General features: G+C 36.5%; 8 protein-coding genes across 8 annotated transcripts in view; 4 read left to right on the top strand and 4 right to left on the bottom strand.

Annotated features, from left to right (window-relative positions):
* LOC107102958 (krev interaction trapped protein 1-like) overlaps positions 1-1,607 on the bottom strand; it is a 1,821-nt gene extending 214 nt beyond the window's left edge. The window contains exons 1-7 of the mRNA XM_015402436.1: positions 1,475-1,607; positions 1,173-1,324; positions 901-1,067; positions 708-795; positions 410-616; positions 210-326; positions 1-58 (exon numbers count right to left, since the gene is read on the bottom strand). The exon at positions 1-58 is cut by the window's left edge and continues 214 nt beyond it. Of these exons, the coding sequence (XP_015257922.1) occupies positions 1-58; positions 210-326; positions 410-616; positions 708-795; positions 901-1,067; positions 1,173-1,324; positions 1,475-1,607 (922 nt within the window). The remainder of the gene's footprint in view (positions 59-209; positions 327-409; positions 617-707; positions 796-900; positions 1,068-1,172; positions 1,325-1,474) is intronic.
* A 2,649-nt stretch (positions 1,608-4,256) lies between these two features.
* krit1 (KRIT1, ankyrin repeat containing) lies at positions 4,257-14,606 on the bottom strand. The gene is made up of 17 exons (XM_015402430.1): positions 14,406-14,606; positions 11,360-11,530; positions 11,047-11,200; positions 10,876-10,968; positions 8,521-8,650; positions 8,187-8,430; positions 7,992-8,107; positions 7,731-7,874; positions 7,490-7,646; positions 7,278-7,385; positions 5,941-6,097; positions 5,639-5,790; positions 5,367-5,533; positions 5,174-5,261; positions 4,876-5,082; positions 4,676-4,792; positions 4,257-4,524 (listed from the first exon to the last, which is right to left on the bottom strand). Exons 2-17 carry the CDS (start codon positions 11,459-11,461, stop codon positions 4,435-4,437), a joined length of 2,226 nt encoding a protein of 741 aa, XP_015257916.1. The 5' UTR covers positions 11,462-11,530; positions 14,406-14,606; the 3' UTR covers positions 4,257-4,434.
* Positions 14,607-18,161: 3,555 nt separating this feature from the next.
* LOC107102952 lies at positions 18,162-20,263 on the bottom strand. The gene is made up of 2 exons (XM_015402429.1): positions 20,139-20,263; positions 18,162-18,956 (listed from the first exon to the last, which is right to left on the bottom strand). The coding sequence occupies exon 2, from the start codon at positions 18,934-18,936 to the stop codon at positions 18,259-18,261; it is 678 nt and encodes a 225-aa protein (XP_015257915.1). The 5' UTR covers positions 18,937-18,956; positions 20,139-20,263; the 3' UTR covers positions 18,162-18,258.
* An 8,230-nt stretch (positions 20,264-28,493) lies between these two features.
* Positions 28,494-31,619, top strand: LOC107102950 (1-phosphatidylinositol phosphodiesterase-like). Its single transcript, XM_015402428.1, has 4 exons — positions 28,494-28,631; positions 28,973-29,038; positions 30,204-30,774; positions 31,019-31,619. Exons 2-4 carry the CDS (start codon positions 28,986-28,988, stop codon positions 31,373-31,375), a joined length of 981 nt encoding a protein of 326 aa, XP_015257914.1. The 5' UTR covers positions 28,494-28,631; positions 28,973-28,985; the 3' UTR covers positions 31,376-31,619.
* Positions 31,620-36,839: 5,220 nt separating this feature from the next.
* On the top strand, positions 36,840-40,883 carry mrpl9 (mitochondrial ribosomal protein L9). The gene is made up of 7 exons (XM_015402434.1): positions 36,840-37,092; positions 38,452-38,611; positions 39,266-39,390; positions 39,474-39,527; positions 39,673-39,774; positions 40,134-40,217; positions 40,439-40,883. Exons 1-7 carry the CDS (start codon positions 37,012-37,014, stop codon positions 40,694-40,696), a joined length of 864 nt encoding a protein of 287 aa, XP_015257920.1. The 5' UTR covers positions 36,840-37,011; the 3' UTR covers positions 40,697-40,883.
* Positions 40,884-42,653: 1,770 nt separating this feature from the next.
* prcc (papillary renal cell carcinoma (translocation-associated)) lies at positions 42,654-46,933 on the bottom strand. The gene is made up of 7 exons (XM_015402440.1): positions 46,222-46,933; positions 46,090-46,137; positions 45,081-45,569; positions 44,902-44,994; positions 44,611-44,757; positions 44,378-44,443; positions 42,654-43,950 (listed from the first exon to the last, which is right to left on the bottom strand). Exons 1-7 carry the CDS (start codon positions 46,489-46,491, stop codon positions 43,864-43,866), a joined length of 1,200 nt encoding a protein of 399 aa, XP_015257926.1. The 5' UTR covers positions 46,492-46,933; the 3' UTR covers positions 42,654-43,863.
* A 1,643-nt stretch (positions 46,934-48,576) lies between these two features.
* On the top strand, positions 48,577-54,728 carry hdgf (hepatoma-derived growth factor). Its single transcript, XM_015402438.1, has 6 exons — positions 48,577-49,023; positions 50,856-50,932; positions 51,084-51,222; positions 51,828-51,986; positions 52,070-52,240; positions 53,257-54,728. The coding sequence occupies exons 1-6, from the start codon at positions 48,937-48,939 to the stop codon at positions 53,275-53,277; spliced, it is 654 nt and encodes a 217-aa protein (XP_015257924.1). The 5' UTR covers positions 48,577-48,936; the 3' UTR covers positions 53,278-54,728.
* Positions 54,729-57,838: 3,110 nt separating this feature from the next.
* Positions 57,839-63,019, top strand: mrpl24 (mitochondrial ribosomal protein L24). The gene is made up of 6 exons (XM_015402432.1): positions 57,839-57,891; positions 58,108-58,294; positions 59,168-59,263; positions 59,724-59,827; positions 61,911-62,041; positions 62,560-63,019. The coding sequence occupies exons 2-6, from the start codon at positions 58,112-58,114 to the stop codon at positions 62,694-62,696; spliced, it is 651 nt and encodes a 216-aa protein (XP_015257918.1). The 5' UTR covers positions 57,839-57,891; positions 58,108-58,111; the 3' UTR covers positions 62,697-63,019.
* The last annotated feature ends 6,108 nt before the right edge of the window (positions 63,020-69,127 follow it).

Here is a 69,127-nt window from a genome sequence, read left to right as displayed (position 1 = left end):
TTTCAGTTGGAGTCATGTGTCCACTTAGTTTCATTAAAAGCTTCACAATAAGGCCAGCCTGGAAGCAAAATAAGAAACAACGAAGAATCACTGTAAAGGTAAGTTTTTCAACTTTGAAGATAATATTTCAGTTTAAAAAACAACAACAACAAACATCTGAAATTTGACTGGCATTTTTATTGAATGTAGTGATTCCCAGGAGTAGTTACCTGTTTTGTGTGCACAATGAAGTTCATCTTGTTGTCCCCACTGTGGATCTGGAAGTACTGGTCAGCATGCCCGAGCTGCCACATGAACGTGCCATACTCTAAACTGATGAGAAGGACCTGCAGCAGGGAACAAAGAATCAGAAACACAGTTCTGTGTAGCAGAGCAAGCAAACTGCAAAATCTGAAGGTGGCGACGACACCTTGGTCTCCATGTTCATCAGGTGGAGTCCCTTTGTGTTGACCCCGACATACACTCTGATGACTTTGTGGTTGCTGGCGCTGGCCTTGGTGTAGACCTGGCCAGTGAAGAAGGCGGCGCCGTAGGTTGGGATGTCCCAACAGTTTTGTAAAAAGAGTCTCTGCAGGTGGTGCATTTCTTTGCTCACTCCCTCACTGGTGCTCAGAGCCTAATTGAGATTATTGGGTTATAAATCAGATGCATCAAGGAAGGATGTCAGTTAAGTCTGACATGAAAGAAAAAAAAAAAAGCAAATATACTTTGTATTCATGAAGAATCCTGTTGGTCCAGTGGTATGCCTTGCTTTTCACCTTTGAGATTGGCACTATTGATTTCAGGTTTTCCTCACTGTTGGAGGTAAAACAATCTAATTAATCTCAGTTTTAACATTTTTTTCTGTAAATGTTGGAGGAACAGCATGTCATATTTAAGAAGATCTGAAAACTGTCTTACTTGAGGAAGCCTTGTTTATGCTTCTTGCTCTCATAGTTTCCATAGATGATCTGCAGGAGGAGGCTGGCCAAAGTTATCAGTTTACTGTCCGGAGCAGGAAAGTAGCCTTTCAGCAGGCAATGACGAGCCTCATCAAACAGGATGAGGATGGCAAGTGGATCTTCCACCTTATTTAAAAGAAAAAAAAAGTGGGATTCACCTTTTATGTCTCTCCACTTTTCTAACAAAGCAAAGGCTGCAAACAAAAGATTCCCTCAAACTTCTGCTGGTACCTTCTTCTCTATTTCAAGAGGCAGACGAACGTCCCTGCGAAGAAAGAGTTGAGGAGTCTCCCTTTGAGGATCTAACACCGTTAAGTCTGTCACAATCTCCGTCCAAATACGGAGATGCTGCAGAGGCTTGTGGTATGGCTTCAGCTGCAGGTCTGACAAACAAAACACACAAATCTTTCTGTTATCTGTTCATAAAAATACCTATGGATAAAAGCATTAGGTTACTTTTTTTAAGCAGGTTATCAAAGAGGGAAAAAAAAATTTTTTTTCTGAACTGAGCTATCACAAATGACACGACTTACGGAGGTTCTCTGAACAAATCCAAATGGTGAAGTACTGCTGGGTCTCCTGGGAGAGCCGCATGCCCTCCATTATCTGCTGCACAGTGGTGTTGTTGCCGTGCTTCAGCTCCACAGAGCGATAGGAGCCATCCATGCGGTAAATACGCACCTTCTCATACTGGGGGAGCACAAAAACAAAGCAGAACTTGACTTCTAGAACTGTGCTCAAAGACACAGCACCATCTAGTGGCAAATAACGTTACCTTTCCATTAGAAACAGGTTTCTAACAATAGAAACCCTGTAAATGTCTTCACAATTTATGACCCTACAAGCATATAATCATCATATTTTTGATGGCAGACAAAACAAAGTGCCTGAAAACTGAATTTTAAAGGAAAATTATGATTTAAGTTTTTATCCAGCTGTTCTGTGAAGTACTTAAGAGGTTTCCTAGTTAATAACATTCAAAACAAGAAGGTTTCAACCACAACACCACAGGGAAAAGAACAGAACTAAAAGGTCAGGGCTAATGTTATAAACAAGTTAAAGCAGAGTTGGCAAGTAGGCTCTAAAAATCTTACGCAGAGCTTTAGCCTGGCTAGCCAGACTGAACCAGGCACTGCGAATTAGTCTGATACACCTCGATTTTAAAAGGTAGGACTAACAGGGTCAGGTTAGGATCAATCGGGTCAGTTCGGATAGGATGTGCTCTGTTTTTGTAATTTTTTAATCCGTGAAACATGTCAGGCGGTCGAATAAACTCTCCAGTGAAAGATTTCTGACGGTTTTTCCTAAAAGAATCTGACGACATAAGGTGTGCTCTCTACAATGTTTTTAATTTTCATTGCAANAACATCTGTAAACAAAGGTATACAACTGTACTATACTATACAACTCTACTTATTTCCTTTGTTAGGACGAAAGAGTTTATAGTATCATACCTCTTCTACCTGATTTAGCAGTTGACATTGAGCTGTTACCATTGCTTTATCACTGTGCAAAATACAGAAGTAGCTGTCTTTGAGTGCAATATTTGGTAGGGTGTAATATGTGATGTGAAAAAGAAAAAAAATGAGTGAAAATAGTACAAGGTGGAAGACTGATAGAAAACGGCATGCTTTCCTAATAACGGGTAGCCCCGGTCTTCTGGTTAAAGTGAGAACAGTGTAGAAAAAGCAGTGGGTTTTTACCATATCAACATTCCAACCCAAGTCAATGTTTCTTCATTCAAAATTTCTAGCAACTGTTATTTCTTAGCATACACATTTACCATCAAAAACATCACATTTATTCTTAGGATTGTGTTTTAAAAAAACGTGTACACCAAGATTATGCTGTTGGAATTATAAATGACACATTTATTTTTTCCCAGTGTTCTATTGTCATTACACTGTCACAAGTACAGAGCAAGGAAATTTACTCTGTGTATTTAACCCATCCCCTTGGGGAGCAGTGTAGGGTTAAGGGTCTTTTGCTCAGGGAACCAGAGTGGCAGTTTGTGGAAGTGGGTTTCAAACCTGCAACCTTTGGATTCCAAGCCCTGTGCCCAAACCACTAGACCACCGCTCCCTGTTAACAGGTGGATCTGATAAGTGATAATGAAAACTGGGCGGAGCTAAGCGGGAGGATGAAATAAACCAATAATCCAGTCATCAGATCAGCCAAGATCATGACCAAACCTTCACTTTGAGAATCTGTTACAAAGATATTTTGCAAAAACTGCTTTAAGAAGAAAACTAAACACAAGATATTAGAAGTTTATACAGTTAAGCTGCTGAAGTAATGTTTCAGTAACAACGTTCTTATATAGAAGGCTGTCTATTCCTCAGAGTTTTCCTTCCGGTTCTTTTCCTGGAAGCAATCTATTTAGTTTAACTATGTTTCACCTAAGGATTGGTAAATCTATAAAAAGGTCAAAACAGAGAAATTGTAGCGAGGTCATCTCCTGCCTATATGTCATGAGTCTTTGTGTTGCATTAGGTGGATGCTTAGACACATCATCAAAACCCTGATGTTGTTCCCTTCTGCATCTATGCCTCAGACCCGGGGAACCTTGCAGAATAGAATCGTTAAGTCTTAATATAAAAAGTAAGACAAATAAAAAAATAAATAAAACATGAGTTGTATTGGGCTATATGCCTAACTCTATTTCCTGGACTTCAGCCAGCTCAATTTTTTCCCTTTCTTTCATTACTGAGCAGACTGATTAATCCAGGTGTGGCTGAACTCAGTAACCATGGCGACATTAGCCAGACACACCTGTATTAATCAATCTGTCCAGTAATAAAAGACAGGAAACAAAGGAGCTGGGTGAAGTACAGGTACTAGTGTAGTAGGGCATATAGCCCATGGTTTGTTTTAACAAGATAATGATCCAAAGCATAATGACCAAATTATTTTAGAAATTGTTCACAATGCCTTAAATGAAATCTTCTCACATCCGATACTAAAGTGGTACAAAATAGGAATAACATAGCTGCCAGTAATCTTCTTTAAAACAAAATGTATATATATCTATATATATAGATATATATATATATATATCTATATATATATATAGATTTATATATAGATTTTGGTCAGTAAAACTGATTCATAGAAATGTTCTATAGTCAGAGAAAACCTATTATGCAGACTAGTCGATCACTAATTCATGTGTCTTTCATGCATGTGTTTGTTAAAAGCTACAACTTTCAAAGTAATCAGATAGTCTACTCTTAAAACAAAACGTTAAAAACTGTATAGTTCAAGTGAGTACTCACAGACAAATCTATATATACTTGTTTATTAAAACAAACATTAAATAATAAAACTATTTACATAGATTCAAAATGCTGGACTCGTAACACACCAAGATAGGTTAGATTGCTGTCCATAAAAAAGGCCACTCTGGCGAGTCGAACTCTCCATCCAGGTGAGGATGGTCAGTGTAAGGGATGTGTTTGCAGGTTTTTGGCAGATTCAGTTTCTTGAAATGTCCTCAGCCGTAGGCATATTTATCCGTAGGACCTTTTTCAGTTGGAGTCATGTGTCCACTTAGTTTCATTAAAAGCTTCACAATAAGGCCAGCCTGGAAGCAAAATAAGAAACAACGAAGAATCACTGTAAAGGTAAGTTTTTCAACTTTGAAGATAATATTTCAGTTTAAAAAACAACAACAACAAACATCTGAAATTTGACTGGCATTTTTATTGAATGTAGTGATTCCCAGGAGTAGTTACCTGTTTTGTGTGCACAATGAAGTTCATCTTGTTGTCCCCACTGTGGATCTGGAAGTACTGGTCAGCATGCCCGAGCTGCCACATGAACGTGCCATACTCTAAACTGATGAGAAGGACCTGCAGCAGGGAACAAAGAATCAGAAACACAGTTCTGTGTAGCAGAGCAAGCAAACTGCAAAATCTGAAGGTGGCGACGACACCTTGGTCTCCATGTTCATCAGGTGGAGTCCCTTTGTGTTGACCCCGACATACACTCTGATGACTTTGTGGTTGCTGGCGCTGGCCTTGGTGTAGACCTGGCCAGTGAAGAAGGCGGCGCCGTAGGTTGGGATGTCCCAACAGTTTTGTAAAAAGAGTCTCTGCAGGTGGTGCATTTCTTTGCTCACTCCCTCACTGGTGCTCAGAGCCTAATTGAGATTATTGGGTTATAAATCAGATGCATAAAGGAGGGATGACAGTTAAGTCTGACATGAAAGAAAAAAAAAAAAGCAAATATACTTTGTATTCATGAAGAATCCTGTTGGTCCAGTGGTATGCCTTGCTTTTCACCTTTGAGATTGGCACTATTGATTTCAGGTTTTCCTCACTGTTGGAGGTAAAACAATCTAATTAATCTCAGTTTTAACATTTTTTTCTGTAAATGTTGGAGGAACAGCATGTCATATTTAAGAAGATCTGAAAACTGTCTTACTTGAGGAAGCCTTGTTTATGCTTCTTGCTCTCATAGTTTCCATAGATGATCTGCAGGAGGAGGCTGGCCAAAGTTATCAGTTTACTGTCCGGAGCAGGAAAGTAGCCTTTCAGCAGGCAATGACGAGCCTCATCAAACAGGATGAGGATGGCAAGTGGATCTTCCACCTTATTTAAAAGAAAAAAAAAGTGGGATTCACCTTTTATGTCTCTCCACTTTTCTAACAAAGCAAAGGCTGCAAACAAAAGATTCCCTCAAACTTCTGCTGGTACCTTCTTCTCTATTTCAAGAGGCAGACGAACGTCCCTGCGAAGAAAGAGTTGAGGAGTCTCCCTTTGAGGATCTAACACCGTTAAGTCTGTCACAATCTCCGTCCAAATACGGAGATGCTGCAGAGGCTTGTGGTATGGCTTCAGCTGCAGGTCTGACAAACAAAACACACAAATCTTTCTGTTATCTGTTCATAAAAATACCTATGGATAAAAGCATTAGGTTACTTTTTTTAAGCAGGTTATCAAAGAGGGAAAAAAAAATTTTTTTTCTGAACTGAGCTATCACAAATGACACGACTTACGGAGGTTCTCTGAACAAATCCAAATGGTGAAGTACTGCTGGGTCTCCTGGGAGAGCCGCATGCCCTCCATTATCTGCTGCACAGTGGTGTTGTTGCCGTGCTTCAGCTCCACAGAGCGATAGGAGCCATCCATGCGGTATATACGCACCTTCTCATACTGGGGGAGCACAAAAACAAAGCAGAACTTGACTTCTAGAACTGTGCTCAAAGACACAGCACCATCTAGTGGCAAATAACGTTACCTTTCCATTAGAAACAGGTTTCTAACAATAGAAACCCTGTAAATGTCTTCACAATTTATGACCCTACAAGCATATAATCATCATATTTTTGATGGCAGACAAAACAAAGTGCCTGAAAACTGAATTTTAAAGGAAAATTATGATTTAAGTTTTTATCCAGCTGTTCTGTGAAGTACTTAAGAGGTTTCCTAGTTAATAACATTCAAAACAAGAAGGTTTCAACCACAACACCACAGGGAAAAGAACAGAACTAAAAGGTCAGGGCTAATGTTATAAACAAGTTAAAGCAGAGTTGGCAAGTAGGCTCTAAAAATCTTACGCAGAGCTTTTGCCTGGCTAGCCAGACTGAACCAGGCACTGCGAATTAGTCCAATACACCTCGATTTTAAAAGGTAGGACTAACAGGGTCAGGTTAGGACCAATCGGGTCAGTTCGGATATGATGTGCTCTGTTTTTGTAATTTTGTAATCCGTGAAACATGTCAGGCGGTCGAATAAACTCTCCAGTGAAAGATTTCTGACGGTTTTTCCTAAAAGAATCTGACGACATAAGGTGTGCTCTCTACAATGTTTTTAATTTTCATTGCAATAATGTATGTGTTGCAATCAGCGAAGCTATTCTTATGTTACCATGTCAGTTATGACGAGGCTACGTTCAGCATTGTTTACGCAAATAATTTGACTATGTGGAAAGATGACAGCAGAAACAGCTGATCCATTGTGAGGAAAAGCTTGCTACATCAGAGCTGATCCGGAAAAAATAATGTTTTCTTCTCTTGGTTTGCGCATCAACCTTTTAAATGGAAAAGCCAAGAACCACCTTAAGCGAGGGTGCATTTTTTTTTAATGGAAAAAATTTTTACGAGTTCGTTCGAATTTTTTTGTTTCCATCAATCTTTTCTGATGCGATAATTCAAGATACATATAGGAAAGAGCCGATGGAAACGCAGCTTACAATCGACTACTTTGTATGAAAGTTAATCAAATGACATTACATGTTGGGGCAAAAGAGGAAGACGTTTAACAGACTGTTGGTTTAAAACTTATACATTCTTCATAAAAAATCTAAAACAGAAAAGCAGAGAGTGTGACTCACTGGTTTGCTGTTAGCTTGCTGCAGAAGTTTCATGGTCTCCTCCCATTCATTCTGTTTGTTTTCCTCACACACCTGCAGGGGGGATCTCTTCTGCTGGTCCTCTATGTGCTGAAGTCAGAAAAAAAAATCAGCATGAGAATGAATTTAGTTTATGACTTTGGTCAACAAAAAGAAGAAGAAACCGAAGTCAAATCCATAGCTGTGTTTTATACCCGATCGATCTCAGGGTGCTGCAGTAGGAGCTTCACTATCTCAGCATGGCCTCCTCTGGCTGCAAAGTGAAGAGGGGAGCTGAGCTGGCCATTCAGCAGGTTTGGATTACAGTTGCCTTTCTCCAGCAATATTTTTGTTGCTTCCACTTTGCCATGCCTAAAATAAATCAAATACATGTAAAATGTAAGCATGATTCACCTTAAAACACAACAAAGCTAGACGCTGGAAAACCTGACCTACCAGCAGGCGTAATGTATGGGAGACCAGTGATCACTGTCCAGCTGCTTGACGGAGAAACCGCTGTCCAGTAGCTTAGAAAGCAAGTCTGTGTCTCCCTCACAGGCGCTTCGGTGGAGAGGAAAGTCGTCCACCCACTGGTGCTCTCTGGACAAGGATAAATATGAAAAGAGCAGGTGAAACATAGGGAGGACAACTATTCAGCTTTGCTTTGGAAAGATAAATTTGATGGTGAATGTTGTAATGTAACAACTAAACCCTCACTTGTCTTCTGCTGCACAGTTTGGGCCATGCTGCCATTTATCCCTCTTAGGGATTTGGATCTTGGAATAGTCTGGTGCTCCAAGACCAAAGTAAGGGTTAATAATAACTTTATCGACCTAGAAGAAGACAGGAATTGTTTATATGTACATACATATTTAAATCACTGACAGACTGTGGTTTAAAGAGATCTCTAACCCGGTTAGTGTACTGAAGATCTGAGCCAAACAGAGGATTCAGGATGCACATTTCCGCCTTCTCCAGGGACATCATCTTACTCTTGATCTCCAGAGCGGTGTACCCCATGTGTAGACCCTCGTCACTCAGCTTACCCTCGCTGCTGTAAGCGGGGTTGTTCACATTGGTCTTGACTCGCTCAACAGGAGCTGGCCTGAACAGGGCGGGGATGGCGTGAGGGACTGTGTGCTGCTCTGCTAACCATCTGTGGAGGTAAGGAAGGAAAGGCTCTAGACAGCTTTGCCCAGAAATACATCCCAGCTTAAAAATGTAGATGACACAGTGGTATCCTCACTTATCTAAAGCCAGGAGCATCTTGGAAGTGATGGAGCAGAAGTGAGGACTGGTTTCACTGCAGACACGCATGATGTCCTGGAAACAGTAAAAGCTGGGGCTCCCGGAGTTGTGGGTGGATTTGCTGTTATCTGTGCAGATAGACTGATTAGCAGAACAGCAACTAATACAGCATCATCCAGAGGTAATAACGACAGATCTATCTTATATCTGACCAAACCGGAAATCTTTGAATTTCATGAAAATGCTATAGGTGATTAGAACATTTGAATAAAACAACATAAATCTGCATGGTGATGGATGTACCATGTTGAGGTGATGCTTTTCTTTGGTTACACCAGTAGGCTGGTTGGAACTGAGGACGGTTAGAGCTAAAAATAAAATCTTTTAGAAGCTACAAGCCTATTGATGCATCAAGAGCTACAAAGGAATGGTTTTAAGATCTTAAGAATCTGATCAAATCCAATCAGGAAATATATAAATTCACTCTGTGCAGAAGTGGCTCTCTAGATGAGGAAATCTGGTAGGAAAATAACCCAAAGTAGCTGTAACTAATGTGAGATCGCCTCTCAATTAATCCAGGATACTTGTCAGCAACTGACCAATCATCCTTAACTGAAAAGCCTCTAACCTGCAGGAGCAGCAGCTTCTCTCTGTACAATAACATTGGATTTTATATCATGAATTGCATTCAAATGATACCTAATAAATGACTAAATATTGTCAGTGGGAAAAACACAGTGCAGACATGCATTACCCAACGCTTCTTAATAAAAAAATAAAAAAGTGATAGTGCACTTGCCTTCTAATTTAAGTCTGTTTTAGTTGACATGACTGAGAATTTAAATCGACAAAAACAACATGGTCTGTGTGACAATATCTTATTTAAATGTATTAAAATTAAGCAGTTTACAGTATTTTTACTGTGTTCTATTTACATTGACATAAAGTGTTGTTACAACTAATTGTGGATCCTTTTAAATAGATGCATTTAAATATACATTTGAATATCTCACTATGTTTTTATTTTCTGATTGCCTCTGCACAGCACATGCACAAGCCCAAATTCACCCCTCAAATTCATTGGGAGGATTAGGGCTGCTTCTATAAAGACCCTGAATTCTATTAGGCTACTTCAAATTTAACGAGACAAGACAACTTTTCCTGGTTTTCTTTTACTCCAAGGTCAATATTTTCCCTGGAAAAGGTGGAAGTGGCTTGCAATTTGTTTGCTGCTCCACGGATGAGAAACTTCAGCCTTTATCACCCTAGTTTTGATTCATAATCTCTAAAACGTTAATAAGGTAGCGTTACTTGTTTTAGTCAGTGGGAGGAGCTAATAGGGATCCTAGAAATATTTCAGACCAAGGGGATGGGTCAAAATGCAGAGGTGAATTTCTCCAGTGTGAGATTAATAAAGTTCAACTGATTAATAAAGGCTAGAGTTTTTTTACACATTTTGTGGTTAACATATTGCAACACAGTTTTTTCCACACTTTCCAATGAAAATAAATTGAACTTAAGAGTTATAACAATAATCAACATCAGTAATTAACAGAAACTGTCAGTGTTTATATGACGGTGACAAACAAATCATTGTTTTTATGTCATAATTACATATTTTACTAGGTTTAGCTTGGGAAAATATTGCTTTGCCATATTAATCATGATGCATGTGGTAATATGAAATATGTATTTTGCTTAATTTTAATTTAATTTAATTTAATACTTGTTTGTTGCTTAGTTTTAACTTAATTTAACTACATACTTTTTTGCCCTGTAAGCTGCTGGTAACCTTAATTTCCGGAGGGAGTCTTCCCAAGGGATCAACAAAGTACTGTCTAAGTCTAATAAACTTTATTAAAGGTAATGTGCTGCCTTTAATAAAAACGCTTTATGGATTTTCACCTCGTAAAATAACTATATTCACTCACCCATTTTTGCAACTGCAAAGGGCCTCAGGAAGAGCTTCTACATTCAAAGGACTCCGCTGTCTTTGGAAATGCTTTGGGTATAATGATTTGTTCCCTGCCCCTTGAAATAGCTTTACTGTCTTAATGTAGAAATCAATCTAGCCTGCAGTCCTTGCTTTAAGGTGTAATGATCAAGCAAAATGCTTCCAAAAACACTGTGCTTCACTATGTCACCTGTAAAACTATCCTGTATCTGTCAGAGCTTTGTTCATTCTTGCTCGCCTTTTCCGTGTAAGCAGAGCAAACTTACAGATAGCTTTTCAATTGCAATTAAAAGGTTGAGCTACACTAAAAGGTTGTGCTGGGCTTTTACACTCTGGATGATTACACAGAACATTGGGGATGTAACTAAGACAGCAAAGGAAAAAACATTTCAAGCTCACCTCTAACACTGACTGGCACCACAAAAAGAGAGGCTTCTTTCCCTTCATTGTCAGCTTCAAGACTAAATTTCTTCATATGCACCACACGCTTTCCTGCAAAGCAAAACACAACTGAGGTGATCTTGGGTTGCATCAGACCATGTGTTTGGTGCAAACCTGTCTGAATCTCACCTATGAAGCTTTGGTTATTACAAATTGGTTTTATGGTTTCATCAACATAATCCAATATGGATTTAGATTTGTCTCCTGGCTTAATCTTTGTCACCAGAAGGACTTTCTTTCGCTTCTTCTCCTTCCCCTCCAAAGGCACTTCTTTCAACAGGATCTTCACAGGAGCCAAAAAAATAAAAAATAACAATTAAAAATTTTGCACTTAATAAGGCTGCTCTCATTAAACAAACCCTACAGATATGTAATTATCTGTCAAGCAGCATCTAATTTATCTTTTAATAAAAGAACAGTATTGCTCAAGTTCTCTGCATACCTCATAAGCTTTAGCCCTGTACTCCTTAGAAGTCAGGCTGACTTGATTCTTTGGGCGAATGACGGCAACATACACTTCTTCAGAGCCGTCGTCGTTGCCCATTGTGCCCCTTTTTCTCTTAGGCGCAGGTTAACGTCCAACATGGAGGCCAAATACTGTGGAGAGGCATGTCTGAAAGAAGAGAAAGCATCAAAACTGTGCAGGGATCTTATTTAGGACAGGAAATGTTCCTTTATGCAAATTCCATACACAAAATTGGAAGTACCAATTACTATATTTCCCACTTTTTGTCAACTAATGATGTTGTGACAATATTTACATGACAGATGTAGACATTCTTACCACAAGTAGATGCTGAAATTACCCTATATACATTTATATCAAGTAATAAACATATTTGATCGTAACTCTGACCAAAATATGGTTTCTATGTTCTTAAGAATTATTTTTGAACGAATGCAAATACCCCAATGAATATTTGGTTTACTGAAAGACTATATTTTTCTATTACATTTCATAACATTTCCACTTTTCTTATTATCTGAATGCAAGATTTGCCAACAGTTACTTTTATTTGTTGTATTTTTTATTTTTTTTTGTGCTCTTGTTTTTAACATCACATGGAAGAAAAAAATCTTTATCAGGTTAAAATAGAGAAAAATATTCGCTTTTTTTTAAAGCAGGTTTACCTATACTAAATTGACTAGTACAGAATTTTAACATGTGGGTAAATAACATGAGGCTCTAACAGTTAATATGACTCTTATTTGCACTCAGAAACAACAATATTATTCCTAAAGTTTGTATGAAAGTTAAAAAAAAATGGTTTAGACTCCTGCCATCTTAGTTGCTGCTCTTTGATGCAATTTCCCAGCAATGAGTTTTAAAGGGGTTGCTTCTTTTACATGATTTACTACATGATTATTGCTGACACAGTCAATATGACGTTAATATAATTTTTTTTATTTTATAGCTATTTTCTGACATGTGAAGATCAACACAGGTTTGCTTTGCTTGATTCACATTGTTTCTTGTCTTCTCCATATAATAAAAGTAAGGCTGAAACAAGGAATCGGATTAATCATGATTAATCGATTATTGAAATAACCGTCACCTAATTTAGTAATCAATTGATTAATCGTGAACTGGAGAATAGAGACTCCAGAGCAACCCAATTAGAGCAGTAACTATACCAAAATGTTAATTTAAGATGATAAAACCTTTTTTTCTGGCAATATGTTCTATCCAGAACACTTCAAATGGAAAGGTTTTAGTTTAATTTTGTTAAAAAAAACTTCAAGTAATCTTTTGCTATCCAATTATTAATCGATTAATCAAGTAAATAATCAACAGATTAATCGATTTGCAAAATAGTAGTTAGTTGCAGCCCTAAATAATACTATAAATAAAGAAATAAATAAAGTGCCTATGTGTTGTGTCATGTCATTGGGATTGAATCCTAGTCAGGGTTCTCTATAAGTGGTTCAGCTTTTTCCAAAATTATGAATGGTTGGATTATTTATATTACTGGTATGTCAGGGTGTTTACATGAATATTTGTTTGTCCTTCGTGTCTCTGTATTGCCCTGTTAAGGACCAGTTATTTCCCATTGCATGCTTAGCCCTTTATACAATAAAACAGCTGGTTAAATAAAGTGCAACCAGCCTTTTAATCAATGGCGTAACGACTCAACAATAGGCCTGTAAGCAACATTATCTGGGTGGGCCCCATAGGAAGTACAACACCCCTTTGCTTTTTCTTTTCTGGAATCCGCTTATGTACCTCTTTTTGGTATCCATCGTCGCTAACACGTTGTACGTAACGGTTATGATTTTAATCTACGCTCTGGATTACCCATAATTCCAAGTCCTATTGTAAAAAATGAAATACTCAAATACATCCTTCTTTTAAGATCTTTATTGCAGTTTAAAACATATGATATGAGTGTATTTTTTTTACTAACCGTCTAATGAATTATACACAGTTATGAACATATAAATTAAAAGTACCACTGTCTGCTTTGCTATTGGTGTTGTGTTTAAACGGCTCACCATCATGTTGAAATCTGCCATGTGTTGCTGTATAAATAAGGTCTGGTCAGTCAAACTAGTATCAGGTGGGTTTAACATGAATTTTTCGCACCATTGCATCTGTAAAGAGATGTCCTAGTCCACAATTTTGTAGGGGCCCAACCAGGTGTCAGTAATGGGGCCCCTAAGCAACTGCAGTCTCTGCCTTTCGATAGTTACGCCATTGCTTTTAATGCAGCATTACTTGCTCTGTCACATCAAAACTGAAACCAGATATGTTGAAGTATATATATATATATATATATATATATATATATGTGTGTGTGTGTGTGTTTGAAAATTGTAAAGGTTTATTAAATAGACATATAAATTTGGTTCCAAAATTAATAAAGAGGAACTTTTCTCTTTGATGAACTTTCAGGAAATCATAAGAACCATTATATATGAGGGGACCTTGCAAGAAGTTTTGCAGTTTTTTTTTTCTTCTTGATAAATAAACATGTAAGAACGAAACGGCTTGAGCTATGACCTCACAATTTTACTTTAAAATAGATTCAAAGTAAATTCATGAATAAGATGGGGTTAAATGTAGTAAACAAGACATTGATGAGGTTTTTAGCCTCAATTTAAATTTGGTCTTGTTGATAATTGACTTAAATCTACCTCTTGCATATCTTAAACCCATTTTCCCTGTATACTTTTCAGGCTTTAAATATTTAATGATGCATTAACACGCAGGAGACAGCAAAATAAGAAACCACATCACCAACTGCTATGAAACGACTTGAGTTCAAAGGAAGGTCACGCCCCGGAAACCAGACTGTTAACTTTAAACACTTCTTTTTACATAAAAGGTTCAATACCTGTATTTTATTCGTGAACATATACTGCACTCCCAGATGCAAAGTGTTTATATATATATATATATATTATCATAAGCCCATGAGCTTTTCTTTAGGCAGGAGCGGTACCCTCTTCTTCCCCGGTTTTCCGCTCTATAATCAGCTGAAACTTACCGAATCCACCGAGGCTGCTCCCAAAACGGATTCCGCTTCCCTTCTTAGCTCTCCGGCGCCTTTTAAATGTTTTGGCAACGGGTCAAGGGCCAGGAAGCTGCTCCTGGTTACCAACCGGAGAAAGAGGAGTTTTTGGGGAGCTTCAAGCAGTGGTAGGCCTATTTTAGTCAGGGCAGGGTTGCAGACACAAACAGAGGAATCACGTTACGTTTCATTGAGGAGGCGTAACAGTTGCTCAATGGGTACCTCTGGTGGTGAGGTGGAGACGGTGCAACAGAATGAGCCACAAATGGCCTTTATTAATTTATTTTTTTTTATTTTGTACCTCAAAACTATGGAAACACGAAATATTAATAATTACATAATTAAAAAACAAAACTATGAAATTATGCTTTAATTAATAACGAGCACGTATATAATATGGCCATGAAATGGTAAAATAATGCACCTTTAAGAGCTCTCGAACATCACGAAAAAACGATGCTCTGTCTGGTCATTCAACGCCTCTTACTATATTCGACGGCGTTCAATGTCCTGAGAAAACGTAGTTATTTTCGGTACTTTGTGACATTTAATGCGCTGTCTAAAGCGCGGTTTTCTAAAATTAAGCAGGGCCCTGCCCACATTTTTCTAATCCATTGAATTTGAACTCCAGGCACCGTATCAGAAAGGTAGAAATGCAGGCCTCACTAATTCATAACAGATCAAATTGCTGAGAAGAGATCTGATGTGGGATTTTATATATTCTCCACCCCCCACTGTTGGCGTTTGCTTCTGTGTGCATTATAATTTATTTAAAGTCAAAATTAGAAAAAAAACAAAAAAAAAAAAACACATGACGTGAAACAGGTGAAACCGATATGTAGTCAGAGTCGTATCTGCAATACTTTATTCCTCCACCAGATGGCACTTTCAAATTTATTTATTTATATATAAGTATTTTTTTTATATATATATACAAAAATACTATACTTTAAAAATGCTCAGTCTTTTATTTTAAAAGTATATTTATTGAAAGTAATCATAATGAAATATTTAGAAGCATGAAATTTGCCTTTTCTAACTGGAGTCTTGAAATGCAGTCTTGTCCTAGTAAAGAGTATTTCTTATGCAATGATTTGAATGATTTTCCTTACTGGAAATATTTTCAAGTAAGTAAATGTATTTTGCATGCAACGGAAAAAGTCATGGAGCACTGATTTGGTTAGCTATTTAGCGATGTACAGTACTAAAATGGGAAGAAACAGGCATATATTTCTCTATGCTTCATACTGCTGGAGAAAACTGTTCACTGCAGTGAAAAGTGAAGAGCAACTGCTGCTGTCATTCAAAAGAAAAGAATAAAAGAAACGATGTACTGGATGAATCTCAAGATAAGCCTTGAGAAAATTAACTAAAACAGTATCAAGAGCCTATATGTGTTCATCACATGGGATCATTGCTGCACACAGTCCAATTTAGGACAATTGTTTACAGAAAAATGTGTGATTCAGATGTTCGTGTGTTTAAATTGAATTCCAACGTAATAAGAAAGGCTTTAAATTTCCTTTTGATTTTAAAAACATAAAGAGTGTTCCCACTTAAAAATAGTGTGCACACACTTACAGAAACTTACAAAATAAACTGGTTTACTTCCTGTTTTTTTGTGCCTGCTGTTTACCCTAAACGTTTGATGGTTGTCTAGTAACTGTGCAAACCTAGCTATTTTTTGCTTGTGTCTGTGGTCTTGTTTTTAACCTACAATGTGGCGGGAGTATTTTGTAAAATATCTTACATGCGGGGACTTACATGTACATACAGGGACATTCAACTGGTCCCCATATGGTAAAGTTCTGTTCTTTGAGTTGGGGTTAGGTTTAGGACTAAGGTGTGAATTTAGTTTAGGTTAGGTATATGCTGGTAATGTTAACAGGTATATGTTGGTAATGCTAACAGATGTTAGGTACATGTTGGATTAGGGTAAGGGTCTGGGTTAGGCCATATACCGTAATATGAATGCAAATCACTGAAATGTCCCCATATGTCATGAAAACAAAGCTGTAAATGTGCGTGTTGGGGGCGGGGGGGGTATGACCTGCCCCCAGGGCCATAAATCAGTAACTTCCACATGCACATATTAAATTAAACTCCAATAGTATGTATGAAAGCTTTTCAGTAGTGTATATGGAAGCTTTTTAGTAGTATGTATGGAAGGTAAAGCTTTTCACCAGTTTATATGAACAGTTCTCACTACTCTGGATGAGAGCTTTTGATTGGTTATATAAGATCTAAGATATACATTTTTTCACTAGTTTATGGGAGAGCTTTTCACTAGTGTTTATGCACGTTTTTCAGTATATTATACGGAAGAGTTGAATTTAATATGTGTATATGGAAGTTAATTCTGATTTATGTCCCTGGGGGCACCTCGCAGTGGGGTAGCTCCTGAGGTGTTAAAAAAAATTTAAAGAATGAAATTAATCCTAAGTAGAGAATTATGGCAACTACGGTATCTTATTTTTCTTATTTTCTTTATCTGCCATGATTTTTGTACAGAACATTTGCTATGTTAAGGGCACTTGGTGAACATTAAAGTTTATTTTAGCTAAGTTTTTCTTGCTGGAAAGGGATCATTTTCAACAGTAACTACTCATGGAAGCCAGAAAGATTCATAAATAAAAATACGAAATAACATTTTAATAAATAAAAGCACATAATATGATTATGAAATGGTAAAATAAGGGTATATTATCAAGAAATGCTGTCTACTTTTATTCAATAAGTACTTATATTTTATAATTATTGACCATGTTTATCATAATTTAGGCAACTTAGTGCTGAACGGTTGCCTGTGCAGATGGTCTAGCTATATGGTCAACTAATACCAGCTTATTACACTCTCAATGTTAGTCTATGCATAGTAGAAAGGCAAGCATTTGGAGACACTAATCAATAAATATTAAACATCTAAATTAATAAATGTTGTATTTTTAGTTTTAAAAGATTATTCTTATTCATCATATTATTATATGTCCAGGAACACTGTGAAAGCTTGTTTTTATTCTATATGGGATTGTCCTACAGGTCCAGCTTATTTCAACATCTTAAAACCTCACATACCTAAGAACAGTTTAGATGTCAGCTATGACGTACACACCCACATAAAAAGATTAACTCTTAAAAAAGAAGTTGGACCTTACATTAACTCATGACAGTATCCTTGTATTGCTGCATTCTTCTAGCCTACCATCACATGTTCAACAGCAACAAAAAATATCGAGAGCATGAGTCATGTTTTGGTTCCTCCCGTATTCTGAAACCAGTTTTTATTTAGCTATATTCAATAGATGGATTAGGAGTCACTCCTCAGGAAAAGTTGTTTTTATACAACATATGGACCAATGCCTTTAAGTTGTATCAGCTCTTTGTTAAAAAAAGGAAGAGTGGTTTTAGGGTGTGCATTCTGCAGATCCTTTTTGGATTAAGTTTTTCAGATACCTTCTACACACTAACGGCTATTTTCAGTCTCCTGTGTGTGATGTACAAATGTTATGGTGGGAAAAAAGTTGAAAATACAGAACCACTCATATCGTACCTTATTCATTAAATCAGACAGAATTTATAAAACTTCAGCATTTATTGAAACGTGACACAACAGCATACAGTTATATTGGTTGTTTACATGATAAAAATGCAGTCAATACCCTAACTACACATGTGTACACATCTAATATGGCTTTGGTTTTTATATTTATGAGTATAGATTTTTTTTTTTTAATATTACATGATTTATATTTTTTCCCACTGAGATTACAGACTCCCCTCTTTGACCCCAAAAACATCCTTTCTATCTTAAGAGTTTGTTAGAGATGACTTATTTTTTACACCGACTGAGGACATCCTCCATCTTCTCCTGGATTTCTTGCACCCTCACGGTCCACTTGTCACGCACTTCGTCTTCATCATCCTCAGTAACAGCATAGTAGCCCATCAGCGAGATGAGGCCAATGTGGAAGAGGTGTGCGATATGAGAGCAGCAGCGCTCCATGATCTGATGGTCTCCTTCACAGCTGTCCAAGTACACATCCAGCAGAGGTCTTCCAAACAATGTTTTTGTCCCCAACACACCGCGGTAGAACACATCTAGACTCATATCTGACTTGTCCCTCTCATAAATCTTTTCAAAGTCCTCCATGTACTTCTGACTGTTGTCCGGATCTTTCTTCACTCGTGCCACCATTTCGTTGAAGGCCTCGTACTGGTGCTTGATGTAGTTCTCGTACTTGCCATAGGTTTCGTTCACCTCATCAGTGCGGATCTTCTTGAGACATTGCTTGTTCTTCTCGGAGATGGTCTCTAGTTGGGCGTGGATTTCTTTGAAATCCTTGTCCAGGGCATGGCTCTCCTCTTTCATCAGGCCCTTTCTGGCCACACCAACCAGAGAGGAGACGACTCCAAACATGGGGTCGATGGAGGAAGCAAAGGAGGACACCTTCTCCACACAGCACAGCACTTTGACTGTGGTTTTCTTGATTTGTTCAGCACTGGCCATAACTGCAAGGCTGATTTACTCTGGAAGGGGTATAAATTGAAGGAAAAAAATTAATAAATTATACAATGTTTTACCAAATCAATAAGTAAATTCTCAGTGCTGCATGTCATTTGAGGTCTCTTTTACTGTTTTCTGAAAACTGAGACAATTTCTTAAGGATTATGGAAACAAAATAATATGCAATATGGGAATTTTAAACGCAAACCAACTTCCCCATTAGGAGTTCAGAGATTTTTCTAATAGTCCATTCTTCCTATATACATTTTAATACTTCCAAATAAGAAGTATAGAATTTGCTTTTATAATTTCATGCCAGTATGAAACAATAAAAGCTGTTTTCCACTTCTAGTTTCTCAAAATCCCCAAAAAATATTATGACATCCATTAAGTCATTGGAAACGTTTTCATATCCATTTAATATTTTGTATTAATTATCTTTATTATGAAAAACAACCTTTTCTCTTCAAGACAGAATATTATCCGTCAATGCTTTATTAATTTAATATTCTACAGTAGTAAACATTTACTTTTTGATAGTGTTATTTATATTTACATAATTTTTACCTGCGTAAGCAGCAGAATATTTGTCAAATATGTTTTTTTTTAAGAAATTAGAGATACATTATCCTAAAATTTAAGCTATACAAAAATGTAATCACTTGCTTCATTTGCCCCTTAGTTGCTTTTTAAGGTCAAAACAATTTAACTAACTTAATTTTGGAAACATACCTGCTAATACCTTACCAGGCATCCCTATAAATAGTAGTCTTTTTTTTTTTTTTTAAAGCAATCTAATAATCTTTTTATACCGATGAAATAGTAAGCAGTCTGGAAGAACTACTTGAGTTGCATTGGATGTCATAGCTGAGACATTAATCACCCCTCTCAGTGTAGTTCTGCTGGAAAAACTCAGTAACAACAGTAGGTCTGTCTTCATCTCTAGTACTACAAGAAAAACAAGAAAAGTGCGAGCAGGTTATGACCTTCTTCGAAACATCTCCAAACAGCCTCAGGTAGCCGTTGTAATGTAAACCTCTGGATGCGTTTGTTCTCCAGCTCTCATTTCCTGATCTCCAGCTGCTTAATATGACCAACGCCTCGTGCCGCTATCAGCCCCCTGTCGGCTTTAGCTCCAGCACAAAGGTCCTAAAACCCTTCAGAGTAGAGATAATAAACCACAAAGGCCCGTCATGTTTACTTACCAGAGATAAAATTGTTTGTATCCCGCCCGTCTACAGTGGCCTTCTGACGATCTTTTCCACCATTTTTTAACACCAGTTAGCTAAGGCCCGCCCATCGTAACCAAATTAGGATGTAGAAACCAGGAAGTGAGCAGGGGCTTCTCTGTGCTGATTGGATAAGGAGAGAGCCTGGTGCTGATTGGATAAGGAGACTTCCTGCGTAGGAATCTTTGGAACTAATTCAGTTTATCTCATCCTTTTTTTGTAAATTGAAAATAAAGAATATCAATGACAATGTCAAACAATACGTCAATAATGAACATTACAAGAAAAGAATAAGATCACAACTCCTATTAACTGCAATAGAAATGTAAGGTTAGAACAAGGAATGAAAAAAAAACAACAACTAATAATTAAATTATCAAGAAAAGGGAACTAACTGAAATTCTTCCATTAAATCAGACAATTTAATTAATATAAGGATCTGCATCTTTTTCAGACATCGGTAAAGTTCGTTTTTGAGAGCAGATAATGAGAGATTAGAATAGATTAGATTAGATTAGATGCAAATTTATTGTCATTACACAGGTACAGGTACGAGGCAACAAAATGCAGTTTAGGTCTAACCAGAAGTGCAATAGCAGCAGGATAAATAATGGTTCTATAAGTACAGGACATGGGTTTCTACTGAATAAGTTTAGAGGTGAATATCATTATAAACAGAATCTTACTAATAGATGAATATGATATATAGATAACTAGTGTTATGAACTAAATTTACAGCTGGATAATTACCAAATATAATATATAGGTGGATATTACTATAAAAAGGGTTTTTACAGTTATGTACAATAGCATATATACAGATGGGTTTTACTATTAAATGAATAAATAAAGTTTGGACAGAAACTATCTAAATTAAAGAGCAGTGGAAGGTAATTGCATATTACAATTAAAGTACGCTATTGCAAATGTAAATGTAAACAATGAGAGGGAGCATTTTGCATAACGACATTTATGGATATAATATTTGGCTATAATCATCAAAGCATTAACTAAGAATTCCAGATTTTTTTCATTGATATATAAACCAAACTAAATTATTTGTAAGGAATTAAAGTCCACATTTATAGATCTAGAAGATAAAAAGATTTGAAGTTGATCCCATGGGATTCTTACTTCTTTACATTCATAAAACAAATGATTAGTAGTTTCCAATTGAGTTGTACAGAAACCACAATTACCAACATTGAATTTAAATCTCTCTCTTAAGTACCCATTTGAAGGATGTTTGTCATTTATTATTTTAAATTGTAATTCTTTATATTTAGGAGGAATTGGGAATTTCAAATAATTTGTCCTAATTTTGGTTATCATAGATTTCTTAAAATGTTGTAAGAGAAGTGTACGTTTTGTTCAACCAGGGTACATATTATGTATAGAATATTGATTTAAGAACCTATTAGTGCATTTATTGTCTCTAATGTCTGAATGCTCAATTTGAAGCTTATGGAGTCTTGGAATAGAGAAATGAGATATACTGTTTTTAACTAACTTAAGAAGAACATTAGGTATACTACGTAAAACTTTATTGTAACTTGTTAATGAACAATCAGTTCCATGAACCCTGTTAAAATCCTCCAAACTTAAAATATCACCATTTCCATCCATTAACTGAGAAATTGACCAGCTTTGTTTATTCCACCAATGCTTTATAAATATAGATCTTCTACCACATAGAATGGCTCTGTTGTTCCACAGTGGGACATTATGAGGGCTGAAGCTGTGCTTGAAAATTAACTTCCACTGTAACAAAACCTGTTGATGGAAATGTGAGAGTTGTAGGGGGAGTTTAGATAATATGAAATCACATTTTAGAAGCAACTCAATACCACCCACACTTTGAAACACAAACAACGGTATAATAAACCAAATGAGATCACCAAGACTGAAGCCATCTTATTTTTAAAGTACCATTCATAATTTAAAAATCAATTGCTTTAATGCCACCTTCTTCGTAATTGTTTAGCAAATCACTTTTTCTAATGTAATGGTGTTTGTTTTTCCAGATAAAATAAAAATTTATTCTGTTAATCTGTTTTATGAGATTTGGAGGGACGGCTAAGGAATAAGCAGGAAACGTCAACCTGGATAAGGATTCAGTTTTTGTTAATAATGTTCTGCCAAACAACATCAGGTCTCTCTGAAGCCAATTATTCAAGGTTTTGCCACATTTATCAATGTTTTCTTTTAAACTTTTCTTACGCTGGTAGCTTTACATTTAGTAATCCACATTACTAAGTACTTAATTTCAGTTTTAACTGGAATATTGGAAATTGAAGAATCACAATAATTACTAATACTCATAACTTCACATTTATTTATATTAAGCTGCAGCCCTGAGGCTTGCAAAAACAACTCTATTTCCTTTAGCTAGAGGAATTTGTTCTTTATTTTTTAAGAAGAGTGTTGTATCATCTGCAAATCGAATAATTAGTATTTATTGGTTATTTATTTTCAGACATTTAATATTAGAGTTTTTGATTACTATGGCAAGTAATTCTGTAACTATAATAAATAAGAGTGGTGAGATACTACAACCTTGTCTGATTCCTCTTTCTACATTGAATCTGGGACATGTGCCCTGTGCCAAAGACACACAGCTGTTAATATTGGTGTTTAACATAGTAATCATATTAAGAAAAATATTACCAAATCAAAAGTGTCTCAGCGTTTTAAAAATAAAATTATGTTCCACCGAATCAAATGCTTTTTAGAAATCTAAAAAGTTTATCTCATACTCATACATAATCCTGATCACCATATTCTAAGGAAATTGTAGGTAGGAGAAATGAAACCACAGCCAGAAACCTACCTGGTAACCTTTTAACAACAACCCCTCCTAAAATTCTTCTCATATTTAAGTCTCCATACTTTCATTTTATTTCCAATCGGAAAACCAAGGCGATGCTATTTTTAAAAATGAGATTAATCAGAATCAGAATCTGAGCATTATAATAAGACTTTATAATAAGACATTATAAGACTGTTTATCAAAAGTTAAAGGTATCCTTATTTTATCAAGTTGCTGTCAACAGTCCAATGGATGGATCATTTATACTTCCATTGGCTATAACAAGCATGGACAGTCAATTATATTTATTAAGTGGGCCTTATTAGATTAAATTCAAAACAATACAACATTACATCCAAAATATAATAATAAAAACAAAAAACAAATAAATACCATTATTATATGTTGTGAAATACGGTTAGTAACTGTGAAAATACACAGAACAAAAACAAATGTTTGTATTTTTTCCCCCCAGCTTTTATTGTCATTTCGCTGTCACAAGTACAGAGCAACGAAATGAACTCTCTGCATTTAAACCATCCCCTTGGGGAGCAGAGGGCTGCCATTGTGCGGAGCCTGGGGAGCAGTGTGGGGTAAAGGGTCCTGCTCAGGGACCCAAAGTGTCATTCTGTGGGAGTGGGGCTCGACATTAGAACCTCAGAATTCCAAGCTCTATGCCCTAACCGCTACGCCACCACTCCCCTGTAAATGTGACTAAAACAGGCAAATATATCAGTTTCTTAAAATAAGAGGGTTTTTTTCTTAGTTTGTATGAAATTATAGCATATTAAAAACAAATAAATAAAATGATTTTCACACAAAGGTTTTGGATCACTGCATTGACAGTGTTCTAAAAAGATGTGTAGGCTCCCTAGACTGAGAGCTCTTTTAAAAATGCTGGAAACATACCTTTAAGGACTTTTATTGCATAGACTCTTCTTACTGACATGAAAAAAAAAATCTTAGTTGTTAAACTATACATGGTTTGTAAATCATAATATCTTTGTCTTTTTTAATATTTTCCTCATTCGTATAATCACCACATGCTTGTAAAAGCTGTAAATGTTCTTGGTAAGGTAAAACTCCTGCTAGTCCAACTTTGAAAACTTTGTGCCTGACAGAAAATATATTAAAACCGATCATTATTCAACTTACATATTTTTTTTTTTTACAAGAATTTTAGAAGATTTGTTTGTTTTAATTTTGTTTTTCTAAAAGACCACCAACACTATTATGTCTTTCCCTATGATTTGTGATGGAGATTCCCTTAAATGGAAGAAAAATGAGATAAACTGCTATACTAACTGAATTGTTTAACTGCCTATTTGACATATTTTCTGTCACCTGATGGAAATCAAACTTGTTTTTTTTTTCATAATGGCTAATGTTTTATGTGGAGAGAAAAAATAGATACTTGAAAACCAGACTAAATCACTTAACGGTATTGCAAGGTTTGCAATATGAGCAGGGAATGGTGCAACTAGAAAGACAAGGTGACATTTTGAGGAAAAGCATTGAAACCATATTAATGATAAACACCCCTTTATGCCATCAAATTAACTATTAAGTGGCTAAATGATAAGAACAGCCACGTTTTGGGAAGTTGTTTCAAAGCTCCAATCTTAATCCCAAAGAATATTTCTGGATAGAGCTGAAAAAGTGAATGTGTGTAACCAGGACTAAATACGTGACTCATGTACATTAGCTTTGTACAGAAGATAGACTTGCTAAATGTCTTTTTTTATTAAGTATTGAGAAATACATAAAAAAAATAGGATTTTTCCATTTTTTGTGAGGAATTTTCCTCAATTAAAGACAAAAATCTACTTTTTTTTTTTTCTTGCAAAGTCTTGAGAACTGGAATGTGCTTTTAGTTTCATAAAAGCAAAAACACTCACGCTTAATTAAGCTTGATGAATACATGTTTCTATAATAGATTGCATTACATTGAAACTGTTCTTAATCTGATTTGTATCTAATATTTTTGAACTCTGTACTTTGATATCAGGTTGTGCTGCCCTGATGTTGTTTTTATTAACTATATAATGTTGTAGAAACCAGGAAGTGAATCTTTGCTGTCCTGTGCTGATTGAATGAGGAAGACTTCAGTCATATGTGTCACAGGAGCTCCAAAGAAATTCATTAGTCCCTCTTCAATGACTCATGTTAGTTGTAGTTTTACTCATTCACATACATAAAATAGGTGAGCAGATACTAAAGAAATGTTTGGTTCAAGAGCTTATTAAGATTCCTTTCATACTTAAGTCTGCATACCATCGTTTTAGTTTCTATGAAAGCAACACTGTTCCATCATGCTAAATGTTCGATTCAAAGGAATTTATTTAAGAGAATAAGGATCACAATCGGTTTACCAAATTCACCAATGTCCCTGTAAATTCATCCTTTGCCATTATCACCTTCTCTCTGCATGCACATTTTAATCTCATTAACACTGATGGCATGTAATAGGATTTGTATTTAATTTTTTTAATGTTCTCCTTTAAATTAAAGGGCATACCTAGCAATACAAAATATAATTTGTTTGAAATTATACAGTTGCGTTTTTATCCTGTTTTTGAAATCCTTCAACATATTAATAGCAAATACACAGAAAACATAATCTCAAAATAGCGGTCTTGGAATTATTATCATGAAAAATAATTTATCTTAATCTGATATTTCCAAAAGAAAACATTTTCAGGACTTCTCCTAGCCTAAATTTCACTTGTTGGCCTAAAAAAGCTTTGTTTTAAATGTTGAACTAAACTTGAAATGACCATTTGTTCAACAAAATAAGTCCCAAAGGCTCTCTGGACAACCAAGGCCCTGCTTTGGATTTTCTGTTGCAAAGCCAGGATCTATATCCTAAAGAGAAGAGCTACAAAAGTATTTTTAGTAAATGCATGACTGAGGTACTCCCGTTATGTCAGAAGATTTAGCTGAAACTTACTGTACAGCAAAGTTTAAAAGACAGTTCTATCAAATATCAAGGATATTATTCTGATGTTTACCAATTATATCATTTTGGTAATCTTAACAGACCTAAAATGACAAAAAATAGTCAGATTTAAAGTCATACAATGTGAGAAAAAGGAATATACATGGAAGGAAAACGTACACTACATGCGTTAATTCATAGTTTTGATGCCTTCACTGTGAATCTACAATGTTCATAGTCGTGAAAATAAAGAAAACTCTTTGAATGAGAAGGTGTGTCCAAACTTTTGGTCTGTACCCTATATATGTATATATATGTAGATATAGATATATATAGATAAATATTTACAGGGGTAGAGGTTTTACAGAATTGTAAAGGCAAACAAAGATTAGAGTTTCATTTGACACATGAATTGGGCAACAAAGAAAGAAAACCTGCCTTTTTTATAAGTGTGGCTTAGTTTGTATGTACTTGGTATCTATACCTTCCTGAAATAAGTTGCAACTTTTTTTTTTAAGATTTTGAATAAGATATTTATTATCAACTGTCCAAAAGCTCATATTACTGCCATCTGTGCTACATATGGTTATGTCTCTGAAGGGTCTATTTATTTTATCCACCCTCTTAGCAGATTTATTAATCCTTGTTATAACAAGGTTAGACCAAACATTTTTTTTTTATTCTTTAAATTCATAACACCTGTAACATTTTAGGTTGTGCTCTTAAGAGCCTTTACCTGTTACTTGTTTTGCAGAGCTCCTTTTTCTTTCTGTTTCCATTGAGCTTTTGCTAAGTGTTTGGTTCCTCCCCTTATTTGCTTATTCAAATGTAGAAACTTTAGACTTTGTGGGAATGATGGTGTTTCTGAATGTGCGACATGGAACAGCAAAACAGGAGTACTACCGGTACTCCCATACCCGTTGATTCATTTATGTTTATTTTACTGACTCTGTCCAGTCCCTCTTCTCCCCTCTTAATTAAAGGTTATTTTCTGATGCTATTGGTTAATCTGACTCTGCATCCTTTCTGAGAACAATTATACAGTCAAATTATTTATTTTACAAAATATTAATTTCCATGTAAAATGAAAAGAATAATTTCATTTATATTTGGCCATCTGCTTGAATGTTTTATTCTAAATAAGAGAGGCTTAAAGTTTTGTAAACTGAATTTAACAGAATTGCAGAGTTATTAACGAATGGCTTTTAAATGTATGCATTAAGGAAGGGTTAGGAAGAAAGCTGTGAAGAGGTTCAAATGTTTAGGTATCAAAAACAATGTTGCATGCTTTAAACAAACCTCAGGGCTCTCTCAGTCCATGGTCTAATTATACAAAAAGTGTGTCACAACTAGACCTATTCTGCTCACCTAAATCAAACTCAGTATAGGTGGGTAATAATTTTAAAAAAGCAATATTTGGCAGAGAATCTTCAAACAGGACAAATATTAGTATGCACTCCAACAATCTCAATGTTAGGGAACAGTAGCAAAAAGAAACTCATTAAAAGTATGCTTTGTAGTAGCAATCAGCTGCCACGGTGCAAAGATATGAAAAACATGAGACCTTTGTGGGCTCACAAGCATATGAAAAATATGAGACTTTTGCGGGCTGGCAAGCAAAACCAGTACTGCATATCAACCTGAATGCAACATTTCCACTATGAACCTGATGGTGACAATATTATGCTGCAGGGATGCCATTCTTCATTTAAAAGAGACTAATTGGACAGGCTTGGTGTTAAATCTTATAGAGTTAAATACCATTCATAACACACATAATAGAAAACAGGTTAAAGAATCTAACATACCCAACAGTAACATATAGCCTTAATATTAAAGTTCATGGGAGCTCTTTATCTGTTTCCTTACTTATGCAAAGGAGAAAGAGGAAAAAAAGTGAAAAGCTACAATAAATCAACCCCACAAACACTCTCAACTAAGGAAAATTGTTTTACAAAAGGTTGGTTCTAGGTGGCTGAATAAGTAGTACTCAATATAGTGGAAAAAAATAAGTGAAAACCATGCATAAGTTGTCTTACACTTCAGAGCAATGAAGTCCCCCAAATGATCAGAAATGTGTTTGAAAGGTTCAACAAAAAATTTTAAAAAAGAAAAGTTCCGCAGGCAAGATTACTTTTGCAAAACATTGTAATTAATAATTTTTTTATAAAACTGTCCCCATTTTTTTTTTATCAAGATTTTTTTTTCAAAATGTGAGAAACCGTTCAGCCGCAGTAGGCATGTGTAAACAGTCTGTTGTGTTTTGAGCAAATATCTGAAGCTATTTCTGTACTTGTTTAATCATGTTCTTAGCAGTCCAGGTGCTGGAACCAGTCACTGCAGCCCACAGGTAAGAGGCATGCTACACTCCGGACAGGTTGGGTAAACATGACTTACAGTAATCAGATAACGCTCTGATTCTACTTGATGCACTTGTTCTAAAAACGAAAATCTTTTTAAAAAATATATCAATACTATCGAAAATATATATTCAAGATTTTAGTCGAATATTTAATCCCCCCCTCTCATTTTCCTTTCTATGCTCCCACCCATTGCTCAGCAGGGTTCAGCTCAGCTGCTCTTCTGTTGTTTTTCAGGCTATAAAACCCCAGGCTGACCCTCTGGCTGTCTTTTTTGTCCACCCTTCTCTCTGTACTGCTGTTTTCCTGCACTATCCGCTGCGACCTGGGTCCAACTGGCCGAACTGACCATATAGTTTCAGGTATGCCCTTTAATGAACTGTGCAGCATGTTTGACTCAGCAGCGCTCCATGGAGTGGTCCTGCTTTTTGGGATTAGAAGGGTTTTAGTCCGCCATTGAAGTGGTCAACGTTGGAGAGCAGAGGCTGACCTCTTTTTGAAACAAAATCAATTCATTTCCAACTGTTTGCTTGGTTTTTACAATGTATTTTACAGGGAATCTTTCTATAATGTTATATCATGCATTTTATAGTATGTTTCCCTCAGTCTGGTCGAACATTTATGTGATTTGTTTCATTTATTTCATAAAAAAAAAATACTTTATCAGACTTTTTTCCCTGTATCTTTGGTCAATTGGTTTTAGGACCAGGAAAGAGATGACATCAATGAAAATGGACAAGCTGTTATTAGAGCTGTTGGTCCTGCTGGGGTGAGGAAATTCAAAACATGTATCACACTGACATACAGTGAACACAGTTAAACCACACAATTGTATAGTGCAAACTGTATATGGTACATAGACATAATTATTGTTATCATGAAGTACATTTCTATAATGAAAAATACAGTGAAAGCAAATATTTACTAAATTAATGTTTTTTCTCATTATCAGATATTCTGTCATACTGCATGGGACTGAGATCAGGCCTCTGTAACATCCAATCCAAAAACATTGCTTTGTTCTCCTTGGACCATTTTTTGAATGATTTAGCTGTATGATTTCTCTGTTTGCTCTCTACTTTATTGCGCATTTGGATGAGCTGAACTCTTGATATGTTGCTACTTTTATGGAGTTTGTTGTGAACACTTAAATTTTTCTTCTACCCATCCATCTGTCCGTTTGTCTAACTGAACTACTGCTGGTGTTCCCAAATGTGAGAACAGGCTCCAATCAGAGAAAAAAGTTTTTTTGTCTGTTTGTGTTGGATTTTTTTTTTCCTGTCGGCGTCTCCCAACTCTCCTGTTTACAGGCCAGTTTCTATATTTTTTTTTTTACTTCTGACATATTTAACTACCTTACCACTATGATGAGTAAGTATATTAAATGTCCAAGATGCTCAGAAGAAGTTCCAACCTGGTTTTTCATCAACAGCTAGACAGTATGTCCACTTGAGGTCAAAAGTATCCTTCCTCAAGCAATGTTGGTTTATCCAACTTTGGTCCTTTCTGGCACACTGGTTTGACCCCATTTACAATAAATCTACCAAATATAAATAAGAAGAATACATCTCACCCATACAGTACCTAGTCTTTGTCTCACCATACAATCCAGTTATTTTGTACTTTGGACAGAGTTCAAGATTTTTGAAGACTATGAAACAAGTCACCTGAAGGTGGTTGAGGGATCTGATGTGGATCTTTTCTGAGGAAATGTATCTAGTAATATCCTAACAGAGTTAGACATCTCTTTAACTGTGAATATATCGGGATTAAATTTATAGATGGATGCACTAACATGTTCAAAACGTTATCATGTTCATAGAAAAAGAGCAAGTAAAGATTTGCTTAATTTTCTGAGTCTTATTACGCTTTACACTAATTAATGGTTTGCTATTCCCCGACAGTGTAGTAATCTAATTTAATGTTGTTTCTAGAGTCGTTGGGTTTAGTTTTGGTGCAATCCAAAGGCCTGATTATGATGACACTCCAAACCCGGAGTTCCTCAATGCATCCTGGATGGCCAGCATCCCTGATGATCAGCCATTGTCTGCAATCACAATGCCAGGAACACACAACACCATGGCCCTGTATGGCGGAGTTTACGCAGAGTGTCAGACATGGACCTTGGCCTCCCAACTTCGAGCTGGTGTTCGTTTTCTAGATGTCCGTGTGCGTCACGTCGACGGGAATCTGACCATCCACCATGGGGTGTCCTACCAGTGGGCTCATTTCGGACATGTACTAGAGGGTGTGGTTGACTTCCTGCATGAATATCCAAGTGAGACTGTTTTGATGCGGTTAAAAGAGGAGTTCAGTGAGACAAATGACATATACAGTGCTGTGGTAGATTTCATCCATCGCTATGCTTACTGGGACCTGATATGGCACAGCAGAATGGTACCCACTATGGGTGAGGCCAGAGGGAAGCTCATCATTCTGCAGGACTTTACTGGTCCAGATTTGGGAATGCGCTACGGTTCCCTGGATATAGCCGATGCCTGGAAGGTATGAGAAGTTAATGTTGTTTTGTTTCAGCAACAATCAAACTGTAGCTGTTAGGATATATAATAATGCTCAGTCAAAGTAAATGTGTTAAAACGGATGGTGAATTTATGCAATCAAACTGAAGTTTCAAGAATCTTATAAAAGTAAATAATTTATATTTTAAAAAATATGTACACTGTAAGTTGGGTCATGATAGTATTAAAACGGTAAAACTTTTGCAATGTAACTTTACTGTTACCTGCAGGTACCAACCCTGCTGTATTTGGAGGAGAAATGGCAGAGTGTCTACAAACATCTGGAGGCTGCACCATCGGGAAATATGGATCAGATTTTTCTAACCTATGCCAGTGGAGCTGGCGTGTTTGCCCACCCCAGAGCTGTTGCACAGGGAATCAACCCACAGCTGTATGAGTACCTGCAGGCTAAGACAAACCAGAACCAGCGCCTCGGAATCATATGCATGGACTTCCCTGCTGCTCCTATGATCCAAACCATTATTGATTTCCAACTAAAAGAGGTTGTAAAAAACAGCAAAATGGATGTGAAGCATGCATCTTTTTTAGTCAGACAGATGATCAAACAATTTGCTGCCAAGAATTGACCTGTATTTTAATGACCCAGAACTTTACGAAAATTTGGTTAAATTTAAAAAAAATCAGCCAAGAGAAATAATTTGACTTTTTAGCCAATGATTTAAAGCTAACCTGTTTTCATACATCATTGTTTAGAAAATGAAAGTTGCAAAACAGGACTACTTTAATACAAAAGGAAATATTGAGTTTAAAGCCTTTGTTTTAAACAAAATTATTAAGTTTTTTAAAATTGTTAAAATGGAAAATGCAAACTTCCTGACTAATAAATGAAATGGTTTAAGCTATGTTTGTTTCTAGCTCTTCTTATTTACTCATCTGAATGAAGACTAAATCTGAATGCCACCTTAACTTTAATCTGCTGCCACCAGATGGCAGATATTCTGAAAAAAGTCTCCATCTATGGTTGCTTTAAGGCTTTATAGAAAATGTGGCACATGAACCATTTATCATACTCTTTTAACATTATACTTATGCACCATTTTCTGGTGGCCAAGCTCACAAAATCCTAAAACAACAAATAAAAAAGCAAGCAAAAACACTGTTTTTCAGTCAATGCAGTGCCATAATTGATCTTAAATGGTCATGATTTATTAATTACCCAGATGAAAATACAATACAGGGTGTATTGGAAGAAAAAAAAAAAAGATTTTCCCCTTTAAATAATGATCCATACCCCATTAACTGTCATGTCCCTTCCACAGGACATACACTCTTAGATAAAATTTGTTGGTAGCCCTATACTGAAAAAAACCCCTACAATGATCACAGAAATAACTTGAATCTGACAAAAGTAATATTAAATGGCCTGTAATTATATAGCACAATTTCAAGTCAGAGGAATTGACCAAAGCGCTTTACACTACATTCAATCATTCACACATTCACACATAAACCCACACACTGATGGTGGCACGCTACACCACCAGTCCCTTCAACCACCATCAGCAGGAAATGCACGTAAGGTGTCCTGCCTAAAAACACAACAACACTGAACGCCATAGCCTTGAACCAACAACACCTCCAACAAACCTCCGGTTTTTATATATATATATATATATATATATATATGGGGGGTGCTTTCAGGGTTCTGCCCTCTGTTTTAGTTTATTTTTTGTTTCTTGGTTATTCTGTATTTATTGTACAGTTATTCTGTATTTCTTGAGTTACTCTCTGTTGCTCCCTTGTGGCTGTTCCTTCCCACTTGGCTCTTTTGTAGGCACTTCTTTTCACACCTGCTCCATATGAGCTCATTAGCCCATCCTATGTTATGTTCCCCATATACTATATATATATATATGTATATATACTCCACCTCTGCAGTTCTTGTTTGCTGGTTTCTTGTTGTTGTTTTGTTGCTTTCCCGTCTCTTGCTTCCCATGTGGATTTTCCCTGAGTTCAATGGATTTTTGGTTTTCAGTATTCTTCGTTTTCAGTTGCCTGTTTTTCTTTACTTAAATCAGTAAAACAAACAGTTTTCTATTCAGATTGAGAGGCTGGCTTAAGATGTTACCCCGGCGCTCACTGAGTGTGTGTGGGCTCCCTTTGAATATGGGCTCCTATGAATACATCTCTGAATTTGGGTCCTCAAAGCCTCCCCCCAACCTGACAGATATTTTGTATAATTCAAGAAATCCAGAAGGAAGACTATAAACAAGAGCATTCAAAGAATCTCAGTATTGGCCTTCCCCATTAGTTATGCTTCTGATTATATCTGAGACGTTGCGTTAAACCTTCTGCTGTTTTTTTGTTGTTTTTTTCCCCCCTAATGTCTCAATACTGGGTGGCACTCTTTCTAATGGTTGTTTTTTTTAACCTTTTAAAAGACAGAAGTTAATAAAAATCATCCAAACAGTGGTCAGATGTTTATTCTGGTGCCTTTATATTAGTAGACAGATATTTGCTAAACTAATAGTTTAATACATAGAAAGTATAATTTTATTCAAGTGTCCCATTATTTTCTTGTTGGCTTAAAACCCTGTGTTTACACTAAGAGGGTTTTACACTTGTTGAAATATCTAACTGCATAAATTCTGAACCTTGTTTTGAAAAAAGTCTGATTCGCAGAAGAAAACACCTCCATAGGAGAGGCTGGTGGTTAAACATAAAGCAATATTTTGTGTGTCAGTTGTTTGCATCAGATGAGTTGCAGATTTTATCAAATTTCCTCTAAGAAGTAAAAGCTGTTGCAAAAGAGGTTGAATGTCTTCAACCAAATGACTTAACATCCTGTTTAAACTGCAAACAGCGTCCGCAAAGTTGTCGGTTAGTTAAGGGCAACTCATGTAGGAGTCTTAATTCAGAAGGAAAAATAAGTTTAAAGGTTTCTTTTATGTTAAAACCCATTCTCTGCAGCTTCTATTTGCTTGATTGAAATTTAATTTTAAAAGATGGACTCAAGACCTCAAAGTGCCGGATTAATTGCAATAATTGGTGAGATATTTTTCTGTTTATTACAATTTTGACATTAAATTTAAGTTTCTTAAACCTTTGCCTCTTTCTTTCTGTAGCTGTGATGAACATTATTTGGTGGATGGTGATGATAGCAGCCATTGGACTGGGTGGGTTAACTTTTGTACATCAACTTAAAATTCTGAGGCATCATGAGTTTAAGTGATTTATTGGCTGTGCAGGTGCCACACATATGGACCGCTGTCCCCAGCAGCCCAAAATCCCTGTTTACCTGATCGTGCTTGGAGCAACAAGCCTCCTATCTCTGATTTTCACCTACAGCAGCAGTGGCTACCAAGACGGAGCCGTTCACATCCTGAGCGTGGTCTGCATGACTTTCCTGCACATCTTTAGTTTTGCGTGGCTGATAGCAGGTGTGAAAAAGTTTTAACTCTTTGCATTCAAGCACTTTCTGATTTACTGAAAATTTTGATAATAGAAACACGCTGGTGTAATTTTGCAATAAGATCAAAGGAAATGATTAGTGTTACCAGTTTGGATAAAAACTAAAAAGCCTAACTTATGCCAAACATAGGCTTAAAATCAGCCTTTCAAAAACTGTTTCTGTGTTTTCATTTTTTTTTTGTCAAAAAAACAGGAAAAAATATGATGTGATGCACAGGAACTGCTGGTTACTTTTAAATTAGGACTAGAAATATTACAGCTTTTTTCCTTTAAGATCAAATGCAAAGTCATCAGTTTCTTTAGTACAAAGCAATTTTCAGTTTGTATTTTAACATTTAAATCTAAAAGTATTCATAGGGTTTTATTGTTAAGAGTTTATTGTTATTTCAAAATTGCTAATTTATGATTTTTTCTTTTATATTAGTTACAGACATAATATGTACAGCAATTAAAGATTCATACATGGTATCTTCTTGTGCTCTTTCTGTAGGCTCGTCATGGGTTTATTCAATTTACCCTCCAAACTACAGTGAAAAGGGCCAATACTGCCATAAAACGACCTACCAATTTGCATTTGTTGTAACCACACTCCTGTGGGTCGCCATGATCTTGGTGATCCTCTGCAGCTGCTGCTTCGCTCTCCTAACCTGCTGCACCACTGTAGTTGCAGGACGCCACTTGTTACCAGACCGCAAAAGCTTCTATGGTGCAACAAGTTTTCATGAACCAGCAACGGGGGATGTGTAATTGAAATTTTGGTTCTTGTGTTAAGATAGTGGAGGAAGTTATTCTTACACTGCTAACAGTGTAGAGTTTAGTCTTTCTGCTGACACCTCCCTGTGTTTCCCTGACATTATTAAAGCTTACACACTAGGTAGAACATGTAGCTTTAGCTAGAAATCCCTCTTATACTTTACATTTAATCCTTTTTGTTCGTTATTTTCTAAAATAGACATATTCATGATGCATGAAAATATTTTTGCTTCACAGCTTAAATTCTCAAAGCAGTTTAGTATCAGTGATTGTTTTGCAGGCTCAGTTCAACTGGTTGCACCAGAGCTGATTAGATTGTTTCCTGTTATAACCAAATGAAGATAAGGCATCCGCTAGCACATACATTCAGTATGAATTTGAAATGTAAGTAATCAAAAAGACAAGGCTGTATGCTAAGACTGAGCTCTGAACCTCAAATTTACTATATCAAGTTGAGTTTTTTTTTACTTCTATGTTTTCTTGTATACTGATAAGTGCCTGATTACATATTTCTAGCTCTATTCTGAACCTAATTTACTTTTCTATCCATATGGCTCACAAATGACTGTTCAATACCCATTTTCATCTGAATTACTATTATTTTGTTTTTGTTTTAACGTCTCTGAAACCTGTGTAGTATTTACTGGAATCATGGGTTCTTTCTTTCACAATGCAATGTTTTTTTCCGTTGGTGTAAAAAATAGTAGCGTGTAGGAATATTACTTTAAAATGACAAAGAAATACGTAAGATTGAATGATAAATGTTTATTAATTTTTTTTTTATATTAATGAATTTCCATTACAATGTTGACAAAAGAAAACAATAAGTTCTTAATAAGATAAAAAGAGATCAACTTTGAAGAATAATTACATTTAAGTATCCTCCAGGTCTGGGTAAGTATGTTAAATCAATCAAAAATTACATCCATCCATGCTTGGTTTTGAAAACCTGAAGTTAATATAAATATTGTTCTGTATTTTGAATAGATTTTATTTGCACATGGATTAAAATGAACAAAAAACTCTTAAAATTTTTTTTGAGTCCAATAAATTGTGTAATTTGGACATAAATCATCCTCCACCTTCCATTGAAAACATCACTGGGGTATGAAAAGCAGACACTAGATCTTGCCTAATTAAGAGGTCTCTTTATTTTAAATTACTAAGTAAATATGAATCTGTAACACATAATAAATTAGAAAATAAACTAGAATTGATAGATAAAATGGGATAAAAGAAGGGTGTTATTACCGGTAAATAAAAAAATAAAACATACAAGCTTAAGCTATTGTTTCGAATCAATAGTATTTATAATATTAGATAAAGATACAGTATAAATTTATTATTATATTTGGTATATAACAGTACAGCAGGTAAACATATTAGCTAGAATACAGCAATTTTGTTCTATAGTCTATACTAGTAGGTAGCAGTAATGCGCTATCAACATTTTTGCAAAGCGCCATTGAACCTCACAAATAAGATTTATCTGTAGTACAAAATCTTATGTTAAATCTTTAGAATTTGTAAGAACAAAAGGTGCTAGTAATTTTCTTTCTTTCGTGAGTAAATTTAATCTGCTGGTTTAACGCCCTGTTCTTGAATCTATGTATAATATAATGTTGCCTCATTATTATTATTTTATTATTTTTACCATTATTATTGTTCCCTCTCTGTTTATATTTGGTTTTCTTCTGTATTAAGATATGCTTTTTGCACTTTCTGTGAATGCAATTAATGCAGTTCTGTACTGGTATCTGGTTTGATGTACATTGGTTAAATAAAGTTTTTTTTTTTTTTGGAAAAAAAATGTATCTGTAGTACATTTTCCAGTACGCTAGGTGGCGATAGACACATTGATGGAGCGTTTTGCGGCATGTCAGTTGAAGTGGGAGCTCTCGTGGCTGTAGCTAACAGAGCATAGCTTGTTTTATAAATTTGGGTTGTCGGTTGTGGATAACAGCCCCGGGGTGAAGCTCGGAGGACGCTCAGTATCGTTGAGGTTTGTGGCCGCGCTGATCTGCGGGGTTGAACCAACATGTGGAGCTGTAGCCGCTTCGTCCTTCAGGATCTGCTCAGACAGTCTGCTGTCAGGAGCTTTTCTCTGACTCCTGCTCAGGTCAGTGCCACACTGTTGTTTTTAAATAAAGATCTCAGATCAAACAAATATCTTACAGCTAAACCTCTGCTGCCTTTATCAATGCAAAAGCATAAATCAGACTTTTATGAGCTCCTCAGTTGTTCTAGATCCCAGATTTCTGACTTTTCCCTTGTCTTTAAATAGCAATATTTAGATGGATTTGACTTTGTTACTGATTTACCTGTTTTTTTAAAACCTAGTTCTAGTACTTGTTCTAAACCTCCCACCAAAAATTTCCTTTATTCTTGTGAGAAACTGAAATTACTAGAATAGATTACAATGGAGGATCCCTTTATTGTTACACAATGGGGAAATTCTGGTGTTTACAGCAGCAAAAAGATTATATGATAAATTGTTACACAAATGTTGACCTTAGAAAAATGTATAAGAATAACAATATAGTGAAGAGCTAAAAGATAAACAATAAAATAATGCACTTTAAAGTGTTTTAACAATATAAAACTGTGCACCAATAACTAATATACAGCTATGGACTTTATTACAGTAATGGATATTTGAAAATAGCAGCAACATCAGAGATGTGTAAAATGACAGCAGCATGTTATTTAACTGACTAAGGTAGAAACTGTGCAAAATCAGCATGAATGTAACTTATTGAGTTTGTTGGGAACAGTGATGGTTATAGAGTCTTCCAGCTGCTGGTTGGAAGGATCTGTGATAACGCTCCCTGGTGCATTTAGGGTGCAGCAGGCTGTCATCCTAAATGCATTATTATAAGAAAACAAGCTTAATCTTAAATCTTAAAATTCTGAGACTGTGAAATGTTTATCAAAATAAAAATAATCCTGTGATCTTGTAATCTCGACATTGAGCTTTTAAAAATATTTATCTTAATTTTCACATTGTGACTAATAAAACAAGATCACTCTGTGGGCATTTTAAGTCAATATGATGAAATGATTACAGCAAGATAATGAAACTGCCGTGAAGCGCAGGTTCTAAACCAAAAACAAACCTCTATGCATGGCATTTGGTTTTTAAGGTTTATTGATTGGAAACCAATCTTGACACTTGTGTGAATCCAGGTTTGTATCCTTTTGGTGATCTTGGCTCAGGCGGTATTATTAAATATAGGAACATTTTGGAGCTTTAGATTTTTAAACCCGCACTACTTTACCCCAAATTATATATATTTGTTTTATTGTATAAAATTTGTACTAGGAATTAAAAGCCTGAATTAGGGAAAGTTCTGAATTTTATGTTATTAATCTTAGTGCTTATTTCTCTATGCTGATTTACTATTTAAATTCAGGATATGGTCCAATGTCTTTATCCTTGCATCATGACAAACAGTTAGTGATTTAGATATTTTCCCAGCACACTGTTGTCGTGGAGCGTTGGTGGCAGGTCCCACTGTCGAAAGAGGGAAGTCCGCCGAGGCTTTACCCCCGAAGACACCGTATCTACAAGGTGGTGGAGGACACAAAACATGCTCCCAAGGAGAAGATGGAGCTCATTTTGACTCAAACTGTGGCAAGTGAGTATCTATTAGGGCTGGGTATTTTCGCCAAAGTCCTGAATCGATTCGATTTTGATTCATACAGTTCTAAATGGATTGATTTCAATTCGATCTGTTTTTACAATAATGAAAGTGGTTCATATGTGTTTCAGAATACTCATGTATTGTATTTTTTCCTGTCATATTAAACACAAAGTGCAAACTTGTAAAACGGACAGTTTAAAATTGAGATGTGAACAAAACTGTCTCAAAAGTGCAAACTTGTTTGTGAAAAGTGAAAAAGCCTCACTCGAGCAAACAGACTTGACACAGCAGACATGCATGAGTTGCATTTTATCTTCACTGCACAAACTATATTTGCAGCATTGTCTGCAACAACTACAGGGTGTTTGCTGGTCAGCCCCCATTTGTTGATGTCTTCCATCAACCTAATGGCTATATTTGCAGCTGTCTGGCTTGAAGTATTTTGCGTGCATCTTTCCTGCTCATTTGAATGTGAATGTCATGCACGTCACTATAAAACAAATCGATCCCATTCCCTAGACATCGATTTTGCAAAATATCTATTTTTTTTACCCAGCCCTAGTATCTATCATCCTCTTGTTGGTTTTAAATTTCCTGTAAAAAGTCACAAATCACATTAAAACCTTTTCTATGCATTCGAAATAACAGAACTCGGTGGAAGAGGTGATACAGTGTATGTGAGGAAGTCTGTCGGGCGGAACAAGCTGCTTGCCCAAGGCCTTGCAGTGTATCCATCACCAGAGAACAAACAGATGTTTGCTGAGGAGCTAAGAGTGCGTACTACATGATTCATTTTTTCTGCAAATGTTAAACACTCAGATACAGCTCTTCATTGTTATGTTTTATTGTAACCCAGCTTTTACGCGAGGGCAAACCAGACCAGAGGTTACAAACCAGAACGGGACAACTGGTGAGTTTACTAGCATAAATCACTCGTTTTCAGAGTTGTTCCTGCTCCTGTGGTCCCACTCTGACTGAGAACCAAGGGGATGTGAAAGGAAAAAACCAACTAATGGCTGTAAGCTTGTACTAAATGCCCTCTCTTGTTTTCACAGACGGTTGACCTTCTTAAACACTCCAAGCTCAATATCATCAAAATGCCTTCAGATGAATTCCAGCTCACTAAAGAAGTCGTCAGCAGACAGTTTGAGAAAAAGGTTTGTCTGCTGTTTTTGTTTGTTTTGTTTTTTTTTGAGTGGGGAATGCATCCCCATATGAGCATTGTTAAATATTTAAAAGGGGATGTTAAAGTGAACTGATCTGCCATGTAGCAGTATAATTTAACCCTGACATATTTAGAAAGATATATTTTTTTATTTCATTACATTATAAACCCTACATGGCACCCCCTGCTGGTAATACCTCATACTTTTAGTGGCTTAACGATACATCAGCCATTTTTATATAATGAAATAAAAAAAATGCCACCGTTAACTTTAATTTCTGGGAAAGTATTTTTGTTAAACCGAAAAAAAAAATTCTCGTTTTTTAATGATGTTTGCAAATATTTCCTCAGCTGGGAGTTGTCGTTCCACCTCAGGCATTGACTCTGCCTTTTGAGCCAATAAAGGACGTGGGCGACTACTGGTGTGAAATTACAGTATGTATTTCTCCCTCTCATTGGCTAAATTCAGTTTTTCTAACTAAATTGAAACACATTTTAAGCTGTTTATTTTCATCAAAGAAGATCACATCAAAAGCATTCCTTTGTGCATATTAAGCATTTTCTGTACTTCTACTTTCGTAGCAGCTTCTGCATGGTTGACCTTTTTTAAAATGACACCAGCGGTTGTGCTTACTTTGTCTGCAAATGTCTTCCAGGTGAATGGAATTGACACAGTTCGCATCCCCATGTCCCTGTTACCACACGAAGATCAGTCTGCGATCTCCCAGAAGCAGAGAAAGGCACAACGGAAGCTGCAGGAGGCTGATCTTGCCTCACAGGCCGCCGCCGAGGAGGACGGCATTTTAAAATCCATTTCTGAGACAGAGGAAGCAGAGGACGCCAAAAACTCTGAGACATTGACTGCCCAAACCCAGCAGGGATCAACACCAAATGATAACTCAAATGAAAAATAACAGACTTCTGAATAATTAAGTAAATATCAAGCTGATGTTTTTTGTATTACTAAATAAAAACACAATATGTATCAATAACTCTGAGAAGTGACCTTAATCCCACTTTGGAATTGGTACATTTGCTTGTTTAAAACAGAAGTTTATTTGCAATACAGTGAGAACTTTGCTATTAATAATAAACTGTGTTACAGTTTAGGTCAGATGTTGGTGTTTGTTCTTCTTTGGTGTTTTTTTCTAATATTTAAGGCTTTTTATAATCTTTTTGCAGGGTTGGATCATTATACAATGATACAGTATCGATTCATACATAGGGTATAAGTTCATACTTGAACTTATACCCTATGTTGGTCTGTTTCACTGCTTCAAAACAAGTGTCTTGGGTCATTGTTCTGTTAAAGCACACTTTATGCCCAAAATTTAACCAATAGACTCAAAACAGTCATCCTCAGATGAAGAACAACTGATCCAGGATGTTCAGGTACAACCGAGGCTGAAGCTTGACGTCCACTATACTGGTTTCACTGAAGCCATATCATTCCCTTAGACTTGATGGTGACTTGATTTTGACACTTATCAAGCCAAAAAACACATTCTGGAGAAAACAGTCCTAAAGATTTTTTTTTAACAAAAGTTAAATTCAGAAATTCCAGGAAAAGAGATAAAGTCAGACTCAACCAAACGTGAAGAGAGCATCCTGGCTTCATCTGTTCCATCAACACCAAGCAAGGCTCCAAAGGTGCTGGTACTTCAAACCAGGTGCATGTAGTCAAACTATAAGTTTTGTTTGAATAGAATTCAACTTTATTGTCATTACGTTGTAAAGTGCAAAGCAACAAAATTCACTCTCTGCATTTAACCCATGCCCTTGGGGAGCAGTGGGCTGCTATTGTGTGTCACCTGGGGAGCAGGGCAGGTTTAAGGGTCTTGCTCAGGGAGTCAGAGTGGCAGTCTGTGGGAGTGGAGCTTGAACTCAGAACCTCTGCAGAGTTTCTGCGGGTCATTAAAAGTCATTAAATTATTATTCTTTTAAAATAAGGCCTTAATTGTCATTAAAATGCATTAAATGTGATTATTGTAGCATTTAAAATTATTTTTAAAAAAAGTTTCTAAAAACTCTTTCGTCTGGTTCCGTTCATAACTGGTTACACGTGTTTGAGCAGAACTGCTTCCCGAAAATGTTAATTTCAACAAAAGTGGCTGGAAAATTAGGAATTTGGGACATGGCTGCAGCCTGTCGATGGTAAAGATGGCAAAGGACTTTGCAGTGTTTTATTTATATATATATATATATATGAGAGTCATTGGGTAATTGTTGATGGCATTAAAATTTCTAAGAGCATTAAAAAGCATTTATTTAGAGTTACTCATTCCTGTATAAACCACGCTCTGGGATCCAAGCACGATGCCCTAACCTCTAGGCCACCACACCCCCATTTGAGAGACCATGAGGTTAATAGATTGATTCAGAAAACAAAAGCCAAGCAAATGTCTAAACAGCCACTTCTCTTACTTGAAAATGTCATAAATTGTCATTTTTTCCCTCAAACTATTGACTTAAAAAGCAAATATAGTAATGTGCAAATCTCAGTTTATAGATTTATCTCACATTTCTATGTGATAAGTCTGTCTCTGATGAAGTCTTGAGCCAGTGGCCCCTGCAGAACCCTTTCCTTCTGTGACTACCAGTGAGCAAGGACACCTCTGGACTTTGCAGGGACTTACGTCCCGTGAAAGTATTCTGTGAAAAACGTAAGTTATTCCCAGTTATATTTTGGCAATAGAATGTGATCCTGCATCAAAAAATGAAAACCTTTTAAAGTTCATGTTGTGTAGTATTGGTAGGTGGTGACAGGACTGTGATCAGGAGTATCTAACCAAGTGAATTGAGATCCTAAATCACTCCTTCCCCTTCAGTTGTGGCCATAAATACAAAGTAAACAGAAGATAAGGTAAAACTAGAAAAATTCAAAAGTGGTTTATTGAATTTTAATCAAACACACAAGAAAACAAAAAAAGGAAGATGTGAATAACAAATACACCAGCCTGTGATTTTGCAATGCAAATTCCCTAGGCTTAAACTTAGATTTAGTCCTGCATCACATTTCTGTAATTGTCTGACTAAATGTGCACCCTTAGCCTGCCAATTGAATGTTTACAGTTTTTCTTCCATCTTATACAAAGGGATTGAGTTGGATTGGTTCACATTATAGACCTCTGAAGATATCCTATTAATATATTGTTAAGTAACACCACTATACAACTGGGGAGAACCAGCATGTTAAGGAAGGATTCATCTGGCCTTTCAGAAGCAAATTATCTTATATACAGAGTTTCTCTAATAATTCACATGAAATGTAAAACTGTAGGAAGAAAAGATGCAACAGTGTCCATCAGAAAAATAAAAGGGGAGTTCAGCTTTAGCTCTTTAAGCTAACTGCATTTTTTTCTCCCATCAAACATTCCTGCATTTAAACTGTTCAGACTGAACTCAAAACAACTGAAGTCAATGGAAGAGAAGGCTAAGCAGAAAATAAAGCAGTAATGAAAACACAGTAGAGCATATTGAGATGTTTGCGGCTCATTTGGGAAGAACTCTGAAGTGCCTGATGGGAAATTATTCACTCAGAAGGACTCTGTTTTCAGCAGCAGCGAGAGGTCAGGTCACCATTTAGCTTTATTACCACAACTGATCAAATTCAGGTGTTTGTTTTCTTCTAAATCAACATTATAGCATCCCTTCCTCACATGCTGTAGCTTCCGCAAATATTGGTCGTCACATTTTTCTCATTTTAGATCATGATCATAGATCAACAATGAGAATCGGTTCCCAGAGAACCAAACATGCTACGATGTTCTCTGCCACAAAAACAATGAATGAAAACGCCATGAATATGTTTTATACACATCCAAAGAATAAACATTTATGATTTGGAAACCTTAAAAACACTGGTTGGGTTTCTCTTTAGGTGTAGGGCTTATATTTACTGTAAAGGAGTAACTGAGAAACACCATATCAAACAGAATAATAGCAGTTTGTGACATTGCAGGGTGTGGAGCAGGAAGAAAATAAAAACAGGTTGAGCTTCTAGAAGAAGAGGCTTAATCTGATAACGGGTAATATGTGATACAAGGTATCTGTATGCCACAGCAGTCCACAGCTACAAGATCTAGAACCCATATTTGGCCTGGGTCTGACGACGTGTCATCCTGTTTTCTGCCCAGCTGTTCTTCAATTCCAGCTCACGTTCCTTTGCCTGGGAAAAGAGAAAATGTAATATTTAGAGATTTTGTTTATCTCATTTCTGATTTTTTTCCCTCCATTTTCCAATCAAGGACAGTTTATGCTGTTGTGTTACATAAAACCTTAATAAAATGTCCCCAAACAGGCTAAAGAAATATCCAAAAGATGAAACACTTAACACTTTGGCAAAACTCTACATTAATGAGACCACATTTATTATTCTGCTCTATGATCAAAGTTGACTACAGTTATTCTGTAAATGAAGTGTTTTCACAGACTATTTTGTCTGAGCATTTTCTAGTGCAAAAAATAAAACTTTAAAAATATCAAAATGTGAATTTGTATCAGCAAATAAAAATCTTATCAGTGCATAAAAAAAAAAAAATCTAAGTTGTGATTAATATTATTGAAACCATTTTAGTGTTTCAGAGGTCGCTCACCTGGTGAATGAGATACGTTATCTGATGCTTTCGCCTCTGTTGTCCTGTAGGTTGTTCTCCTCTTCTCTGCAGAAAGAATGAAGAATAAAAAAAGTTGAATTTTAAGCTTTGTTATTTCTAATGTTTTCATCTTACCTTTTGTTTTTATTAAGACTCTTAAACATTATTCAGATGATCTAACAGCTAACTAGCACATCTTGTCAGCTCATAAAAAAGATCCAGCCAGCGCTCACCTTGCTGAAGGACTGGCGGGTTTGTTTTTCCTCAGATATACTCTTGGTCATCCACTGCTGGTTCCCACTCAGCTGGTCGTCCCCCTTGATCTCCAGAAACTTTACCTCCTCCTTCCCTCGGTTTCTTTTCCCCTGCAGCCGCATAAACTGCAGAGCAGGCAGATTAAAAAGAAGTTACAGAATATGCAAATGGTGTGAATATTACAAGCTGGTTTTAGATCCAGGCTGAAGCATAAACAGAATAGAAAAACAGGAACATGTCGACAACTAACTATGCAACCGACTTCTTACCGCTTCGTCATCAAAAATGGAGGAGTTGCCAGGCTCCTCTCCTTCTGCTAACTCGGGGTTAGGATCCTGATAGAATGGCTCATTATAGCTTCCCTTTAAAAAAAAAAAAAAAAAGGCAGGAGCTTTCACATGAAGTTGTTGTTTTTCTTCCATAGATATAAGAATGAAGTTAGATGTACCTCAGAGAAAGCCTCTGGGCCAGCCATGGGTTGTTCATACTGATTATATTGACCTTCCCATGCATCCGTTCCCTCTGGGTTCCCCGCAAAATCCAAAGGTGCATTTGAGCGTCCTGGCTCATTGGGAGTCACATAAGGAAAGGGTTCTGCAGGGGCTGCTGGCTCAGGATCCACACTCGGGACGACAGCAGGAACAGGTTGGAAGCTGTCTTCCAGGGAAAAGTAGTTCTGAGGAGTTATGTCTTCTTCGTTATCCTGGTCATCCGTTGCTATTTGTTTGGCCACCTGCAGGGCTGCTGACTTTGCCGCGGCTTTGATGGCGGAGGGAGACGCGCTAGAACTGATCAGACCTTGAGCAGGAGTTCCAGGTTTGGGTCCTTTGGGCTCTTGCCGTTTAGTCAGCGTGTGAGGAATCAAAGGTCTCTCCATCTCCTTCACTGTGAGGTTTTTGGGTTTGGGGAGAATGGAGGACAGACCTGACCCTGCACCCTGGTGAGAGCAACAGACAAATTGGTTCACCCTGCTTCAAATGTGTCACATTTTCTAATGATACAGCAACACAGTAAAGGTGCTTTTTAGATGAATGGGTTTTATTATGACAGACCAACTCAAAGCTGGTCTGCATTTGTATTCACTTCTTTTTTTTTTTTGCCTTTAGATTATGTCCCTACCATGTTGCCAAATATGTATTTGAAACAAGCTCAAACTCTGTTAGATTGGATCAAGAACATCTCTACAGGTAAGTTCTTCTAGATTTATAATAGAGTCTTTGGCTGCAGCTCTGATTAATGCTCTGCTTCCACATTAGGTGAGGTGGCAGGTTACATCCTTTTAGATTTAAAACTCCTTTCGCTAGCAGATTGTGTTTTCTTTAACATGTTCAAAGCTGGGGACATATTGTTTTCAAAGTAAAGAGCAGGGAAAACTAGCTAAATATAGTGTTTGTTTTATAAGAAACATCCTTTTATGTATATACTGATTGTTATTTCTAATAAAGACTCAACCTTACCTGGGCTTGTAGCTTCTTTGTAGCTGGTTCATCATCATCCGAGTCAGACTGTGAATTAAAAATGATCATAAATTACACCCCCAGATCAAAACACAGTGTACTACATGTGATCATAGACTTGATTTAACTTACATCTCGTCTCTGGACTTGTGGCACGGGAATCTTGACAGGCTCTGTTCGTTTCTTTGGTCTGGGCAGACTGGATAAGAACCCTCCTGTAGATGGACTGAAGTCCTCCCTCCCTGTGTTGTCCGCGGCTGCAAAGCCTTTAGCCCTGGCTGTTCCAGATGCTTTAGGAGCAGGCAGGAACGAGAAAAGTCCTCCCCCGCTTGGTTTACTTTCGATAGTCGATGTTTCCTCTGAGTCACTCTCATCACTGCTACCATAGGCGACTAGAGACATGTTTGCTGAGCTTACCGAGGATTAATATTCTACAGGAACAAGTGGACATGGATAAACACTTCTCCTTCAGTTGGTCTGAAGAAGCCACGAACACAGACTTCTTAATAAGCCGATAGAAATGTTAATAGTACAGGTAACTTTGCTCAGGCAGCCACAATGTAAGAATTAACCGCATATGGAGTATTACAAAAGGGACCTGGTAAAACGGAGCTAGCAAATGTTAGCTAGGCCACCGTGGTCTAGTTCCGCGCAATTTCTTGTCCAGGTCAATTAGTTTTAGTAGCAATAACTTCTATTGAACAAATAAACCGAATGGGTCGTTTTAAAGTCTATATGTGTCCTTAGAACTGAGCTAATTACTCCATGGACTGCATCAAAACATTCGCCTTCATCATACGTTGATTGAGGACAACCGCCGCCTTCTTCTTCTGCTGTTATTTACAGCAGTACTGGGGCTCTTCTTCTTCTGCTGTTATCTACAGCAGTACTGGAGCTTTTGCGCGCCCTAGCGCGGAATACGCGTAGTAGATGTTATAAAACGATCAAGAAATATAACTTAGACTAGACACCTTTTATTGTGATTTAGTACACACAGAGTGTATACAAAACGAAGTTTCGTTTAATACAGCTTTCCAGACGGTAAATTAATATTTTCATTCCACAAAGTGCAGCAGTGGTCAAATATAAACAGTGTGTTAGAAAAAAAACTTGGTGCAAAAAACACATTGATGGTGCAAATATACAGTATTTTTAATTGGTGTTATCGGTGTGATGCAGAGTCTATGACACAATTTAGAGTTTTTCCATGTATTTATGTCTTTAAATAAACCAACACATGCAAAACACACATGCACGTGTAATAAAAATTTACAACACAAATAGATGCATTGTTTTATTTTATTTTGTAACTTTATGTGAACCATTTATCTGAGCACAATATTCCAATAGCTGTACAAAATTTTAACTTATGTTGTACATTTACCCAGACTATACATTCCCATTATTATTATTATTATTTTGATAATTTGTAAGCCTTTGCATCCTGTTTCTGTTTTGACTTGTAATTAGCGTTCTGTGTTGTCCCACTAAACAATGTTTATTTTATTTCTTCACATGAATGCTGCTTAAAGGTAATGAAAACACCCAAACCTGATATATCATTTCATAAACTATATTACATTTTCTATTATACCAAGATTGCTGTTACATTTAAGATAAAGCCAGAACAAACCAAAGTTTCTGCAGCTCCTTCGGGGTTCCTGCAAGCTTTTCTGACTAGTTTCCATATTTTTCTGTGATGAAAAATGTTTGCATTTGGTTTAAATCCAAAACCTGGTTACAAGTCAACTTTAATCCCTAACATTTATGTTTTGTTTTTTTTTGCTGCTGTTGTTATTTTTTTATATATTTATTTTTTTAATTTAGATTTTGCTAAATATATTCACAGCTATTAAGTAAAACCAATAGTTTACCATTAATTCCAAATGCAAGTAATTTATCCAGATATTTAAAAAAACTGAAATAGGATTTTCTTTATAAATTTTTTGAGAAAGCATCTTACAGATACAAATACAAAGAAAAACAAGGAACAGAACACAGTATGCCAGGGATATATGCTTCTGCAGAAAACACACTGGTACAAAAAGAAACAAATAAAAAAAAACAAAAAACAAAAAAAAACAAAGCAGATGTTACAGATATGACAAGTTAGAAACATTAAATAATCTATAAAATTCATATTTCCTTACAGCTGTTTTCTTTGTACTCTTGCAAATAGTAGATACATATAGATCAATATCCTGAACCAAAACTTCAAAAAGGGTGAAGATTATAAAAATGTATATTGGTGAATATGAAATGTACCAAATATAACAATTAGATTGTCAGTCTTCTGCTTGCATCGGTATTCTTTTCATGAAAATCAAAAAAATAACATGCTCGAACCATATGAAAAGTTTGGTTTCAACATCATTATGAAGTTATTACCTTCTTCGTAATGGGAATCTTAATGCTTTGATTCATTTCGCAGTTGTTCTCTTTTGTTCCAGCCAGTAGGGGGCGCTGTTTTCTGGTTGCACCTAAATACTGGGGGGCGCGTCTGTAGAGGAAAGCGGGTTTCAATTTCAAACCTAACTAATCCGGAGGGCGAGCTAGCGTTTATACAAACTAGTCAATATACCTTGCTAATTTGTAGAAATTTATTGAAAATAGAAGCACAGCCTTTGTCGTTCGGCCGCGGTTTGTTTTCGTAGCTCTTCATTCAAAGAAGAAGAGGGGGCGAACCGCTCGCTGCGTCTTCGCTCCAATTTTTCCGCGCTTGGTTTGTTTATTTGGATGTCGGCTCGACGCTTGGATTAGTTTTTTGTTGTAGAAGGTGGCAGCAAGGGATTTTAGGCTAAAAAATATATATTTGTTGTAACACATCTCTTACATTGAATCTGAATCATGCCGAGGACCAACAGGCAAAAGGAATACAAACCTGGAGACCTGGTGTTTGCTAAAATGAAGGGATATCCACACTGGCCTGCAAGGGTAAGCTCCCGCCGTTTGCATATTTAGCTCCCAGCATCCAGTCTGCTGCTAACTTCAGTCTTTCTGACCGTGTTGCTGCTTTGGTACCTTCTTGTTCACCCAGGAGAGGCCTAACGTAGGCAGCTAACATGTGTTAGCTTAGCATCTCCGTTTTTTTTGTTTTTTTTTAAAGCCAACGTAACGAAAAGAGCCAATAGTTTGCTATTACGCATTTCTTTAAGACGCACCAGCACGTAATAAATCCAGTCATTAAACACAGGTGCTGTCGCTGGCTTCTTTTTATTGACCCCTCCGGTGTTCCCGTGTCCCCTGAGGCCTGTTGATGCTAGCTGGAAGTTGAAGCTTTTCGCGGACTCTTAACGGTCGATAACCGCTGACCGTTTGTGAAAGTTAGCCAACACCACAACCCATGTTACAGCAACGCACATACCAATGTTTTATCATTAAATACATTTTAATGTTTATCCTTACACATGTATATGTAACTCTGTAACTAATTATGGTTATTTTATGTTTTACTGTACGTCCACCTGTTTACCTGACCTCACATGTCGCCACTGCACTGCTTTTTTATGTTAAAATGACTGAAAACTTACTTTTCTGCCACATAATGTCCTTAGTTTATCATTTTATTTTCCGATTGGATTTTGTTTTATCAGTTTTATCTATCCTAACAAAGTTAACACTGTTTAATATAAAAAAGAACCGGGAATATTATAAAAGTTGCCAACCTAAAATACCCTCAATGTTAGATAAATGAATGAAGATGTCATCTAAGAGGTTAAAAGCAGGTTATGCGTTATTATTTCTGAAGAGCTTAGAGAAGGAGAAATGACATATATACAGTGATGTTGGAAGAAACAAAATCATATTTATGTATTTGTTTTTTTTTTTTTTTACTTTCCCAAGAGAGAAAAATCAAATATGACGCCTGATTCCATAATATGCTTATTTTCTTAAACTGTAATTAGGCTTTTTAAATAGTTTGGTGTTTTGGTGGGCCTTTCTTTGTAATAAATGTCACGGTTATTTAAGAAACAGTTCTGAAGCTATATGTCTTTATTCACCTCTTAACTCCTTAATGGTGCATATAGACATATGTGATGGATCAGGCAATGAGAAGGATGGACCAATCTTTGCATTTATAAATAATCACCAAATGAAATCTATATTTAAAACATAGATTACTACCAAAAAGGGCAAATATTTATAATCAAACAACTAGCAAAACATTGTAATCCCTTAAAAGTGTTGCCAAAGTAAAGACCTAGAAAGAAAAAAATGCTCAATATTAGAAGAAACGGTAAGAAGGAACTATGACTCTGGGCAGTGTCGTTTCCCTCCCTTTCCTCAGCCTTATCAGCTTCATGTCAACAGAATTTGGGTCCTGCCCCAACTACCATCTCGCAGCGTTCCTATCTGGTGAATGCCAGAAGCCCGTCTGGCAGAGACAATAGTCGCCATGCCTGTCTGTCATGACGGCAGTGTTTTTTTGTCTCTTTATTTCGCTGTGCCCTTTTGGAAGACTTACTGCCAGCAGAGAGGCAAACCCAAATGATGCATGATCAGCAACTTAATATTTTTTTTATTATGGTTAACTGAGACTCAATGTTATGTATCAGTTATTATTATTATTATTTTTTTTTTAATTATTTAATTTTACTATAGATGATTGCATGTTATAGATTTGTTTTATTTAAATGTTCTGAGAAATCATCCTTTCCCTATTTTCTTTTGTTTTTAAGGTAGTGTTTTATTATTGTTTTAATATTAGATGGATTCTTTTCATTTACCTGTATCACCTAATTAGGATTTTCTCTTGTGTTGTACAGATCGACGAGTTACCAGAAGGAGCCGTCAAATCGCCCTCAAACAAATATCAAGTGTTCTTTTTTGGAACACATGAGACGTAAGTATTTTGTGTCTATGCCTATAAATGTTTCGCTTTTGCAGGAAGCATGTCATTAAATCCTCAAACTTTGGAATAAATCAAATCAGCATTGAACATAATTTGGAGAGCCTTTTGGTTGATATCACAGCAAATTGTTCAATGGTGGCAGGGCTTTCCTCGGAGCCAAGGATCTCTTCCCATATGAGGAGTGCAAGGAGAAGTTTGGAAAACCAAATAAGAGGAAAGGCTTTGCTGAGGGACTCTGGGAAATCGAGAACAACCCCACTGTCACTCATGAAGGATACGAGGTTGGTAGTCTTCATGAATGAAACAGGCCTAATAAATTCTTAAATTGTGTATTTGCCCTGAATTTGAGAAGGTAAATGAGATGATTTTTGGTGGAGTGAGTATTTCTGGGATATGCACTAGAAATTAGATTCTTATTTTTAAGAACAATTCCTCTTGTTTATTGGCATTTGTAGAAACTGCTCAAATCAAGAGAAAATACATTTATTCCAAAGGGAAAAAATGGCTTACTTATACTATACACGCAGCAAAAACTATATATAATCTTTGCTGTGGTATATTTTTCAGTAACGCTATTCCTCACTCTCTGAGGTCTATGTTGGCAGCAAACCCAGAGCACAAGACTTTAAAACTAGTAAAATCTTACCTTACTGGTATTGCATTCACTACATTTAACACAGTGTGTTCCTTATGTCACACAGCCCATAAAACCTGTGCGAACTTGTTTTATTCTGTTGTGTTTATAAAGTAACATCTCAAACTTGGTTATTGTCTGTGACCTTGATCAATGAAACAAAGGTAAACATTTGTTTTGTTTAAGCTCAAATTCTGTTTGAAAGCATATTTTATTTATTGATTTGTATTTTTTTTTCTTTTCTTTTTTTAGTCTGCAAAGAAGGACAACTCATCAGAAGCTGCTGAAGACACAGGCAGCTCGGAGAAAGCCAATGCCGAGGGCAGCAGCGACGAAGATGAAGGGACCCTGGTTATCGACGAGAAGAACGAGAAGGGGGGGACTAAGCGAAAAGCAGAGGAGTCCACAGAGGTGAGCTTCAGGCTGTCTGAACGGACACCTCCACTGCTAGATTCCTGCAAGGCTCTCCTCACCCTTCGTTGCACTTTTGACAGGACTCTCCCAAACGGCCAAAGGATACAGAGGCAGAGGGGGACAAATCCAACACCGATGCCAAGCTGAATGATGTGGATAAAACTAAGGCCACAGCACCTTCCTCACAGAGTGAGTCGAAACCAGAAGGCCAGGAGAACGCTCCACCAGAGGCCCAGCTAACAGCGGAAAAGGTAAAAACCTGCTCAACAACATGCTGATTATCATTAATCAGATAAAACAAAAAAGACATGTGATCTTTAAAATTAGAAGCACACAGATATTAGAGAGTAGCATCAACATCTACTCATTGAACAGATCATTCAGCTATTATAATAGGACACAAAATACAGGTCTGATATTAATGTGCAACTTTTTAACAATATGAAATCACCTTAGTTTACCTTTAGAGAATTACTAGGATTAGTTTGCTTCTCCGTTAACTTGGAAGCTTCTGATAGCAACGTCACAAATGAACATGGTGTTTATGGATGTCTAAGGTCTGTCTGCATTTAGAAAGTCCGCACAGACAGATTATGTGTTTGCTACAAAAAGCAGATCTTCAAATGAACTTCTTATTAGTGTTTTCCTTTCTTTTTTTTTTTTTTTTTATGCAAAAGGAAACTTAATGAAAAAGTTTGTAATACAAATATAATTTTGGTAATCGTGACACAAAAAAGAAAACTTTGAGCGGAATTTATTTTAGTCAGTAAAAAAAAAAAAAGAAAATGAATAACTCATCTTTTTATCTAGTGTATAAATATCTGGTTTGAACTACTGCACCGCTGTTCAACATCAAACATCTCATATTTATTATCAGTTTGTTTCAATGTACACAACAGAAAAGGTATTAGAGTTCATTTGTGTATCCATTTTCTTTTTCTAATATACCCCTAGCTATTTTTTTTATTTTAAGACTAAGAAATTCACAATTTTCTTTAAACTTGTTTAGTTAAAGGTATCTTTATGTTAAAGCATAGATGAGTATTAGGTTGAAAATGTGTTCAAATAAAAAGAACCCGCACAAAATCACAAACTACATTAGTGAAAACAGGCCATTAGCCCTATTGAAGACATGGGTGGTAATATTTTTAAAGCAATAATGTAAGAAATCTTTTTGGATCCATTGTATCATTTTATGATGTTGTAGTTTTCAGAATGTTAAGCTAAAAGCTCTGCCCTGATGATTTCTTTTCTTTTCTCCCTGCAGCCTGTGACAGACAGCGCTTAACATCTACTCAAAAGAAAACCAACAGCCCTCAATGCTTTTCTCTGGAATTCAGGCATCGACAGAAATACTAGTAGGATGCCGTATTTCAGCGGTTTAATTAATGAGCAAGCTACGTGAGAAAACAAACAAAAAAAACAAAACATGTTTGTATTAAGAGACAAACAAATTTCCATTTGTCAATTTTGGGATGTTCTATATCCCAGAAACAAAAACAAATCTAACATTCGTTGATCGGTCTTCAAACAATTGAGCTGAGTGTTTTTAAGCTCTTGTGCAAACAGGATTTGGATGTTTATATATTTTTTATTTCCAAGTGCAATTACATAATTACAAAGACTGAATAATAGGTGTCAAAAACTTTTGTTTTCAGTTTGAGGGAATAAATAAACTTAATATATACTGCATTTATCACAAAAGAAGATCTAAATCCCAAACATGTCTTTGAGAACTACTCCCAAATAATGGGTTTTAAAACATAATGTACAGAATAATGGAACACATTTTCACACAAAACGCTCAGCTTTAGTTTATAACCATTTCACCCCCATTTGTATCAACCCGCTTCTCAGCCTGACTAGGCCCTTTATTCAGTCATTGAATGCATGGTAAGTTGCACTTTCAGTCCAATTGTTTGCTCTTGTTATTAGCAACACCAGTTTTGTTGCTCTGGTGTGAATGCTTCACTGTAGAGCAACAAATTGTGTAGCTAATCTCTAAATTTTCTCATACGTGGACCTCTTGGTTTTCAAAGACATCGATCCTGCAAATTGTGTTTAATTACCGACTGCAAAGGAAGGCCTTGTAACTGTCCAAGCTGATGGTAGAAAGCAGAAAGACATTCCTGAGTGTTGTCTCAGCTTGACCTTGAAATGTTAAGGTGGAGCGGTACAGATAGCTGCAAGGGTGGAAGAGTTTCTTACCACATCTGGATGAAACCCATCAACTCAAAACACAATCTCTGGTTACATTTGCCCAAACATGTCACTGATATTCGTTGCATTGATATTTTTTTTCTCCTAAGTGATCAAGGTGTGTCCATCACAGTTTGTTGAATTTGTAAAAAAAGATTTTTTTTTTTTTTTTTTGCCCAATCTTGTAACTGGAATACAAGTCATTTTACTTCAGTGGTCTTATTGTTTTCACTGTGATATAAAGTTGTGGATGTGATTGTTCTTTCATTGTTTCGGTGTTTTTTCAACCGTATAGCGGTGTTAGCTTCAAGTTTATCAAGTCATCGAAAAAAAGGGAAATTCCTCAAAAGAAAAAAAAATGATGATGAAACCTTTCCTCCACTTGATTTCAGAATACATTTGTTTTCAAGCGTCATGTTTTCCTTTTGTTTTTGTTTCTTTGCTTTTTGTTTTCTTTTAGATGCTGACATTCATCTTAAGCTGCTGCTTAGTTTGCCATTGTAGTTGCAAGTCAATTTAATAAACATGTTGATTACCAAATATGAACGCTGCTCTCGTCGTTCTTTTCAGGATACATGGGAGTTAAGTCAGTTATTAGACAAACCAACAGGTATATCAATTTTTCCTTTACTTCTCTGCTAGTCCCCCTCCCTCCAACTATTGAAATGATTGTCATTCGTCTTGACTGAAATATTAAAAAGGACAGTCACCTCTTAAACCTTTCTTATCTTGGGTCTATTTTAGATACTAAAGTAACTTAACATGTCTGTTTGTATCTTATATTTCTGTTGAGCACAGCTCCTCCCAAATGGATTTGCTTGTTTGTTGAGCTATTCTATAAGGTGTGTATTAAGCTGACTACCTTGCATTTGTCATCAGGTTGAGTAAACCCTTTTTTTTTTTTTTACACAACACTGTTAAACCATATATTTATTTCTACTGTTAGAGAAATGAAAAAACATTTCACAATTTAGGATGGTCAGGAACTAGCCTTTTTTTTTTTTTTTTTTTCCCTCAGTCCTGAGTCAGTTTTTTGCTGTTTCCCTGATTTGAACAGTCATTCGCCATATGTCGAGACCAAAGATTGAATTTTAGCACAGAGTTCTCAGGTGTACAAAGACTTTCAAAGGTCCACATGCCCATATTAAACTGCTAGGTTTTGTGATGTATTTAATAGTACTAACTTAAAAGTACTGCCTGGTTTAATTTGGTTTCCAGCCATTACAGTGACCCTGAAATAAGGTTAAGCTGATAACTTAATACTTTGTATCTAAAGCTATGGTTGGCAGAAAGGTTACAATCATCATACAGAACTTGTACATGGGAATTGAGATAACTACAAAGAAATGAAAACGAAAATGGACGGTGTAATACACATTTGTATATTATATGGCTCATAGAGCATTTTCAATTAACAAGTAAAAAAAAATGCTAGACTAATGTTGGAAAATTTAGATTCCTCTTATTTTATATATTATTTTATCCTATTTACTCACTATAAAAGTTTTCACTGAGTCTGTTTCACCTGCAAGGCCACACCATCCTCTGCGTTTGTAGACCAGCTATAGCTTCTTACCATAACAAACCTTTCTCAAGGTTTATTCATAACATGTTACTGTTAACCAAAGCGTCTGTAAATTGTTTTAACTGACTACTTTCAGTTGTTGTAAGTAAGGGGGAATGAACGCTGCTCAGGCAGAACAGAACTGAATGCTGTGCCATAAGAGCTGTTCTCTCTTTGCAAAGATATATGATTAATAAAATGCCACCAATCTCTGTTTATCTAACTACGGTGAATAGTTGATTACTTTTTTCCCACTACAATTTGTCGTTATCGGCCAGATTCTCCTGGACTGATTTTTTTCCGAGGACTGTGATTGTCAGAAGTGTCAGGTACCACCTGGAGGAAGCAGTCTTCCAGCATCAATACCCCGTTTAGCAGGTGAAGGGAGTGAGGACTTCTGGCATCGAGGTCCCTGGAGGTCAGCAGGAGGATCAAAATTAACCATTCTTTTTGAGACGGTGAGATGAATCTTTTGTCGGCACAGTTTAAATTAAATTTCAAAAACTAAATTACAAAACAACAGGTTAACAGATTTAAAGATCAGAAAGTAAATGCTGTAAAATTAGCTCAAACATGGTCCTCTTCTTCTCCATAAAAATAATCAAATTAATAAATGTGATCTATTTAGCAAACTAAACAAAACAAACAAAATTAAAGATTAATAGGTTAATCATTTCAAAAGCACTAAAATTAGTATAATACTAAAGAATATACATACACAATAAAAGATAACTTTTCCTTTGGAGACACAAAAAGCAATTCAGTTTTGTTTTTTTTCAATCTGTGGACCAAAAGACCCTCACATAGGAACGTGAGGCCCTCTCTAAGCACTGAGAGGAAGGTTGTAGGTGCCACCAGAAGGTACTTAATTTTATCGAGACGTCTGTAATCTAGAGTGGGATCCCCCCAGTTATCCAGGTCGGCACCAGAGGAATGGTGTGTATATGGGGCAGAGTAGCAGTTCTTAAGCACTAGGATAAAGGCAAGATCCTAGGGAATTGTCAACTCTCCAGGGAGAAATTTTAGATTTTATGCTAAGAAAATCACTATTTCTGTTTTCCTCAAGGAGGTTCTTTTTAATTTTCAATACAAAAAATGTTGAAGATAAGATAAATCAATATGAGGAGAAGTTAGAGGCTTAAAACTAAGGTAAGGTAAGAAGATTTGCAGATTTTGAACATTTTCAGTTAAGCTGACAACAACACAGGAATTGCTGAATTTTCGGGTCAGAACTGAATAATTATGATCTACCTTTAAATTTTCCCTGCATTCTCCATTTTTCAACAATGAGCAGTGTTTAAACATGGAATAATTATTTAATGCCAGTTGTTTCTATGTGATCTGGACTATGAGTCTGTAATAAATACATCTGTCCTTCAATAGACGGGTGGATTGATACAAATAAAATCTAAAGAACCAAAGATACAAAAAAGCTCCTGTCAAAATATAAACGTAAACCTGTAAATTGATGCTCAGCAACTTCTATCTTGGTTTCCTAGAGCAGGGATTCCCAAACTTTACCATGCCAAGGCCCCCCTACACCAGCACATTTTCAGCTGAGGCCCCCCCTCATATGAAACATGCGTAAACACTCATGTGTATGCTACAGTGACAGAATAAACAAATGTGTGAACAAACCATCTAAATTAAAACACACTTATTTTGTAAAGCTGAAGTTAGACTTTTATTTTATTAACCTTTAATTGATCAATTTATTGAATAACATATAACAATAACATAGACCCACCACGTTAATTTTAATAACCTTTTTGTTTTTTTGTTTTTTAAATGAGGCTCTTTATACCTTGCAAAAACAGAACAGGGTGGGGAAACTCTTGTCTTACATACAGCCAGAAAATATTATTTGTAAGCTTTATGTGAAGGATTTTAATTATGCAGTTATACCCAGACAGGAATATTTTAATAATTTTCATTCAATAAAATTATTTTATGTATTACTTTTTTCCCCTCCATCTTCTGGCGGCCCCCACTTTGAAAACCAGGGTCCTAGAGGACAGTCAGTACAGACAGTTGCGCATGTGTGGAGTCTTGAAAAGACACTCCTGTCCAGCAGGTGGCGCTAAAACTAAACAGCGACCTTAGTTCTGCTGCTACATGTGACATTGACATCAACAGAGGGTAAGCTACATATAACAGTCTCACTTTCATTAAAGAACCTACATGATTATAAAAACAAAAAACAAAAGCTGTAGCTCTAGTTTCACGATATGTTTAACGAAAAAAAGTGCAATTAACTACGAGCTAATTTCAGCGGCAGCTAACTGCTAAAATTCCCCTAGCTTGTGTGTCTCTGAATTGTTGGCAAGGAGGATAGCTTTTATTTCTTTCCTGCAGCACCATGAGGCTGACCGCTCTCCTGTCGATGGCAGCCCGGGTTGTGGTGCCCAAAGATTATCGTTACGGCACCAACAGGCCGTGGACGGAGGCTGCTAAGAGGCGGAATCCCCCGGGGAAGAGGAGGAGGAAGGTGTTCGTGGAGCCGCTGGAAGCAGAGGACTGGACAGTCCTGAAGGGAGACATGGTGAGAACCAGACCCAGGATCATTCATCAAGTCTTTATGGGCACATTTTATCCACTGGGCTGATTTCCCCAGCGTTTTATTTGAGAACAAAACATGTGAACGTAAACAAGCATATTAAAATCTACCTCCATCTCTTAATACTAAACTCTAGCTCTATCCAGATTTTTGGGGACTAAAGATTAAATATTCATTTTCTTTACTAAAACGGATATAAAACAAAAACCCTGATTCCCTGATTTTATCTGACAGTAATATAACCCCATTAAAATGTCCAGCATTCATTTGCAGGAAACATTTGGGGTGACCTCAGACAGTTAATTTAAATAAGAAAACATATCTTCTAGTTGCTGACCTTAAATCCTCTCCCACACACAATCAAGGGACTTCTAGAAACTTAACTCTTTTTTTTTAATTGCATCTCACTTGGATTACATTAGATCCCTCTATTTACATCTTAAAGAATAAAGGCTGTTTTTGTAAACGTATAAAGGCAGTTGCTGCAAACAGTGACACAACCACCTAGTTAGGGTTAGTTTTACAATTTTTTCCACATGTTGACTTGTTAACTTTCTTTTTCAAATTGCATGGACTTGTTATTTCGAATTTGTGTTTTTATTTATTTACAAAGGAAAAAAAATCTATCTAATCAAGAAATATGTAAGGGAGGAAAATCATTTAAAAAGCTTAGTAGATTCAAAAGCTGTGTTAGTTTCGACCAAAACTCTTTTACCTTTACTTTCCTAAAGTAAAAGAGATGGACGGCTATCATAGAACAGCCTGCTGATTCCACCTGGAGGAATACTTTTTTTTTACACACTTGGTTTATCAATATATCATTGAAATTGTGAATATTACGTTGTTTTGTCTTTACAGGTTGAGATTCTTGCTGGGAAGGAGAAAGGGAAGCAGGGGAAGGTGACCCAAGTCTTCAGACACAGAAACTGGGTCATCTTGGAAGGGTTGAACACGGTAAGACATCAATTTCATTTTTTTTTTTAACAAGACTAGGTTTGGCCTAAAAAAGGGGAAATTAGCAATTTAGCCTTAAGAGTGAGGCTGATTTAATTATCCATCCCTCTTATTTTCCATTTAGATATTTTTAAACAAGCAACCAAACAGTTACTCGCTTTAATTTTATTCTGTTTCTTTTCTCAATTCTTTATTTTTATAGACAACTGTGACTTGCGTTAACCCCTATTAGAATCCAGTGCGCCTTATTATTAAAGTCTTTCAATACGTATTGCTGTTGATAATTTGGAAGATATGCTGCATGTTTTATTGAAACGTTTTCCTCTACAGAAAGTTCTTGAAATTAATCAAACTTTATTTGGAAAACAAAAATTATTTTTTGACCCAGCGATCCTCCTCAATTCCACTAGATGGAGCCAGATATCTATTGGGGTAAATGCCTCTATTTTTCTCACTGCAGCATTTCAGGTTCATTGGGAAAAGCAGAGATTACCGTGGAACCTACATCGCCAGCGAGGCTCCTTTGCTCATCAATGATGTCGCACTGATTGACCCATCAGACAGGTAGAATAAACACAACAAGACAACAACTTATCTTGAGGTCAGAGATTTTCCAGGCATGTAACAACCACAATAAAGGTGTTACTTAGATAATGAATCAAAACATAGCATTCAATGTAAGGAAAAACTATTTACCCATTATAATTCAATTCGGTTTATTTATATAGCAACAATTCACAACACCTATCATCTCAAGGCACTTAGCAGAGACAATTCAGTCAGATTGGTCAAAAGTTTCTGTTAATGTAACCCAGTTGATTGCATCCAGTGATTGACTTGCAGTATATGGTCCTCCTGCGTGAGATTGCGGCAACGATTTTCTCTTGCATTTTGCCATTGACTCTTCAGCAACCCCTCACACCATGCATGCAGGGTCAGTGGCGAGGGTAAAACTCCCTTTTAACAGGAAGAAACCTTGCAGAACCAAGCTCTGCATAACCGGCAAACGGTTTCAAAGAAATAGAAGCAGACTTATACCCCTTTCCTACGGGTCAAAGAACCTGTTCAAATCGGCTTTTAGTGGCAGTGGGAAGAGCTCAATGACCCGTGTCTACTCGGCAAGCGAAGCATTGTAAAATCGACTCGACCCTGTCCGGCATGCTGTGGGAACACCAGACCCAGGTTGACCTGCTAAATTACATGATATCATTGAGCTCAATGTATGGACACACCGCAGCTGTCGCATCTGATCTGATATCTAATAAGCCAAAAAAAACTCTCTTCCCATTCGATAAACATGCCGCAGCAATGTAAGAGGGATTTGGACAGACAAATTATACAAAACAATAAAGCACAATGACTACACCCCGGCTGCATGTTGCTCTCCATTGTTTACTTTCCTGATTTCTGTCACACTGCTAACATCATCAATGCTAACCCAGTGTGATGATGTCACCAGACACAAAACTGTTGGAGGACAGAGTCCATGCAGCTTGCCAGCTAGGGATTAGACTAAGCCTTTGCCAATAGGAAGGGAGCCAAATGCCGATTGTTAGGTTGCCCCATGTCTGAAAGAACTCGGGTTAACCCGCTGATATCAGTGTGGAAGAAACGTATACAGAAAGAAGCGGAAACAAAAGGTAACTGTTAACTAGCTCCACAGGTGGCCCTGTCTAGGAAACACACTGCCAGGCAGATAAGCTCCAAGCTTTACTTGTCAGAGGATGAAAGAGAGCAAATACAGTTAGTTGCAGAAAAAGAAACAGGACTGCACTGAAAAACAGGCCAAGCTTCGCCAAACCGGAACAGACCAGATGAAGCTACTTTGAGAAAAAGCAGAGAGAGCATGAAGTTATGAGTGGAACAAACACTGCAGAATGGGAGAATAGATATGGAATGAAGTAGAAAAAGAAAGGTCTCTATGTCATACAGCAGCATAAAGATAGAAAATAGCTGAGGATAACTATTTTGGATGAGGTATAAGAAAGGTAGAGCCACAGTAGGGCCAAGGAGAAACTACTGTCTTGACTGAAGTTCTCCCACAATGGATCGAGGGGCTGTTTACGCTCTTCCTCCACCTAATTCTCTACTTACCTAGAGACTAAGCAATCATCACTCTGTTTTTAACTATAAGTTTTATCAAAAAGGAAAGTTTTAGGTCTACCCTTAAAATTAGACAGGGTGTCTTCCTCATGGACTAAAACTGGTAGTTGGTTCCACAGGAGAGGAGCCTGATAACTAAAAGATCTGCCTCCCATTCTACGTTTAGAAATTCTAGAAACCACTAGTAAACCTTTAGATTGAGAGTGATCTTTTAGGAACATAAGGAACAACCATTTCTCTGATATGAAATTGGGCTTAGTTATTTAGGGCTTCAAGTACCTCAGTCCCATACCAATGATTATTGGTATGGGACTGAAAGAAACTCACTGTTTAGAAAATTAAAATGTTGCATGCAAAAAGACTCATAGCTAACTCTTATAAATAACCAAAAAAGGGAAAAATATGCACCAGTAACATGTTAACAAAAAATTAAATAGGTCTCTCTGAATCCATCTAATATTGTGTTACTCAGCAGCTTTTAAAGCAATGTAGCAGATCTTTTCGGTCCATATCAGTTGATGTTCTTTGATCGTTCACTTTTCAGGAAGCCCACTCAGGTGGAGTGGAAGTACACAGAAGAGGGCGAGAGGGTGAGAGTTTCCACCAGGACGGGCCGAATCATCCCTAAACCTGTGGTGGAACGGAGAGACGGCATTGTGCCTCAGCAGTGGAAAGGTGAAACATGAGTTCAGTTTAAACTGGGGGGGTCAGTTTATTTCAGGTTACAGCATTCAAAACCAGCTGGTTTATCTCTTACACCCACAGAAAGATTTGGTTCTTGTTTTTTTTTTGTTTTTTTTTTCTGAAATCAGGTCCATAAAGGCTGTAAACAATGGTCAAATAGCCTTTTATGGTGTCATTTCTGCTAATTTAATAGTTTTTCTGAACTGATCAAATTGGCTTGTGTGTCTGTAGAGTTGTATTGCTTTTTGATTGAAAGAAAGTCTAAATAGTCTTTGTTTCATATGTTTGCCATGTTGGCAGAATCCCCTGTGTGTTTTCAGTGTTAGTCAGGGTCCTGCTTCTGCACACATGATCGAAAAGGATTGCATCTCTGCATGCCTTTTAAGTTCTGCAGAGCAGGAGTAGTTCATCCCACAAAATCCTTTGAGGTTTGCAATGGTTTGGAAAGAAGGAAGGTTCTGAGGAGAGCACTGATACCCACTTATCTCCTACTTTCTGTTTCCACGCAGATGGACCCAAAGACACTAGTCCTGAAGACACTCTTGAAAAAACCTACGTTCCAACTCTGAAAACTCTGGAAGAGGAGGTCATGGAGAAACTGGGTATTCAGGAAGACAGGAGGCACCAGAAGTCCTATTGGTACTGAACATAACTGTCAGACTTCTACCTCCTCATTCTGTTCGGTTCTTAGCGGCGCGCTGAGCATATTCTGCCAGGAGTCTATTTCTTGGTCGGATTACATCATTAATGGAAGACACCTTAAGGAGGCCAAACGGACTTAAAATTTGTGTTTCTGCATTTAAAACATTTGTGAACGTTGTATCTGTGCAACATGTTTTTCCTGAATTATTCTAGGTTGTTTTTTTTTTTTTTCACCATAATATGGATTGTTTTCTGGCCTGTGTTTTATTGCCATTCAGTAAAAAGATGTATTAAATATCAAAGTGGAAAACTTTTATTGTGAAAAGCATATTTTTAGCGAGAAACCCCGCAGTTCTATGCCTTCACAAAAAAATACAGTGATTTTTCTTAGCTTAGTGTAGCAATTTTTAGCTTTAAATTTTGAGCGTGTCAAATCTAATGCCAAATTTAGCAGCTTAGGAAATTAAAATTATCTTGGATTATCTTTTAATCACCCATGACCCCTGAGTTTTAATCATCCTTTCTCAAACCATAGTCAATCTGCCCTCCATTAAGCATTAATATTTAAACTCAAAAAATGTTGATGCTTTAAAGCGAATCACATTAACCAAGCCCACACATTGCGTTATAAAGTGTTAAAATGGCAGCTTAACAATTTAAAGCTTTTGTATATCTTATAACAGATGGCAGTGAGGATTAAGATGTTCTCATAGCCAAGAAAGCAGCAGAACAGCAATAACTGTTGGTTTACTTCAGGCTTCATCTAGTGAGTCTGTGACTTTAGGAAAAAAATGAGATTATTAGTGGTATTGGCAACTTTAGGAATGGAAATGGGTGCTGCCTGTTTTGGATCGGGCTTAAGGCAAAAATGGGCTTATTTTATTTTACCAATGCCCAGACAGACCAGCGTATAGCTCTCCAACACTTCAAGCATCAGACAAATGAGTCTGTCTTTCCAAAATGTCTGGGAAACCTTAAGGAGACATGGAAACAGTCTGGGAGGAGAAGACTATACAGACGGCATAGTTTTAACATAGTCCTCGCTCACCTCGTTTGACTCCTTTCTGGCACCACTGGTTGCACCTGTGGTGTGTTAAAGTTTGCAGGTATGACTTAATCTACAGATTTATTACCAGCTATGGAAAATAAGTTGGAGGAAAAATCATTTAGAAACTAAACCAGGCTGCAGAGAAAAGGATTGGCATCAGCGGAGCTGTTGTTCATTGTCATCCCTTAAAAACTTTCAGATACCAGATGATCGCTGTTCCCAATTATTGCAATTAATATAACATTTTTAATTTATGGTTCAGGAGCAAAAAAATATTTCAGGCTACCTTTATTTTATTTCCCCTTTAAATTTAATATCTATCCTGTTCTTTCAAACCTTTCTTCTGCAAATGTAATTATCCAGTCTGGGATTAATAAACTACATCTAATCTATTCTATCAGACTCGGTATAAGCTGCAGAAATAAACTGTTTATTTGCAGCAGAACTACTAATCAGATGATCTAATGTTGAAGTTGAAGGGAACTGGTAGGGGGAATTAATTTGGGTTTTCCGTTGTAAAAGGAGCAAAATACATGTCTACATGCCAAATCATTCAGAATTAATTAGACTTTTTTTATTCCTATACATGGTTATGCTCTCATCCTCAGGGGTGTAGTTAGATGGGGGACAAGGGGTGACCACAGTCACCCTTAGCCAATCATTGGCCAGATGATGACATATGTAATACTGTGGAATGTTCAAAGTAATATTACAATTTAATTTCTTGTCAACAAAAAATGGACAAGAAGAATATCGTTATTCACATTAATATACTAACATTTAAGAAAATAAATACATTTCAGAACTAGATTTTGTATTTTATGTGGTAGAGAGAAAATGATGCATCTCTACGAGTCATCTATCGGTCTTCAGTGTTATCAGAGATAACTAAATCTGTTTAATGTTAGTATTAGTATATATAAATATATATCATGTCTTATCATTATCTCCCTTTTATCTCCTTTTTCTTTCATCTCTTCCTCCTTTCTTTTCTGTTTTTCCTCTTCTGTTCTACTTACATTACATTGTCCATATAATCTGTAAAACTCCCTGCATAATTATAATAAAGCTGCTCCCCTTGTAAAAGTAAGATCTGTTGGGCTCTTTTTGGCATCAAGACAATTATTCTTATTGCCATATTGTCAGACAGGACACTGTTAAAAAAATAAATTAATTTAAAAAAGTATATGTAAATATTGATATTATGCAGAACAATTATTGATAACATTTGGTGGACATTTTTTCTCAGAAATGTAGGTTAGAAATGACAATGGACCTGTCCACCCCTCACTGCATATTGGTTTCTGTCTGGCCACCCCTATAAAAATGTGACAATACATACAATGTGAAGAAAAGATAGAATTTTGTGGTTCTAACATAAAAGTTGGAAAATGGTTGTTAACACTTAATTTTACATGCAGCTTTTTAAAGGCACCCATTAAGGTTAAGGCCTCTTGATATTAATTCTAAATAGAAAATGTGTGTTGCTTCTTCACTTTCACTTTGCTTTCATTTTTAAAGCATGCATCGTTCCCTCATCCCTTACATCTCATTTAGACCTTTGGAATAAAAAACATTTTCACTACAAGCTCATAAAAAACCAACATTCTCACTTTTACGGACTATTGGCATAAATATCTACCTTAATATGTATGAATAAAATAACCAGTTCATTAAATGTGATTTATGGATTTGTATGTAACATATGGAAGGAGCAGCCTATGAAGGTTTCTTTTTCCATCTGGTCAACCACATGTATTGATTTACCATGAAACCAAGTCATTTTTATGCCAGATCTTCAGCTGGTAAAGTAACTATAGCTTCATTCATCGACAGACAAAACCAACAAGTAGCAGATCATAAATTTATGATGATATTTCACAGTGGATCTTTATACCCTCATTTCTGGTGGGTAGGTTCAGAAAGCTTTTGGTTTGGCCTGTGGTGGGATGTGTGCTGCACATTTTCCCAGACTCGCCCCTCCTGAACCAGTTTACCTCTGCGTCCATGAGGGAATGAAAGTTGCCAGTCAGCGGAAACAGGATTTTTTTTTTTTTTTTTTTTTGAGGTTTTGACTTTATGGGAGGAAAAATAAGCTTAAGAGTTGTCATCTCTTCTGTCATTGTATGGTTTTGAGTCTGCAGCTAGGTGAGGTGCAGTGGAGAATTGATGCATGACTTCATTTGTCTCGTTTTCTATGTTTCCATTTGCTCACAGAAAGTGCTGATTTTAGCCTTAAGTTGTCCATCTCATAATTTCTGCCTTGTGGGTAAATTGACAGCAGTTCTGGTAATCTAGTTAAAATGAAACCACTTGCATGACTCAAGCAGAATCGGGGATGCATAGAGAATAAACTGGAGGCTCTGCTGCTGCTAAGCTGAGTCATGTTTGCTCCTCAACCACAAACATTAATGAGAGCCACCTGGATGGGACTCCTACTTGTAAAACAGCAGACTTTTCAAAGGTAAAGCTGTTTATAAGAATATGTTAAAATTGAAACAGAAAACATGGTGAACAGTTTGCATATAAAATACTGTTTTAAAAACCCATGGACTTCCAGAACATCTGAAGACAGTTTCAAACTAAATCTAAGTGCTGCTCTGGACTCGGAGCATGATCTAAAGCTGCAGCTTCAGTGTAATGATACAGTCTGATTATAGGCTGGATGTTTGAAGGCTGCTGGAAAAAGTAACTTTAGCCTCTATGCTGCTCTGAACCATTGCCTGCCTACATGTTTAACTGTGTTTGGGCAAATTTAGTCAGCTGCAAGGGGATATTTGTATATGTCTGTAATCTATTGTGGTTTAAATTACAAAACAAACTTTCTTTTGAGCTCTAATTCCTTCAAATAGCATCAATTTTCCAGACCAGTGTTGTGGTTGACAGTGACTTTCCCAAAATAATAACCTTTTAGCAGCTATTAATCATAATTTTCATAAAGCCAACATTCCTGTATTAGAAATATTTTTCTCTATTTTTCTGATCTTGTGTTCCAATCTTAAAAGTTGTTTTTATTATTATTCATTACTATTTCAGTGTGTAATGAACAGAGAGAAACACTTCAAAACCAAGGCTTATGTTTGTGTTTCATTAATTTACATAAAGTTTTCCTTAGTGAGCTGATTTACTGAAATAAATTCACTTTTAATTCCAATTTATCGAATGGCTCTGTCTATGGCTTCAAGAAAAAGCAAGAACATCTTTAAGTAAAAAGTATTGCTTTATAATATAGACAATCATTTCTTTTGCAAGCAAGGATTTTCCATTATTACAATTTAGAGTATGAAGAAATAATTTTGATTTTTGTAGAGATTTCTTGACTCCACATAAGCATTTATAAGTCTCCAATTTCATAAATCTATTAAAGCCTCATCAAAGCCTCAATATTGAATTGAATTTAGGAACCTTTGGAAAAAGAAAACATCTGTCATCGGATCTTGGATCTCTGACTATTTTTCTTTGCTCAGTTTCTCTTCATCATGCAACCTCAAAGGTAATCTTATAGCTCAGCTGCAGTTCTGCTCACAGATTCTCTTTAAGGCTTAGGTTTAGTGAATGGCGGTTTTACCCTCCATAACTGTGACTTTTTTGTGATGGGACTATGTGCATGTTTGGTTAATCCTCTCAGTATCCAACAAAGCTGCATTCAACTGCATGGATTTTGGGTCTTTTCTTACTTTTTCTTTTTTTTTATATTCACATAAAGAGGTTACATTTCTCTTTGATATCTGTATAGAAGGAATTCCAACAATGAGTATGGTTTTATTCTACTGCTTGTAGAGTCAATCTATAGAGTTAATTGTCATCTGAGTCAATGTGATAGCTGGTCCAAGTCAAAGCAACTTAAACTTAGTCTTTTACTGACTTTTTGTTTACACATAGTGTATACAAAACTAAATTTAATGTAGCTTTCATGACATTTCCATTTCTTAAAGTGCAGCAGTGATCAAATGTAAACAGTGTGGAAGAAAAAACATAATGCAAAACAACACATTGATATGGAAGTTCAGAGCAGTAAATATGGAGTATCTTTGGTTTGGTGTTGTCAGTTTGATGCAGAGCCTGTGACATGATTTAGAGTTTTCTCAACAGTTCAGCTGTCTGATGCCTCCTACCAGAGGGCAGCAGGGAGAACAATCCATGATGGGGTGTCAGAGGTCATTTAAATTGTTAATGTTACGGGTTCAGGACACACAGCGCTGTAATGAAATGTCTTTAATTGAGGGAAAAGGAGCCCCGATGACCTTCTGCGTGTCTTGGACACTAAACAGTGAGACAGCTGGTCAGAACACTCTCTATGGTGCTTCTGTAGAAGGTAGTGAGGATGGGTGGGGGCAGTTGGGCTCTCCTCATCCTCTGCAGAAAGCACATGCACTTTTGTGCCCTTTTGACCAGTTCGGTGAGCAAGACCTGTGATCCTCACTTGCTTTGAGCTCTGTCATTTCCTCCCTAGACTGTTACCTGGGTGTGAGATTCCTCAGGTGTGCAGAGCCAAGAGGTGCAGCTCAGTCAGAGAACGTCCACCACAAAGCACAATTCACTGTTTGTAGAGAGCTGCACACTTTCCCCTCCATGCTGAAGACTTGCTGACGATGCAGGGAATCAGTTCAAACCCTTGTAATAAACTAATCTGATTGTACTTCATAAAAGTAAAAACCTAGGAGTTTTTCCTTTAAGTCTCCTGAAATGAGATATGTTCTCAATGATAGCTGCAAAAACAGCTGAAAAACCTCCTGAACAAAAGTCCTTTGTTAATTCTTTTTTGCAGTTTTTTTTCCATCTGGAAAAGAGTTTAATTTCACTTCAGAAGATTTTCACCTAGACATGACAGGGTTCTTATATTTTGAATTATTATAGATTTTGGTTGTGTTTGTGGTTCTATAAATGTCTAGGCTGAATTTGATCTTTTTTATTTATGTGGTCTTTGATTTAGTTAACCAGTGATTCCACATCCATTTTCCCTGGCCAGGATTCCCCGACAGCTCAGCTCCTTCCTTAGTGCACTGGATTTTATTCAGAAATCTGCTTTCTATGCCTTTTAATATCCATGATGATGTTTTTCTCTCATGTTCTCTAACAAACCTCAGATTTTCACTGATCTGTGAACAGATGGGTTCATACTACATAAGGATAGACTCCTTATGGCAATTTGCCGTAGAGGATTTATTTGCTTTGGCTACATTGTATATGGGGTTAAATACAAACAAATACCGCAGTTTTAAAATGTTTATCTGTAAATTAATTATAAAACCATGTATGATTTTAGACCCACTGCACATGATGCAATATATAGAAGATTGTGGCTATGACATGACACAATGTGGACATCTATACTTAAAAAGTTGCTTTATATTTGTCATAAAATGTCTTCTGCACTGGCTATGATG

This window comes from Cyprinodon variegatus, unplaced genomic scaffold (genome assembly GCF_000732505.1).
Source record: "Cyprinodon variegatus isolate N-32 unplaced genomic scaffold, C_variegatus-1.0 Scaffold1348, whole genome shotgun sequence".
Classification (NCBI taxonomy): domain Eukaryota; kingdom Metazoa; phylum Chordata; class Actinopteri; order Cyprinodontiformes; family Cyprinodontidae; genus Cyprinodon; species Cyprinodon variegatus.
Note: the sequence above shows the minus strand (reverse complement) of the source record. Positions and strands in the feature narration are given on the sequence as shown.

What these genes read in the sequence shown, in the direction of transcription:
- hdgf (XM_015402438.1), top strand. Translation starts at nt 48,937, where the DNA reads ATGCCGAGGACCAACAGGCAAAAGGAATACAAACCTGGAGACCTGGTG. An exon ending in ATCCACACTGGCCTGCAAGG is followed by an intron (nt 49,024 to 50,855) that starts GTAAGCTCCCGC and finishes TGTGTTGTACAG; the next exon opens with ATCGACGAGTTACCAGAAGG. An exon ending in TCACTCATGAAGGATACGAG is followed by an intron (nt 51,223 to 51,827) that starts GTTGGTAGTCTT and finishes TTCTTTTTTTAG; the next exon opens with TCTGCAAAGAAGGACAACTC.
- prcc (XM_015402440.1), bottom strand. Translation starts at nt 46,491, where the DNA reads ATGTCTCTAGTCGCCTATGGTAGCAGTGATGAGAGTGACTCAGAGGAA. An exon ending in GCCCAGAGGCTTTCTCTGAG is followed by an intron (nt 44,995 to 45,080) that starts GTACATCTAACT and finishes TTTTTTTTAAAG; the next exon opens with GGAAGCTATAATGAGCCATT. An exon ending in CCATTTTTGATGACGAAGCG is followed by an intron (nt 44,758 to 44,901) that starts GTAAGAAGTCGG and finishes CCTGCTCTGCAG; the next exon opens with TTTATGCGGCTGCAGGGGAA.
- LOC107102950 (XM_015402428.1), top strand. Translation starts at nt 28,986, where the DNA reads ATGACATCAATGAAAATGGACAAGCTGTTATTAGAGCTGTTGGTCCTG. An exon ending in GAGCTGTTGGTCCTGCTGGG is followed by an intron (nt 29,039 to 30,203) that starts GTGAGGAAATTC and finishes TGTTGTTTCTAG; the next exon opens with AGTCGTTGGGTTTAGTTTTG. An exon ending in ATATAGCCGATGCCTGGAAG is followed by an intron (nt 30,775 to 31,018) that starts GTATGAGAAGTT and finishes TGTTACCTGCAG; the next exon opens with GTACCAACCCTGCTGTATTT.
- mrpl24 (XM_015402432.1), top strand. Translation starts at nt 58,112, where the DNA reads ATGAGGCTGACCGCTCTCCTGTCGATGGCAGCCCGGGTTGTGGTGCCC. An exon ending in CAGTCCTGAAGGGAGACATG is followed by an intron (nt 58,295 to 59,167) that starts GTGAGAACCAGA and finishes TTGTCTTTACAG; the next exon opens with GTTGAGATTCTTGCTGGGAA. An exon ending in TGTGCCTCAGCAGTGGAAAG is followed by an intron (nt 62,042 to 62,559) that starts GTGAAACATGAG and finishes GTTTCCACGCAG; the next exon opens with ATGGACCCAAAGACACTAGT.
- mrpl9 (XM_015402434.1), top strand. Translation starts at nt 37,012, where the DNA reads ATGTGGAGCTGTAGCCGCTTCGTCCTTCAGGATCTGCTCAGACAGTCT. An exon ending in TTTCTCTGACTCCTGCTCAG is followed by an intron (nt 37,093 to 38,451) that starts GTCAGTGCCACA and finishes ATATTTTCCCAG; the next exon opens with CACACTGTTGTCGTGGAGCG. An exon ending in GCAGACAGTTTGAGAAAAAG is followed by an intron (nt 39,775 to 40,133) that starts GTTTGTCTGCTG and finishes ATATTTCCTCAG; the next exon opens with CTGGGAGTTGTCGTTCCACC.
- krit1 (XM_015402430.1), bottom strand. Translation starts at nt 11,461, where the DNA reads ATGGGCAACGACGACGGCTCTGAAGAAGTGTATGTTGCCGTCATTCGC. An exon ending in GGTGCCAGTCAGTGTTAGAG is followed by an intron (nt 8,651 to 10,875) that starts GTGAGCTTGAAA and finishes CTATCTGCACAG; the next exon opens with ATAACAGCAAATCCACCCAC. An exon ending in AACTGTGCAGCAGAAGACAA is followed by an intron (nt 7,875 to 7,991) that starts GTGAGGGTTTAG and finishes ATCCTTGTCCAG; the next exon opens with AGAGCACCAGTGGGTGGACG.
- LOC107102952 (XM_015402429.1), bottom strand. Translation starts at nt 18,936, where the DNA reads ATGGCCAGTGCTGAACAAATCAAGAAAACCACAGTCAAAGTGCTGTGC.